This window comes from Amblyomma americanum, chromosome 5, assembly GCF_052857255.1.
Source record: "Amblyomma americanum isolate KBUSLIRL-KWMA chromosome 5, ASM5285725v1, whole genome shotgun sequence".
NCBI lineage: Eukaryota > Metazoa > Arthropoda > Arachnida > Ixodida > Ixodidae > Amblyomma > Amblyomma americanum.
Genome location: NC_135501.1, coordinates 166885084 through 166957172, shown reverse-complemented (window position 1 = coordinate 166957172; position 72089 = coordinate 166885084). Strand labels below are relative to the sequence as shown.

At 44.8% G+C, this 72089-nt stretch overlaps 5 protein-coding genes across 6 annotated transcripts in view; all 5 read right to left on the bottom strand.

Moving 5' to 3' along the window:
* LOC144132974 (uncharacterized) overlaps positions 1–1306 on the bottom strand; it is a 5208-nt gene extending 3902 nt beyond the window's left edge. The window contains exon 1 of the mRNA XM_077665747.1: positions 1–1306. This exon is cut by the window's left edge and continues 306 nt beyond it. The gene's annotated coding sequence lies outside the window, so the exon portion shown is untranslated.
* A 15656-nt stretch (positions 1307–16962) lies between these two features.
* LOC144132972 (uncharacterized) lies at positions 16963–51618 on the bottom strand. The gene is made up of 3 exons (XM_077665745.1): positions 51552–51618; positions 50394–50462; positions 16963–19180 (listed from the first exon to the last, which is right to left on the bottom strand). The coding sequence occupies exons 2-3, from the start codon at positions 50395–50397 to the stop codon at positions 18525–18527; spliced, it is 660 nt and encodes a 219-aa protein (XP_077521871.1). The 5' UTR covers positions 50398–50462; positions 51552–51618; the 3' UTR covers positions 16963–18524.
* LOC144132969 (uncharacterized) lies at positions 31647–40495 on the bottom strand. The gene has a single exon (XM_077665737.1). It carries the CDS (start codon positions 38892–38894, stop codon positions 37164–37166), a length of 1731 nt encoding a protein of 576 aa, XP_077521863.1. The 5' UTR covers positions 38895–40495; the 3' UTR covers positions 31647–37163.
* On the bottom strand, positions 40705–43142 carry LOC144133671 (uncharacterized). The gene is made up of 2 exons (XM_077666826.1): positions 43010–43142; positions 40705–41834 (listed from the first exon to the last, which is right to left on the bottom strand). Exons 1-2 carry the CDS (start codon positions 43140–43142, stop codon positions 41212–41214), a joined length of 756 nt encoding a protein of 251 aa, XP_077522952.1. The 3' UTR covers positions 40705–41211.
* A 7496-nt stretch (positions 51619–59114) lies between the features above and the next one.
* Positions 59115–66222, bottom strand: LOC144132970 (uncharacterized). Of its 2 annotated transcripts, none has more exons than XM_077665738.1 (3): positions 65958–66222; positions 64369–64437; positions 59115–60308 (listed from the first exon to the last, which is right to left on the bottom strand). In XM_077665738.1, exons 2-3 carry the CDS (start codon positions 64370–64372, stop codon positions 59611–59613), a joined length of 702 nt encoding a protein of 233 aa, XP_077521864.1. In that variant the 5' UTR covers positions 64373–64437; positions 65958–66222; the 3' UTR covers positions 59115–59610. The 2 variants fall into 2 exon arrangements, with proteins under 2 accessions (XP_077521864.1, XP_077521866.1); XM_077665740.1 differs by lacking the exon at positions 65958–66222 and adding an exon at positions 65368–65389.
* Positions 66223–72089: the final 5867 nt, after the last annotated feature.

Below are 72089 nucleotides of genomic sequence, written 5' to 3'. Positions count from 1 at the left end.
CTAGATGGTGGAAACTAGAAACGTAGAAATTTTTTTCGGGAGGCACTAAAGGCGCTTTCTTGTATTGAGTTGAGATACGGAGGTACTAACATGCCCTACAAGAGCACTGCCAAAAGAACTAGGGGGAGGGAGTAGGGCACATGTCCCCCCTTGGATACATGCCTGGTGCGCACAACCCATGAACAAAAATGAGGTAGCACTGAAAAGGGCCTTTCTTGACAATGCATGACTTCCTGGAACATGAAAAGCAGTACCCATTCTTAGCACCTCGTCAATATTGATGGCTGGCCCTTATTTATTGGAGTGGTGTTTCACCAGCACAATTGTTAACCTCTCTCTTAAGTCATAGGTATACCCAAGTTGCTTTTATATATGCTGCCACAAGTGTCAGGAAAGGCAGCACCACAGTTAGAGTGCCACAGTGGTAGGCTTGGCGGACCGGAGATTATGGTTTCCGCAGAATGACACTGTCACGAAATTTATGCCTGTACTAACTCAGTGTCCGAGTGCTTCAAATGACTGGGTGACTCAGAAAATTCATAAATTAGGAGCTCGCAATGTCCTCAACCTACACAGTTAAAGTTCGTGCTAATACACTCAGCTGTACACAGATTAAGCAAGTGAGCAGGCTTTCGAAACGCAACTGTGACTGGAAGAACGCAGACGATTATAAACAAAACACCCTCAGCTCTGTCAATGCACTCTCAACAGAATTAGCAGGGACTGGAAGGGAAGCAATGCTTAAGATCGGTTCACATGCAACCAATTGAGTGAATTCAGTGATTAAGTGGAATGCTGAGGCGAAAAATTTCCAACTCTTCGGAACCTCATCGTTCTGGCCCACTCAAGCCACCACAGTGGCTTGAAGCAGGCTTTTGTGCTGCTGAGGCAGAAATTGTAAACGTTTCCACCTGCATGTGAAACAGACTTTATACGTTGCAACGCCTGCTATATCGCGACACCTGTGCACAGCAAACAGTGCAGCATTGTTGACTGTACCTGCATCGCAGCTGAAACTCTGCACAATATTTGTTCCGGTTAGTGTCTACGGAAGCACGTGCTGAACTACGTTTCTACAAGCACAGGGACACCTTGACCGTGGCAAATCCAACCTCTTTTACCAGGGCCAGTGTATCTGACAGTGTATCTGCCTCAGTGGGGTGGTGCAGAGAAGAGAGGTGTGGGGGAGGGGCAGTAAGGAGCAGTGACTCTGTGCCGCTGTTCCTCATGAAGATAAAATAAATCAAACAAACAAAATGCAGAAGCAAGAGCTGCACTCAGGGACCCCAGAACAAGAAGGGGGGGGGGGGGCAACCCCCCCCCCCCCCCTCAATATTTTTTTTTGGGGGGGGGGGCAGCGCCACCCCCGTCCAGTCTCCAATTGCTTGCACTCGGATCATATTTCTCACAACTGAAACACTTCAGTTCTAGGACACTTAGTGCAAATCACAGCGGGGCTGAGCTACTTGGTTTTGTAGCCAGTTGTAAAGCATTTCGTACATGAGTAGCCTAAGCCAGTCATGTCCCAACAGAAGTCGAATGTCTGACCCATGCGCATGATCATGATTAGCAGAATTTAAAGAAACTATGCACAAACTTATGCAATTGATCACTCCTCGTGCGTAAAGCTTCCCATTCAATTTGTTTCATATTGCCGTGAATCTTTGCACCGTTTGTTCATTCACACTCAAAACTGCCGGCACGTGACCGCCGAGCACGCCGCCGCCGAGTCATTCAGTTCTTAGTGGGCATGAGTCAGCCCCTAAACAGTTTTTTTTGGAAGCCTTTTCATTGCCTTCCTGACTGCTGGAGTGTCGTCACCACAACGTGGCAGTTTGCGTCAACCTTTGAACATAGAAAAATAAGAAAACAAAAATATAAAATTGTTATGTAAATGAGCATTAAATAAATAAACAACAAATAAGCTCAAAGTCTTGCCCCTCCACTCAAAAAAAGTTCCGGAGTCCCTGGCTGCACTGCAATTTTCATCAAATCTAGTAGCCAGTGCGGAGTGGTCAAGTTCCCTGTGTCAAACTTTTCGGGGGACGGCCACCACCTATTGCCTACCGATGGTGCCCTCACTGTCTTTTACAGATAGCACCGCACTGCAACAGCCTGAAACGTCTGTCATTGAGTATTGACATTTAGGCCCTCAAGCGCACAACCAAACAAGATGCTTTTAACTTCAAGACAATGGGCGCTCAGGCGTGCGCATCGCAAGCTTCAATGCAAATATGGAACAACAAACTCCACTGCATTACATCTTAAAGCACCAAACTTGTACTGCTTGCACACAATGCATGCTACCGTTGATCTGCACTGTGATGCAATGGCAACAGAATGCCCAAAAGACAAAATTTAGACTGTACTCATTAAAATAGCACAAGTCATATTCTGTAGCACACCCTTATTTTTTCACAAATGTGACAACTGAAAACTGGCTGCTGATTGCAAGTGTTATTTTAATAAGCTTACAAAACAAAAACAAAACCACAATGTCTAGCATAAATTCCTTGCAGAATCTGTCCGCACCTTTTCCACTAGACATGTTTGAACACTGACGCATTATACGTATAAAATCAAAACACTTTCTAGAATAACAGTCTAGACTGGGTAACTCACCCCGGCTGTTTGCACCTTATAGGACTGGATCCTGGAGCCAACAGCGGCGACTGCTGTGTGTAATATTTCCTTTCCTACACCCCCTCACATTAACCAGGCCACTGAGCCACATTGATTCCAACAAAGGGGCTCAATCCCTCGTTCTAAAAACTTGCGGTTTTGCAACCAATAAAGAGCACTATTTTGGACTATCTTTTGTTCTGAAATAGTTGTAAATGCACAACCTGTGCCCAATACAGACACGCATACGAAGGCATAGTACTGGCCATCACTGAACACTTTCGCCTGAAACTCGGTGTCAACACGCGCATTTTACTTACGAAACTGGCCAGTGACGGCGACACCTGTGTTCAGTTTTTTGGTCTTTTCTAGCTTTTTCACGAAAGCTCCGTTTTCAGTGAGAGTGGTATCTGTGATTAGAATGCAGTTCCTAGAAGGACTGTAGACACCAAATTTTTGCTTGCATTTTTCTTCTTTCAAACGACGTGCCAGACATTGGTATACACAGAGCATCCAAGGGTATTCACCTATGACCACTAAATAATTTATAATTGAATTTCTTCTTGACATTCTTTCAGGTTCGGTTTCATCAACCTAACGATGGCTGTGATGTGTAGTTGAAGTTCAGGTTACGTGTGGCACAAAAAAAACGGCAACATAACTGCTGATACGTCGTTTGTTGTAATTCTAGCTATTGAAACAGGCTGGTTTAAGTGCTGTAGTGAGTTAAAACTATATATCAGCATTTATATTGCCATTTTGTTTTTGTGCGTCACGTGACCTAAACATCAACTACACGTCACAGTCACCATTCAGTTGAAGAAGCCCAAACCGAAACAGCATGAAAGAAGAAATTCAATTATATATTATTTAGCTGTTGTAGACGAAAACCACGTGGTGATTCATGTATTCTAATGTCTAAAGCATCATTTGAAAGAAGAAAACACGCAATAAATTTAAGTGTCTATAGTCCTTTAAAGGGGCTCTGAAACACTTTCAGGGAAGAGCATATCAATTCACTCAATCACTGCATTGTGTTGTCATCAACACTCTTCTACACGCAGCAGAGAAGCCACAATCACATGAGAAAGTTGGCAAGCCCTTGCTGACAACTTTTTCATGCTCGCACCCTCCTCCATCGTAGCACCCCTCCGTATAACTGTCACAAATGGCTATTGGTTACATTCTTTCAGATAGCAGCCAGCTACCATGGCCGCGGCCAACAAGCGGCATAGCTCCGGTGGGTCAGGAAGCTCCGCCCCCGGAGGTGGGGCCGGTGGAGTACGGACCTTTCATCGTGCAAAAAGTGATGAGAGGAGAGAGAAAGGCACGAGGAAGCGAAAATTCAAATTTTGACTACAGATAACTCAGCTTCTACAAAGCGCATCAAAAAAATTCTTGCTAGAGGATATTCGTGAAGCGGCATCCTTTAGCATCCCAGGCATACCCCAACATTATTAGAGCCCCTTTCAGAGCCCCTTTAACAATACAGGGCCAACTTCTATTGGCCTTCATTGTTGCTTTAAAGTAGGCATGCTCTTTGCATCACCATTACAGGCTGCAACCAGCTTATAATAGTAAAATCACGGTCTAAAATGTAGCTGAGTCAAAAGCAACAAATTCGTTCAGTCACTCTGCGACTTTTAACCAGCACAGTAACAAAAAAGTGCAAATAGCATTGCATGCCATAGCGTCTGTCATATCCTCATTTCGTCACCAACTTCATTTCATGAAGAAATCAAGAAAAACTTCCAACAGAATAAATTTAAAGATGAGGCATACCTACAATTTTTCAGTACTCTCCATGTGCACCAAAGACATTTAGTAGACGAAAGAAATATTCCAGGACACTATGAGAAAAGACACTGTTCTACGCTATGAGCAATCAAGAAACATATACAATGAGCTTTGTGTCCACAAAGCCTCGCTATTTTCATTTTTTTTTTTGCCACAAATGTTGGAAGCAGAAAATGCAGTCATAGATGGGGTTTCATGGAATATGCAGCAATGGTAATCAAGCTTGCCTATTAATGACAATTTGGAAACCAGAAATATATATGAAGTGTAGCCCATCAGAGGCTGGTGGAAAAAATGATAAACACTGCGAGAGAACTGAAAACCACACAAAACAGTACGTGCCTCTGACCATAGCCCAAAAGCAGAATAACACACATGAAAGCAGGCAGGTTACATCAAGCTTCCCTATTAGCACATGTCACATGCCAGGTGATGCACAAATGCAATCTGGCACGTTGCTGTGCCAATTTACCTGCCCAGCATAATTATAACAGAAGCATTTCGGAATGTAAATAGAGAACATGTTGGCAACATGTACAGTATGGCACACTGTTAAAGGGAACATGCGGTCGCGTGAAGTTGACTTTCCGCGAGGCGCTGCTGCGGAAAGTCGGAAAGAATTCCGAGCTGATTATGGTAAGGAGTTTTTTTCGGCATTCTGTCCCCTTGCATGGATCTCATTTTTCACACCCACAACGCATCGATTACCTCTTCTCGCTGCTGAATTGGCTTTTTCCATTGTGTGGTCGCATTTCGGGAAATAAGCAACATTTTCTCTGGACTAGATTAACCATGTGTCAGTGCCTTGGTTCATATGCCACTCAACATGTACTGTACGCATACTGCACGAAACGCGACCACACAATGGAAAAAGCCAATTCAGCAGCGAGAAGAGGTAATCGATGCGTTGTGGGTGTGAAAAATTAGATCCATGCACGGGGACAGAATGCCGAAAAAAACTCCAGACCATAATCAGCTCGGCATTCTTTCCGGCTTTCCGTAGCAGCGCCTCGCAGAAAGTCAACTTCACGCGACTGCATGTTCCCTTTAACAGTGTACCATACTGTACAGTTACATGTCAAAAATACTTCGAGGTGTACTTAGAATGTTATAAGGAACCTGGATTAGCAGCCGAGCAATTATTGAAGGGAAAACGAAGTGTGAATAAGTAGAACAAATCTGCACAAATATCAAACGTTCAAAAAAGAAAATTCCTGGCCACTGCTGCAATTTCTGTGACTAAATGAAGAAATATTCGTTTTTTAAAGCTATGTGAAGAATTCAAGACATTTTTTTCGGAAACTGCACATTTTTATAATATATTAAATTATATCAAAATATATTATTAAAATATATTTTTCAAATTTTTTATTGGAGATTTCATGCACATTTTTTTCCTTCATAACGACAAAAGGCCACATTGTGGTCTGTGAAATTAATACTTTTGTGCTCTAGCTGTTGTGAAATGATCGATCCAATCACTAAAATTCGAGCCAGATTCACAACGTGTGGCCTTTGACACCATATTATACATCTCAGATGTCCTACCATACCATTAACTCAGCCATTTAGGATAAGCAAGCCAGGTTTTTCTATGCAGATCATTACGAGTGCCTCGCACTGCCTGTATTCGAGCCACAAAGAAGATGAAGCAGTTACGGATGCATGAGGGATGCTCTGGCTGGCCATGTGATCTCTGTGCAAAGCAACAATAAGATGATGGGAGTCTTCATCCTGATTTTGCTCCATATATTACAGCTTTCATTGTCAAGACAGCCACAGTTTTGTTACAATAGTCAGTGAAAGGGTAATGGACATGATAGCAAATGCTCAGACAATCTTCAAAGGATAGTAAGACTGGCCTGCCCATGACTAATCCGCAGCTTGGTTCAACGAAGATGCTCTCTGCAAAAATGTGAGATGATAGCTTCCAACCTGCAAAATAACATGAGAGGAAGATACATCATCTGCAACTAAAATTTATTCACTGTTTCTTATGTTATTTTCCATTACTTTTTCCGGACAAACACTAATCAGAATGTGGCAAGGTGAAGTTGCTCACTGCAAAAGCAGAGGAAAACGTAAGATTAGGAGAGGCTAAGTCTAGTGTTTGCTGAATAATTCAGCTATCTCTGATAGACTTAGGCACTAAAAGATAAGGCCAATTCCAGATCTTGTATAGGAATTTAGATACCTGTCCAATGCAGACCAGCTTCCAGGGTCAGCATATGCTTGACGATTGCCTATCTTTGAAAAAAAATAAAGGCACTTTCTTAATTGGCACATACTAGATGCGCACAAAAAGAAGTTCATTCCAAAGAAAGTTATCTTGTAGCACTTAAGGGGAGCAATACCAAACATCAACAAAACAAGGAAGGTCACACCACACCTAATAGTATGGTTGGTACACTTTAATGCATTGTTCTAGGAGCTCTGATGCTCAGGGCCATAAAGGTACACTTGCACAATGCCCAAATTTCTATCACATTCCATACATAGTCTTTACCGACGTAATAGTAGCTGCCATCTTTAAGACCAGAAAGCGCAGCGAAAGTCTGGGCATTTTGCTAATCTGCTAATTACTAACTTATTCCCATGCACACTGTGAAAGCTGGAAGCGGGGCCCAAAGATGGTGCTGCCAGTACAAAGGAATGACAGCCGAGTTGTGCTTTGTGGCCACAAAGCCTATTCGTTGAAGTCACCATATGCGCTCCTTTCCAAATGCCACAGTTATGATTGGCCTGTGAAAATGCACAGAAGTTATTGTCAAAGTCTTCTCCGGCAAATTTTTTTCTTTGGACTGTTGATGTCAGCTCCAATTTCTGCGAAATTAACAAAGTTATGTTGCATACGCGTTGAAAAAGAAAATGCTAAAGGCATTCGCTTTTGGTAAAGCCAAGCATTCTACAAGCATGTGTGGATATATCTAATGATCCTTTTGGAATGCAGACTCATGAAGCAGAATGGAAGAGCTACATGGGGTTTCCAGTTGGCTCAATTCTTCTATAACGACGTGGTAGCACACAGAACGGTCTCTCTACGGCAATGCGTGGTCTCTTGGAACGCTAAAGGCGCCCCCCGCTTTCACAATTTATACAGCCTCTTTTAGAGTTCGCCGGATCCCGATTGTTTGACACACGCTGCCATAAGTGCGCCCAACTTGGCAGTACCATAGTGTTGGCACTGGTGGGCATGGTGTGTCCGGCACGGTTTGTTGCAGAATAACCTTCACGAAAAATCGATGTCCATACTTCTTTAACATCTGACGGCTCACATGACAGTAAAGCCCACAGAATCCATGAACTGGGAGCTAATACGGTCATGGACACGCGCTGTACTCAGGACTGTAGTCAGGAGCTCGTGCTATTTCACTGTGCAGTACACCGATCGTGCAAGCTTCAGGGGCGAGTGCGAAACTGCAGAGAAATGTAAACAAATCTCCCTCAGCTCTTTTCACGGCATCCTCGACTCAGGTACGAACGCATGATGCTAGGCTGCACAGCAAAATGCACGGAGCGTGCTTTGCTTTGATCTACAAGCATCAAATCGTACACACAGACACAAACCGCGGCGAATCAAACCTCTTTCACAGCTAACACCTCGCAAGCTGAGCACTGGGCGTTCGTCGAGCGCGCAACGAAGCATGCTGTCCTCGGGCTGAGCACTGCAAGCTCCAGTGAAAACGCGGCACAGTAGTCACTGCATCGAATTCAAAGGTTTGATTCACAGTTCCGCGGCGGTGCCGCGATTGTGCACTGCGCGAGTAGTCAAGATCCCAGACTGCAGACATACAGCGATGACCTCCGAGATCACCGTCACCGCGTTCGTTTAGTGGGTGTCTCGAAGGCCATGCCTAGCCATGCCCCAGCCACCTCAGCACTCCAGCTCCGGCTATCTTACCTTGGCGTCGCCACTGGCCACCAACAGGCCGAGTCCAGGAAACCATTTTTATTTTTTTGGGAAAAAAAAAGTTACGAGTAAGCAAAGAACCCACGTTGATCTTGTAAAGGTACTGCCCTACAAGAACTAGAGCAGCTCAACTTTTTTTATTGTAGAAAATGCAGGAAAGTTTTTTTTTTTTTTTTAAGGCGCTGGCTAGCATACGAAAAATGGAGGCGGGTGTTTCAAACGGGTGGCAGAGGCTGACGAAGGCTACTACGCCTTCAGCGTTCGGGTGCACGGTAGCGTTTGCGCGAAATGGCACATTAAAGTAAGTGGTTCTTGTAAGTACTGACAATGTTGATAATAGACACCTTTAGTATACCATGTACCGTGTTGCAGTTGCATCGAGGCACCCTAGGCAGCTGCGCGCGCGCCTGCAGCGCCGGGAGCGGTCTCCCGGTGCTCTGGTAACGGTAATACGATATGCTAAATGTGTCTAATGTGGCCAAGCATATCATCCTGAAGGCACCTCTCGACGGCTGCGTTTTTCACATATTTCTTGTGGCTGGTTCATGGCAAAACTTCATCGGGGTGTGCTTTTCGTCTGCGGCCGTTGATGTCGGCTCCAAAGCAGGCTACCAGGCTTGCACTCTACGACCGATCCGTTCTGGAAGCGGCCAGTGCCAAGCTGCTCGCGATAGCGGAACCACTGAAGCGGAACTTTGCGGGACTGGTGATGGTGATATCGGCTGTACCTTTTGCATCGCCTGGGTCACAGGCCTTACCGTTCGGCTAAGCCAAACTAAATTTTTTTTATGGTGCTGATGTTTATGTGGCCTTTCTCCTTTGCAGTGGGGGGTCACAAATTTTTACAGTAGTCCAAGAATTTAAAGTCCAAGATATTAAGGTGCCGTGGCTATACCCAGGGTCCAAAAAAGCTAAACTTCTGTGAAAACATTTACATCTACATAATTTCAAAGTCATATTTTACAGAGCGCTGTTTGTTCACAAACATACCTATATTTTGCAAATCTACCAGGCTTAGAAAACGCGAAAACGAAACTTTTAGTAAACAAAACTATTAGGGTCAAGATATCAGCACTGAAGTGCGAGCCATATATTTACTAGGTGCCATTTTATGCATGGCCAGCATCACAGCAGTAGAGGAGAAAGGTACGATGATCAAGATAAAGGTACGCCCGGCACAAACCTGTGGCCTCAACATTGCAGAATAATGTCATTACTACGACTTGATCAAGTGTTACAGCTCTGCTGCGGAGCTCCATATTATACCAGCTGGGAAACTCCACTTAGAAACACTGCAGACGTTAGAAGATGGTCTCACTGCCTATGAACTGAGCTGACACCTGACCTATATGTACAAACTGTGACTAATACACATGTCAGCTGTCGTGCAACACAGACACAAACTTAAATATACAATATACAGGCAGCTCTAAAATGACAGGCCTGGTCATCAACAAGCGTTTTTGCCAGAAACTAAACCAAAAAATGAAAATCTGAATGCCACATAAAAGCCAGCACTTTTCCGTAAAAATTTTTGGTCGCAGACAAAAAGAAAAAGTTAGTTGTCTGTCTTAAGAATGACGCTGTTCTATCCTAATCAATATGTTAAAGGAGTATAGACACCCAACTTTTGGGTGCATGTCTTTTGTTTGCAATGTTGCGTAAGGCATTATTATACATGGATTACTATCTTGTATACGCCTACGACCGTTAAATAATTTATAATCGCATTTCTTTATCGCGCTGTTTGTTTCAACAGCCGAATGAGGACTGATGTCAACGTGTGCTTACAGGTCACGTGAAACAAAAAAACTGCAATAAATAATCGCTGCTGCTGTATTTGTTCTCATTCCGGCTATTGAGCAAAGCTGGCTTCAGCACTGCAGTAAATTAAAACGATGAAGCAGCAATTATATGGACGTTTTTCCATGCCTCACATGACACAAAAGCAGTCTATGACGTCACAGCCATTGTTCGGCTGTTGAAACCGAAAGAGCACAAGAGAAAAAATTCGATTATAAATTATTTAGCAGTAGTAGGCGAATATCACATGGTGATTCATGCATAGTAGTGTCTTCTGCATCACTGTAGAGAAGAAAACATGCCACCAAAATTAGGTGTCTATACTCCTTTAAAAAAGATGAAAAAAGAATTTTTATTTCAAAAAGTACGAATCATACATTTGACACCAGCAATTAGTTCATCACAAGTCAAACTGCTTTTGCTCTCATACACATAAATACAAAAGCTGTGCAATAAAACAAAATAATTACGATACAATCCATGGTCATTGTGCAGTAGTGGAATGACAAAAAAAAAAAGGTTTTCGCATAGGCATCTTTTAAGAAAAAATGCAGCAAAAAGAAAACAAATTGCACGATTTATTTATTGTGGGTCGTTGCACAGCTAGAAATATATGAAGTAAGTGCACAAAAGTTTCAATAAAAAATCTTGTACAGGAATAAAGTCGATTTTGCTCACGTAAGAAGGAATGGCAAAAAAGCGAGTCTCGAGAAAAACGAAAAAGAAGACTTGGACCATGAGTGCATTTGTACCAGCAATGCACTCTGGCCAATCCCCTGCCGTGGGTATGTGCCATTAAGCCTGAGGACATCACCATCAAAGCCATAATCTAATGTCCAGGCCGGATGGTTAAAATCCACCATATTTGTAGCTCGGCTCTTTCTTAGTCTTGCTTTTCCTCGATCTTGCACATGTGGCAGCTTACTTTGCCCGCGAACTTAAACACCAGGCGCCTGGGACTGCCCGACCTTATCCGACCACATGGGACGCTACTCTTCACTACAAACGAGAAATAATAAGTGTTTACTATGACCAGATTATAGAAACTGTTCATACACTTGCTGTTCCGGACAAATCTATCACCAACCCTCAACTACGCATTCGGCCGCCGCAGTGGCTGAGTGGTTATGGCGCTCGGCTGCTGGCCCGAAAGACGCAGGTTCCATCCCAGCCGCGGCGGTAAAATTTCGATGGAGGCGAAATTCTAGAGGCCCGTGTACTGTACGATGTCAGTGCACGTTAAAGAACCCCAGGTGGTCGAAATTTCCGGAGCCCTTCATGACGGCATCCCTCATAGCCTGAGTCGCTTTGGGACGTTAAACCCTCATAAACCAAACCAATCAACTACGCATTCTCCGACGCATACACCTAAATACACTCCTCACTCCTGCCATATCAGACACTCCCCTGCTTGTACAAATTGTCCTGAACCCTATGCTAATTTGGAACATTGCCTTTTCTCCTGCCCCATTGACATTCAGTCCCCTCTTTTTCCATACTCTTCTCCCTCAACAAGGCGGGCTGGCTAGCCTCAGACCAGCTGAGGGACCAGTTTACCTTGGTTACTCTGGCCCATGCCATCCGTGACGCTTAATTGGCTTAATACTGCGTTAAAATAAAGCTTTTCTCTCTTGAGTATTTTGCGGCATCAATTGATCGAAATGAATATTTCGAGATATGCTATCGATCACCTGTAAAGCAAGCTTGGTGCGTGCACGTACCAGTGTGCCATGGCATGACACATGTCATCCTACAAACCAAACTTCAGTGTTGGCATCCTGACATAACCATCCAATATGCTCCAAACTTCGCGCTAAATCGCTCCTGCGAGTTTTCAAATACAAACAAAAACAGACATAGATGGCAAGAAACGGTAATGTCTAAACTGAAAAATTAACTAAAAATCTAAAAATGCAAAAACTCAGATTTTATTTGGCTGAAAAACTTTGTTTTGGTTTCACGAGATGCGCACGGGGTTTCAACCAGTGCTTAAGGGGCCCAGAAAGGGGGTCTCAATAAAGGTGCGATATGTCTGGGATGTTAAAAGACGACGGGTTATAATTATCCCCAAGCAAGAATTATTTTAATGCGTTTTGTGGAAGCTGAGTTATATGCAGACAAAATTTGAGCTTCGGCGTCTTCGCGCCTTTCCCTCCTCTCGCACCCCAAAACGGCGGCGCTCCTCCACTGGCCTCACTCACTCTGCCCCTCCCCTACATCCAACGGCTGCGACGCGCGTGGAGTGGCCATAGCCGCGGTAGCGCGTGACACTGAAGGAGTTTGGCGCTGTGAACCAACGATAACCCCCGGCTGTTGACGTCATTTGCAAGACGTGACGTTGTCTGCCAGGTTTTCGTGCGAAAGCCCGGCACCGCACGTCGCCGCGAGGTGCGAAAGCGGGAATTTTTAAAAATGTATTGCGAATTTCCCGCCCGCTTCCGACATCTAGTACGCGGCATGGCCTCTAGGTGGCCTGTACTCTAATAGTGCAAGCATTTTAAAGCCAAGCTCAAACACCCCTTTGTGTGGCCCTTTAAAGATAGGTGGGTGCCGGGTTGGGGTGTCTCATCAATATTGGCAAGGATCAGATACCCCCATGCTAGAATGTAGGGGCTGCATGAATCCAAATCAAGCAACCCTTTATTTTCTTGTCCGTGGTTAGCAGGAATCATTAACATGCTTTCTAGAACCCGAGATAGAGAAAAATACAAAGATGGCAGCACTACGCAAAGGGTTGAAGAAAAAGAGAAACCCATGCCCTCACACTAAGAGTCAGTCCAGAGCTGGCCCCTCAGCTCCAAGCCTACACAACAACGAGCACACTGCCAGAGTGTGGGGATCATTTGTTTCAGGTCTGTGACATAAACTGAGCAAATAACGTTTAAAAATGATTTCTCCCCTTTGTATAAAACGCTGTGTGAAACAAGCCGCCAGTCACTTTCTCTCTCTCTCTATTACTAAGAACAATTTTCGTACACTTTTTTGCAACTGAATTTTGTCAAAAAAAATTGCATTTTAAAAGTGGCCTCATATTTTAATATGAACATGACAGCAAAATTACAGCAAATATGGCATTCGTTAGGTGGGGGCAACCTAAAAAGAATGAAAAATAATAAGCCCCTGCCTCCACCACTAACGTACAACAGGCTTAATCCAATCTGAAGATAAATGAAAAGGTCCGAAGGCAATGATATGATTTTACCACCCGTAGGTGGAGAAAATGAAAAAAAAAAATTAGGGGGGCAAAAAGCTACATAGCGACCCACAGCCGGGGAAGAGCAAATATGACAGCAAATATGACACAAAAACTACAGCTTCCTTCCAACCAAAAAACCACATGCAATAACAAGCTTCCAAGCATGCTTTTTATTCATTATAAGGAATAGCCAAACACAAAAACCAAGGTAACACGAGATCGATTGTGCATGCCCTTTGCGATTTGCCACATTACCTATAATCGGATACAATTTAAGTCTGCCGTGGAGCTCCGCCCACACTCAGGACTGCTGCACAGAATCCTCCACAACAAAAGAGTAGTCCGTTGTTAAAACTTCTTTGTTGCCTAACAAGAACCTAATCACAAAAAGAAAAAATTATAAGCTCTAGAATTATGATACATGGCTTGTTCAATAAAGTCAAACATTAAAAAGCTGATTTCGTTGAATGTTGTGATTGGCTAGCGGAGTAATACAGGACGGTTTGGACCGTGACCAAGTGTTAACTGCTGTTTTTTTAAGTTGTATCCTACAATAGATGAACTGCTGGATCTAGCAGCAAAGAAAAAAGAACCTGTCTCACTGAGAAGGGTAACCACTTGAACATAAATTCAAGGCACACACCGCAAGCTGTCTGACTTTCCAAAACAAGACTTATAACAACCACTTCTGTAGAACACATTCTTAGGCAAGTTGGTTCATAGCTTGAGTAGATGAAGCGCACAAAAACACAGCATACAGGAAAAGAAAGACACGAGACATTTGCTAATTGCAACTGTTTATTGAATTCAAGAACGGCTTATTTATAGCCAAGAGGAAGGTGTGGAGGAAAGGGGACAAAAACCATAGAACAAACAGCAGGTAAATGACTGGTGCGAGGGGAAGGATACTACAGAGGGGGGAACAAAAGTGATTCAACTCTTTCTAAACTTATCTAAAAATACACTTTCATTCTAATGAATGACCAGCGATGGGGTGCTGACACAGGAACTCCTGCTTTTTTTAATCCTATGGGATTCTAGCAGTTCACGGGCAGTCTTATCTTTACTCCTACATAATATCTGAGTTCTTGGAGCTTTGCTTCACAAATTTTTTGCTCTTCTTTGCCGCAGTCCTTGCAGTGATGCGGCAAATGTGAACCGGTATCAGTTTTTAGCGAGCGTTTATGCTCCGTTAGGCGTTCATTAATACATCGGCCTGTTTGGCCGATGTACACCTTTCCACAAGTCAGCGGGATGCTATAAACTACCCCCACAGCATATTTCAGAAAAGGGTTTGCATGCTTAGTTTCACGTTCTGCTGACTTTGCATTATCATTTCCAATCTTCCGACACAGCGATGCAAGTTTTCTGGGTGCAGAGAAGACCACCGGGACTTTGTATTTCACGGCAACATGCTGAGACCCTACCCTGCCTCTTAGCTATCACTGCTCTCACCGATATCGCCAACGAACAGCGCAACGACTCATCTTTACAACCTATCTTTGATGGCCTCCGCTCTGCAAACCGATCTCCGTCTCTGCACCTTTATGTGCTCCAGAATGGCATTTTGTATCGCCGCAACCTACGCTCCGACGGTCCTCCGCTGCTCCTCGTCATACCCCAACATCTACGTTCTACTGTCCTTGAGGAATTGCACGATCTGCCGACAGCCGGCCACCTTGGCGTGTCCCGCACGTACGCTCGAGTGCGGCACCGCTTCTTTTGGCCTGGTCTGTATCGTTCCGTCAAGCGTTACGTTGCCGCTTGCGACCTGTGCCAACGCCGGAAAAGGCCCTCCACTTTGCCTGCCGGTCTTCTACAACCCATCGACGTACCTCCGGAACCTTTTCACCGTGTTGGCCTCGACCTTCTTGGCCCTTTTCCCACGTCCCTCTCCGGTAACAAGTGGATCGCTGTCGCAACTGATTATACGACTCAGTACGCCATCACGCGTGCTTTGCCCACCAGCTGCGCTACCGATGTCGCCGATTTTCTTCTCCAAGACGTAATTCTTCACCATGGCGCCCCTCGTCAACTGCTCACCGACCGCGGTCGTTATTTTCTGTCCAGAGTGATTGATGACATTCTTCGTTCGTGTGCCACGCAGCACCAGCTCGCGACAGCTTACCATCCACAAACCAACGGGCTTACGGAACGGTTCAACCGCATGCTCACCGATATGTTAGCAATGTACGTCTCACCGGACCACCGCGATTGGGACGCAGCCTTGCCTTATGTGACATTTGCGTACAACTCTTCACGGCATGACACAACAGGCTATTCCCCTTTCTACCTTTTGTTTGGTAGGCACCCCCTATTGCCTTTGGACACACTCATGCCACCTTCTTCAGTCCCCACCACTGCTTACGCTCAGGACGCCATCGCCCAGGCCACGCTGGCTCGCCAAATAGCTGGTAGTCGGCTCTGTGCCTCTCAAGCTTCCCAGAAGTCCTACGACTGCCGGCACCGGGCCGTCGAATATCACCCCGGATCACTCGTCCTTCTCTGGACGCCATCGCGCAGCGTCGGTCTCTCCGAGAAGCTCCTTTCTCACTACCGTAGCCCTTACCGTGTGGTGCGCTGAGTCACCGACGTGAACTATGAAATTGCTCCGCTTGCGTCCTCGCCATTGTCCTCTGGCCCCTCTACCGACGTCGTCCATGCATGCCGCCTCAAACCTTATCACGACGCTCCTACGCCACCACTCTAACGCCGAGACGGCGTTTCATCAGCCGGGGGTCCTGCAGCGGGTAGACGACGACATTGAGCGAGTGAACGAGGAAGAAGACGAGAACTCATCTCTGGCTGTGTTCTGAGTGCCGCCCGTAGCTGTTCATTCGTTTTTGTAAATAACTGTAAATATATTCTTTCCCGCAACAAGATCATGAGCCACTTTGTGGGATTATGGAATCACCACCGGTTTGATTTTCTTTTGAGATACTTCACCATCCTCGCTCTTTTTTCTCTTTCTTTTTTTACCTTTTGCAGCAATGCTTCCGTCACAGAGCTAATCACCAGGGAAGGAAAGCCAGCCTGTTTAAGCTTTTGTATTTTTGCGTCAAAGCTTTCCTGTGCATTATGACAGCACGATTTCTTTAGAGCTGAATCAAGGCACGGAACCATTGTGACGGAAACATTGCTGCAAAAGGTAAGAAAAGAAAGGAAAAAAAAGAGCGAGAATGGTGAAGTATCTCAAAAGAAAATCAAACCGGTGGCTCAAACAAACAAAGTGGCTCATAATCTTAAGCATGTCGCCGTGAAATACAAAGTCCCGGAAAACTTGCATCACTGTGTCGGAAGATTGGAAATGATAATGCAAAGTCAGCAGAATGTGAAGCTAAGCATGCAAACCCTTTTCTGAAATGTGCTGTGGGGGTAGTTGCAGCATCCCACTGACTTGTGGAAAGGTGTACATCGGCCAGACAGGCCGATGTATTAATGAACGCCTAACGGAGCATAAACGCTCGCTAAGAACTAGTACCGGTTCACATTTTTCACATCACTGCAAGGACTGCGGCAAAGAGCAAAAAATTTGTGAAGCGAAGCTCCAAGAAACTCAGATATTATGTAGGAGTAAAGATAAGACTGCCCGTGAACTGCTAGAAGCCCACCAGATTAGAAAAAGCGGGAGTTCCTGTGTCAGCACCCCATCGCTGGTCATTCATAAGAATGAAAGTGCATTTTTAGATAAGTTTAGAAAGGGTTGAATCACTTTTGTTCCACCCCTCTGTAGTATCCTTCCCCTCGCACCAGTCATTTACCTGTTGTTCGTTAAATGGTTTTTGTCCCCTTTCCTCCACGCCTTCCTCTTGGCTATAATTAAGCTGTTCTTGAATTCAATAAATAGTTGCAAGTAGCGCCTGTCTCGTGTCTTTATTTTCCTGTGTGCTGTGTTTTTGTGTGCTTTATCACCTCAAACTTATAACCATTTTTGCCATTGCAAACATAAGAGTCGAAAGTACGCAGCAAAGGAATATTTTAAGTCTAAACAAAAATGAAAACCACGTAACGCAGCAAACCCACCTGTGCACGGCAAATGCACCTCCATCACAATTCCTCATCACGAATCTAAAATGAAAAATTTCTTGAAACCATTCCCTCTAAAATGAAAAGACATCACATCTCGAACCGCATCACTGGCACTGTGGCTCCAAAAAGAACACACATCACAAGAACAGAGTATGTTAAAATGCTCCTCCTTATGCCCTTTAATAACAATGCCTTGAAGCCAAACTGGCATATTCATGCAATTTACAACAGCTCCCTGCAGGTGCAAGATTTAGAGAACAGTAGGTGCCTTTGGTTGACCATTCTGTTCACACAATTTCAACTACATCATCATCATCAGCCTGATTATGCCTACTGCAGGGCAAAGGCCTCTCCCATGTCTCTCCAATTATTCCCATCCTTTGCCAGCTGCGGCGACTGCATCCCCGCAAATTTTATACTCTCGTCTGCTTACCTAACTTTCTGCTGCCTCCTGCTATGCCTGCCTCATCTTGAAATCCACTCTGTTACCCTTAACGACCAGCAGTTATCTTGTCTTTGCATTACATGCCCTGCCCAAGCCCATTTACACTAGGATGTCATTGACCCTCACCCACTCTGCCCGCTTCTGGCCTCTCAACGTTACACCTGCCATTTTTCTTTCCATAGCTCACTGCATTGTCCTTAACTTAAGCTAAACCCTTTTCGTTAGCCTCCACGTTTCTTCCCCATAGGTGAGTGCCGGTAAGATATAGTTGTTGTATACTTTTCTCTTGAGGGATATTGGTGAACTGCCATTCATGCTATGAAAGAACCTGCCATATACGCTCCACCCCATTCTTATTCTAGTTATTTCCCTCTCATGATCCGAATCACTGGCCACTACCTGCCCTAAGTTATTCCATTACCACTTCCAGCACCTCGCTACAAATTGTGAACTGCTGCTCCCTTGTGAGACTGCTGAACGTTACTACTTTGGCTTTGTGCACGCTACTTTTAAGACCTACTGTTCTGCTCTGCCTGTCTAACTCATTGATCATACTTCACAGCTCATCTCCTGAGTGACTTAACAAGGCAATGTCATCAGTGAATCGTAAATTACTCAGGTATCTTCCATTAGCTCTTATCCCCAACTGTTCCCAATCCAGGCCTCGGAGCACCTCATGGAAACAGGCGGGTGTATGCAAATGTCCTGAAGCAAAAGCCGCACTAAAGTGGATTTGCACGCTTGTGGTTCCTCACATGTGGGATTAAGTTCGTCTTGAATGAGAAAACCATGGGACACAGCTCGCACTGGTATGGCTTCTCGCCTGTGTGGGTGCGAAGGTGACCATTCAGGACAGCATTCGTTATAAAGCTCTTGCTGCAATGAATGCACCGATATGGCTTCTCGCCTGTGTGGGTACGAATGTGCACTGTCAGAGGGGATTTCCTTATGAAGCACTTGCTACAATAAGTGCACTTGTATGGCCTCTCCCCTGTGTGAGTCCGAAGGTGGACTGTCAGGAGACACTTCTGCGAGAAACTCTGGGCGCACTGCGTGCACTGGTAGGGCTTCTCGCCTGTGTGGGTGCGGATGTGCTTATTCAGGCTATCACTTTTTGGGAAGCGCTTGCTGCAATAACTGCACCGGTACGGCCTTTCGCCAGTATGGACGCGAAGGTGGGCAGTCATGTTGCTCTTACTAGAGAACCCCTTGTTGCAATGTTTGCACACATAGGGCTTCTCTCCTGTGTGGATGCAGAGGTGTTGCATGATTTCGGTGCGATTATCTGTGTCAAAGCTGCACTCGGAACACACAAACTGCCGCCCTCCTGGTCGCGATTCTGGGCGAGGTGATGGGTCACGGCAAGTGGTGTCCGATCCTGCACAGAGCAAGAAAGTAGGTTTGTTAAAACAGGCTTTCCAAAGAACATTACAGAACAAGAGCTACGTCACATCTTAGGAAGAGCTAATGAATAGTGAAGCAGCTCTTGCTTAGGCACTGTCTTTCAACTTGGCCTCAGAAAAGAGCTTTTCTCTAAAATAGACATGCAGGTGGCATTGCCATGGCAGGCCTCTAACAGCTTATCATCACAAAATCATACTTAAACATATAACCAAATAACAGCTAGCTAGTCTCAGCCTCACAAAATCATGGTTGGTTAAAGATATAACCAAATAAGAGTTGGCCTCAGCCACTGTGCGACTTCTAACCAGCGTTGCCTATAAAAAAATGCATTAAGGCAGCATTGAAACCCAGCGTGCACATCACATCTTTTTTTTGTCAACAGCTGAATCCCGAATAAAAATTATAAATGATGAAAAACAGATGTGACCTGTGCTCTAATGCTTTCTTTATTTCCCCATGTAAGGGTGCAGTAGCATCCAAATAAATAAATATAGATACATAGAACAAGAAATAAACAAACAAACCACAAATATTACAAGTCAGATAAGCTGGCAAGGTTTCATGTGCTCCAAAGACATCTACTTTAAATAAAAGCAATATAGCAGAATGTTATATGGAAAGACACTATACTTAACAAAAGAGTAAAAACCATCGACATTTGTGTCAACAAAGCCCCCTTATCACATGCACAGGCAGTTTAGCAGCAGCCCCATGTTAGCAGCAATCTCTCTTAGGACCTCTTCCTCTTCGTTGCGACAGCTTGAAACGCACCCATTGCGGCTGACGCTCGGGTCTTTGAGTGCCGAATGGAACAGGCTGCTTTCCGTCTTCGAAACAAAAGGCATTGAGGCGGGTACAACCAACACCACACAACAAAGTACAACCTGGGAAACCGCAACGGTGGCCTAGTGGTTTGAGCATCCGCCTCATATGGAGGAGGTGCAGGGTTCAATTCCCCAGTGTCACTGGGTGCCTACCGGTGATACAGTGGGTACATGCGTTCCCCTGGCCCGACGTTTGGCTTATCTGGAGTGAAATGGCTGCAAAATGGGTCTTTGACAGCATCTTGTGTAGATGATAAGCACCGTATGCCATGGCACTCTTTGCCCAATCTGCCCTTGCACCATTAAAATTCACCACGTTCATATCAACTCTGGAGACGCTGATCGTGGTAAGGTATTATGATGATGACGAGTCTGAGGTCTCACAAATCTCTTTTGGCCCTTTTGCAAAGGGAAACCAACAGATACACTGACCGTGCTGGCCGCGTCTCACAGGAGGACAAGCATGCCACGAGAAATTCTTTTATAGCCTGTTACAACACGGACATAGTGTTTACATTGTTCCGACATTTCTTCTCACTGCTTCGACCATGAAGCTTGGCTGCAGAGACAGCTCTTGATGGTCCACCCACTTCACACTGTCGGCGGTGTGCTGACACAGGCAGCACTCTTCCTTCAAGCTTTGTTTGCCATTCTGTTGCAGCTATTATTTATCACAGACACAATCTTGTTTCCCGTACTCTACGGGAGCGCTACTCAATATCAGGGAACAGGGGTGGAGTGGGATGCCATCATTTCGGTGTCTAGCGATTTACTGATTGAGTGCCGGTTCACAAGATCACAGACAGCCCAGTACTGTCCACATAGTCCAGGAGGGGCCCGAAGCCTTCAGGTCCAGTTCTTTTTCTTTTTTATCCTCTCTCGACGGTGTCCCTCCATTTTCTCCCCCTTGTCCTCCCTCTCTCCTGGCTACTTAAATCGGTGCCAAATTTAAATTTAATGCAATATGCCCACCTGTTGTGATAGCCTTTTTTAGTAGCTTTTTGTGTCGCATTGTTTCACGTGAAGAAAAAAAGGATAACAGCTGTACCAAAATTTTCTCACCCCACATGCGCACACAAGAAAAAGCAAACCAATTTTGCGGAGCTATTCTGTTTTAAGGACAGCTGGAGCTGGTTCCATTCTAAAAAATAAAAAAAGAAAACCTCCCCGCTGAGATGAATTAGAACAATTTGAAACATGCAGGTGTGCGCAACATATACGTATGTAACTGCAGAGATCCACTTGTACACTCGATAATAAAATTACATCAAATTTTTTTCTGCTCCGAGGTAAATTCGATAACCATGCATGTCTATTCCTCCCTTACCGCTCAGTTGCACCCATGCATTAGTTAAAATGTGTAGTCAGAGACTGAAGTCCTTTTTTTTTCATGCATTTCCTGTACAGCATAGCCACAAAGGAACTGGTATCATCTGATCCTTTTAATTTCATCTTGAAAACTGCATTCCAGTTATGTTTCAGTTTTGAGAAAAGTGGTCACAAGTTTCAATTCTCCCCTTAATATACACCCCACAGATGGTATAAAGCATTAGGGAAAGAATCAGCCTCGAAATTCCCCTACGACTGGACCTTTTATTCGGAACATTTATACGGAAGAAAAACTGTTAGCAAAGCAGTGTGGCTAGAAAGTGGAAGTTAAAGCAAGATGGTGATCTATGGCTTTAAAAAAACATCAGAGCACTGGACTAGAAGAACAGCATTGTTTTGTGCATTCCTTGTCTCATTGTGCTTATCTGTTCGGCTGCTATACTTGTAAAACCATGAAAAGGCAATGCCTGGCCTTATGACAATCACACATGCCGCCAATAATAGCTGGTACACACAACTTTCCTCATGATCCTCTTCACTGCTTAACAATTTTTAGAAGACTATCTGTTGCCGTGTCTGAGTGTTACTGAAAGTCTTGGCACACTTTTTGCCAAGCAGAATATTGCATTGATTAGCAAAAATACACTGTCATAAGCTCTTAAAAGAACAAAGGTGATATGCAAAGGAATGAAAACAAGTAACAATTCAATTTCCAGAAAAGGGTTGTAGTGCTGAAAAAGACAACACATAGCAAGCGAGACGGGACAGGCGCAACTTCCAACTGCTTATTCATCGCGAATGCGAATGTATATAAGGACAACAATCACGATGGGTAGCAAGAACCACACATGTGCTTAAATTCATTTGCATTCGCTGTGAATAAACAGTTGGAAGCTGCGCCTGTCCCGTCTTGTTTGCTATGTGTTGTCTTTTTCGGCGCTACAACCCTTTTCTGGAAGCATGCACCAACTAGCCCCCCAACAGGTATTAATAATTCAATCTTTCAATTTATTATACAGCTGCACCCCTTAAAACAGATGAGTACTTGTGAGGAGTTATTGTCTGTCACAAGAGAGCTCTCTACAAGCAGGGTTTGTGTTTTCATTATTTACTAATCTCTCATTGTGTTTACGTTGTCACGAAGTAACTAGGAGATTCACAAAAGTCTATAGCTTGTTACGCAAGCTCATTATCTGCAAAAGTAGCCGCTTACTTTTGTCTGCTCAACACAATTGTCCAAACAGTGCCTGCTTTCTGCTGCATGGCAGCCACACCTATTGGCAAGCGTTTTTTTACACTTAGCCTTTGGTAACTAGAAATCATAAATGCAAGATAAATATTTCGAGATAAGTGGAGTTCCAAGATAAGCAAAGTACCAAAAAATGTTTATCGTCAATTGTAAAATTTGACGCCTTCTGTCCAGAGTTATTTTGCAGTGCAATATCAAGGTACCTCCGCTACATAAACTGGGTGCTTATTTACCACAAAAGGAGGCCCGTTCAGTGGCGATGCAGCGTGCAAAACATGGGTGACGGACAGCGCGCTTGCTTTAAATGTACGATCACACTGATAGGCGGTCCTAAACGTCGCTATGTGAACAGAAGGGGTGGACTGGAGGTGAGCTTCTCCCCACACATCCTCTCCTTAGATTAACATGCCCGTCATTCCCTTGGGAAACAGATTCACTTCACGTCCCCTTGTAAATTCACCAACCTTCAAAGCTGGAATGGAGGCGGTGAGAGTCGTGCATTGCAGCTCACTGGCGGAGGCTTCCTCATTGGTTTGCGGCATAACCTCCAGGTCACTCACATAGTTGACTGATGGACCCTTCCCCCCCCCTTTTTTTTTTCAGGTTTTGAGATTCTTGATTGTGGGAGTAGTACGAGCAGAACCGTTGCACACTCCCACGTTCTCGGTGCAGGCTGATGCCCGCTAGTTACATTAAACCAGTGCTTACGAGCCTCATCCCCCATTACATGCAAACATCAAAACTCGCCAGACCACCTGGCTCTTTGCCTCCATGAACTCCCCAACTGCCCTTTAACAGTGATAGTGCCAGAATTCTGGTTGAACAGAGAAGAGAGGAATGACGAACTAAATTTTAGATAGGTATGATGCCTCTGTGGCGTTTCTCCCTTTAAAGATAAAATAAAATGATCAGGATGTGCTGGAAAGACCTTCATACACTCGCTTAGCAGCAAAGGAATGTATACGAGCTGCATTACATAGAAATGACTTCCCTGTCAGCATTTGAAGGCAGCGTTCAGAAGTTTTTGTATGGCCCGGCAAATTGCTGCCACCCGTCGCCTACCCCTGGCACTGCCTCTGCCCGTCGGCATACTTGTGAATGTACTATAATGTACAGTACGATTTGCAACATGGCCAAAGTTAACCAACAGAGGTATCTACGATATAGTAAATCAATGCAGTTTCAGACAAAGCACTCAAATTGCAGATCTAGTGTATATTGTTTTATGCATCATTTCTACCATCGCTTGTTTGATGTTCGGTTTAATGTCGCGAACAGAGACTCACGCCACGAAGGACCCCGTAGTGGAGGGCTCCGAATAATTTTAACCACCTGGGGTTCTTTAATGTACACTGGCATCATACAGCATACGGCCCCCGAGCATTTTGCCTCCATCGAAATTCGACCGCCGCTGCCGGGATCGAACCCACGTCTTTCGGGCCAGCAGCCGAGCACCACGACTGAGCCACTGCGGCGGCCCTGCAGAGCTTGGCTCGCAGAACTAAATTTCTACCGCAACTTGTGTGTTTCAGTTCATTTTGAGTGCAACAGCACATTACCTATTGATAATTTTAAGCATTAGGTGCACAAACCAACCCACTATAGTTGGCATAACAGTTTAATACACGAGTTTGCCCTCTCATCATGCTCCTTCATTGTCTTTCACTGCTGTGTCATATCCGTCATCTGCGACAGCGTATATTGTAAGCATACATTTAACAAGGTATGAAAGGTGAGGTTATTTATGAAAGGTAAGGTTATTTAGAGTTAATGCACATTTGCTTTTCAAACTTTAAGGCAAAGCTAACTGCGTTAAAAAGTATACTGCAAATTAACAGCCTCCTGGGCAAATCTGGATAGTGGCAAAGATCTACATGCTCGGAATGTGATGGCGGCATGGGTTGCAGAAAGCGGATGCTTGCATTGTACCAGAAAAATGACTTCAGAGTGGCGCTTTTATTTTTATAATACATAAAACAGATTATTATACAATGTTTCATGAATGGCTATTCTTTCAGACACGCTGTCCACCTGACTGGTCTCGAAAAGTCTTTGGAAAGACGAGGATGAAGTTTCAAGGAAAATATGTAGGTGGGAAAAGGAGGGGACGGGGGGGTAGCACTATGCATGCATTTCATATATGCATCCAGACTTCAATATAAGCTTGCCTTCTCCTCTTCAAGGACAAGCATTTCACTTTGCTCTGTGCATCCGGTGAGCAGTATCAGATATGCTCATAATAAAAGCAGGAAAAACCCCAGGACATGACTGGCCATTAACGATGAAGAGAGAAACTAACTACACCTCAACTGCACTTTTTCGTTGCAGTCAGCAGCCTATATGTATATGGAACAGTTGGAGCTTTTATCCCAATGTTTCAAATGAGCACTTCCATCTCAGAAGCTGGTATGGCATAAGGAAGTGCAATCCAAGTTCTAGCCCAGAATATTGGATGGTTAACAGCCAAGCTGAGATCAAAGCCCTCTATGAATGTTTTTCTGAATCTACAGTTTACTTTTGCAGCCTCCAAAGGGTGCAGTCATGGGAAAGGTGAATGAAAGGATTTGGGAAAACTGTATGGAATAAAAAAGTGCCTGTCGTTCAATGCACTTGAGCCAGGATATACAGAGCGAGAGCTCTGTTAAGCATGGTTAGACACTGTTTAGCTGTGGCTCACCTTTATTTTTTCTAGACTTCAGCGAGAGCAAATTATGTAATGCATCACATGCCACAATTGCAAGAGCGAGCGTCCCTAAGCGGCGGTTGGCGCAGCGGCGGACGTGACTACCGAGTGCAAGAGCGAACTACATGACACATAACATGCAACAACTGGCGAGGAGGAGCGGTCGAGCAGCAGCCAGCGCAGTGGCGGACGCGACTGCAAGCGTCCAGCTATGGCATCGATGAAGAAGATCGAGGAACCTGTCACACGCGATATTGCCTAAGCGGCACGCCTCCCATTAGAGGTCAAATCTAAGAGCCAGATGACCTTCAGGCGCAGCATGCTCTTGCTGCTTGAGGCATGTTAACTAAATCAAAAAGAAGGTGGATAAACAGAGGATGTACGCTGCATTTCTCCTCTTTAATGTCTTTTAACCCCAATATTAAGTTAAGTTATAAAATAGTTAAATATAAAATAGCTAAAATATAAGTTAAAGGGACACGGACAACAAATATAATTTGAACTGTATCGATATGGTGCACATTCTAATCTCAAAGAAGCTGCTGTCACCGAGAATCAAGCTTTTATAAGCAAGAAGAGACCAAAAAACTAAACATAGATGTTGCCATCACTGGCCAATTTCGCAAGTAAAATGCGGGCAATGACATTTTTTGGAGAAAAATCCCAGAGGCCACGCTACAGTGCCATTCACTGCATCTTTTCCTGCTGAACAAAAGTCACCACAGCCAGAAAGAGAAAGCCAATCAGTGTCCCTTTGACATGCCTCAAACATTATATCACCAAGTAGCTCAAGTAAATGTCTGACCTATCCTTGATGCCGTCAAAAATAGATAGCTCAGCCTGTAAAGAACTGCAATGCGACGTGAGTGACTTGGCTTAGTAGCACTGGATGAATGAGAAACTGAGATGCTAGATTGAAAGTCACAGACACAACGTGATAGAAGTGAGAGTGACAGCTTACAGCCTAGACTTCATTACTTGAACATTGTTAACGTTTATTTTATTGCATATCGCACCCTTTCATTGGCAATACAGCCCACAAAACTTAATAAAGAATTTGCACCTTAACAATCCCCACCCCCCAGTAACCATGTAGCCAAATGGGCAGATCCACGCATTGTACAACAGCTGCCTGCAGTTGCTTCAGTGAATGGTGGCAGGGCAAGCTACAAGCTTCAGAGAACAGTGTGTACCCTTATGCAACAATTCTGTTGACATAATTTCAACCACCGGTTGATGCAAATGCCTCAAAGCAAAAGTGCCACTATATTGGTTTTGCAGTCTTGTGGTTTTTCACATGCGAGTTAAAGCTCGTCTTGTTTGAGAAGACCATGGGACACAGTTGGCACTGGTATGGCTTCTCGCCTGTGTGGGTGCGAAGGTGCCCATTCAGGACAGTGCTCGTTATAAAACTTGTTGCAATGAATGCACTGATACGGCTTCTTGCCTGTGTGGGTATGAATGTGCACTGCCAGAGGGGTCTTCCTTATGAAGCTCTTGCTGCAATGAGTGCACTGGTGTGGCTTCTCCCCGGTGTGAGTCCGAAGGTGGATCGCTAGGAGGGACTTCTGTGAGAATCTCTGGGTGCACTGAATGCACTGGTAGGGCTTCTCGCCTGTGTGGGTGCGGATGTGCTTATTTAGGCTATCACTTTTTGGGAAGCGCTTGCTGCAATAACTGCACCGGTACGGCCTTTCGCCAGTATGGACGCGAAGGTGGGCAGTCATGTTGCTCTTACTAGAGAACCCCTTGTTGCAATGTTTGCACACATAGGGCTTCTCTCCTGTGTGGATGCAGAGGTGTTGCATGATTTCGGTGCGATTATCTGTATCAAAGCTGCACTCGGAACACAAACTGCCGCCCTCCTGGTTGCGATTCTCGGCGAGGTAATGGGTCACGGCAAGTGGTGTCCGATCCTGCACAGCGCAAGAAAGCACGTTTCTTACAACATGCTTTCTAGGCCCTCTAAAGAATGTAAGACACGAGAGCTGCATCACGTCTCAGGCAGAGCTAATGTATGATGAAGCAGCTCTTGGTTAGCCATCGTCTTTACAGGCATAAATTAGGCCGAATACGCCAACATTCAAAACAACTTCAAGATAAGCTTGCCTTCCCTTCTAGGACAATGATTACACTTTAATGTGTGCATCCAGTGTGGAGTATCAGATATGTTCATAAGAAAGGCAGGAAAAGCCCCAGAACAAGAGTGGCTATTAAAAAAGTGATTAGGTTTAAGTGTATAACTATTAACCAGCGGCTAGCAAGGACCAAGGATGTTATGGGCATGGCCGCTGAGGACAAGAACAGTTGCAGTGCCCTGTGCTGCCAGCGTGATGAGGTGACAAAATATTGACTGAGCATGAAACCAAATTCAATCACTTTCAGTAATTCAAACTCAATGGTAACAGGTAAATATATGAGGCCCAGATTTAAAGAATGACAGGAAAAGTGACACTGAAACTTGCATTTATTCCTTGACTCTGTAGCTTACTGTGCTATGCAGTGTTGTAGGCGTTACCGAAAAAAAGTAACTAAATACGTTACTCGTTACGCTAAGAAAAAAGGAACGCGTTACCGCCCTACGTTACCTATAAAGAAAAGTAACGTGTTACCATTACCGTTGATGAAAAAAGTACCGCACGTTACTTTGCCGTTACTTCATGGCTATAAATTTTAATTAGTGCGTCTTCGCTGCAACAACTCAAGATAACAATTTTATAAAGCCCATATTTCACATAAAGCTTCTAGCCCAACAACCATTTTACGTGATATTTCGCACAAATGTGAAGGAGCTTAGCAATGTTATAGCAATGTTAAAGTTGCCTGTAGAGTTACATGTGTTGGATTCTAACTCAGTGGCACATGGTGAAGCCATCTTCTGAATGTGGCATTAAACACAAAATGGCACTTCATCATCAATTCTAACTTCACAAAGAAAACATCACTGAACTAATTCTGAAAAATGTGATGTTCCAGAATGCTCGGCATGCTTCCACTCTAGAGAATTGTGTGTGTGAGTTTTCTGGGAAGGGGAGGTAGGCGAAGACGAGTGTGTGAATGCGTGTTCGTGCACGTGTTTCGTGCTTTATGGCTATTGTGTCTTTTTTTTTAGTTGGGTGTGCCATGAAGGAAGGGCAGGTGTTTTCTGGCATGCATGCAAGCCACAACAAAGGTCGTCGACAGCGCCTGTTTGTTTATTTGCAACATCACTTAAGGTGTCCTGCGCTTTTTTTTAAAAAAAAAGGTAATGAATTGGGTGACAACTGGAACAAAAAGTAACTAGTAACGTGACACCTCACGTTACCGAAAAATGTTAACGTAAGTATGTTACCCATTACAGGTCCCAAATGGTAACGAGTACGTTACTAAGTTACCGAAAAAAGTAACGCGTTACCGCCAACACTGGTGCTATGCACTCAGAAGGCACAGCTAACAGCACACTGTGGTTTCTGCTGTGCCCTTTACATAAGACACGCAAGATTATTCAGAAGACAAAACAACTTAGCGAGCAGTGCAGCTTACATTTTGATAAGGCATTACATCTTACTTAGTTGCTGGAAAGCATTTCCACGCATCAGCAGCATAAGCGTAGAAAGCATGATCTCTTTAAACAAGGTGTAATGTATGGTAGCCATTTTATTTGAGTCTCATATACTTTTATTCATGTCCCAGGCTCCTCCTCCTTCTCATCAACATCATCATCCTGACTATGCCCACTGCAGGGCAAAGGCCTCTCCCATGTCTCATATATAGATAATATTGTTTGCAGCCACACAGCACAGCAAGAGAAAGATTGTCAGTAGAATAATGGAATAAAATTTCAACTGAGTGGTAAGCTATGCGATGAAGAAAGCTTAGTGCTCTGTGACATTTAGCCACGTAACATGTATGCTGCAATCAAAGGCATAACGATGGATCCATATTTCCAATCAATGCAGACCAGTTAACACAATTTCGTAATAAAATCAATACTTCCTATTTATTCTTTGTATTTCACTCTGTGGCCAATTCGCTTGCATACTTCAGGTAATGTTTTTGCTTTCTTTCTAAGCTGCCGCGGTGACTCAGTGGTTATGGTGACCGGCTGCTGACCCCAAATATGCGGGTTCGATACCGGCCGTGGCAGTCGAATTTCGATGGTGGCGAAATTCTAGAGGCCCGTATACTGTGCGATGTCAGTGCACATTAAGGAACCCCAGCTGGTTGAAATTTCCGGAGCCCTTCACTACAGCATATCCCTTATTGCCTGAGTTGCTTTGGGACGTTAAACCCAATAAAGCAAAGCAAAGCAAATCAAAGCAAAGCCAAGCTTTCTTTCTACTACTTTTCAATTTCAGGCTGACAGCCCCAATGGCACAGCACAAGCATCGAGAATACCCACAGAATAAAGGTAAATAACTTAACAACTAGAGAAACAAATAAAATTCAGAACAAATGTGAAGACTGAGCCACACAATTACATAGTACTATCACAAAAGAGGTCTCACTGGGAGTACAAACTAGACAGTTTCCTCTTGGCTGTAAGCGAGAAAGTATCAGCCACATAACACAACCTTATGTACAAAGCCACAATAGTGTCCAAACAGTTAAGGAGTGCATTGAACGCTGGTGTGATTATGAAAAAAAGCACTTGCTTTGTCACCTCTCAAAATAAATGCAAAACATTATGACGGAATACAAGCGTTCTCGATTTTTCAGTCTGACAAACAGAACAACTAACTACACCTCACTGCATTTTTTTGGTAGCAGTCAGCAGCCTATGCGCGTATGGGACAGTTGGAGCTTTTATCCCAATGTTTTGAATGAGCACTTCCATCTGAGAAGCTCTGAAGGCACTATGATGCTATCCATGCTCTAGCCCAGAATATTGGATGGTTAACAGCCAAGCCAACCATAAAAGCCCTCCCTGAATGTTTTTCTGAATCCACAGTGTACCTTTGACATCTCCGAAGAGTGGAGTCTTGTGAAAAGTGACTAAAAGGAGTCTGGAAAAATGTATGGAATAAAAAAATGCTGCTCTTGCTGCTTGAGGCATGTTAGCCAAATCAAAATAAAAAAGCCGAGAGACAAAAGAAAGGCCCATATGGTGCATTTCTTCTCTTCACTGTCTCTCAACCTCAATAAGTTAACTATAAAATAGTTCAACATAAGATAACTAAATATAACTTAAAGGGACATGGACAAGAATAGAATTTGGCCTGTGTTTATAGGACACATGTTGTAATCTCAAAGAGACTACTCTCAGCAAAACGAGATTTCAAAACTTAGAAAAGGCCAACATACAGGTGTCGCCGACAACGGCCAATTTTGCAAGTAAAAAGTGTACGATGATACCAGATTTTTTCCCGCAGATTCGAGAGGCTGCACTACACTGCCAACAGGGCCGGATTAAAGGGCCACAGAAAGGGGTGTTTGAGCTTGGCTTTAAAATGCTTGCACTATGTAGAGTACAGGCCACCGAGCGTCCATGCGGCGTATGAGACCTCAAAAGCGAGAGGGAAATTTACAATACATATTTAAAAACTCCCGCTTTTGCACCTCGCGGCGACGCGCAGTGCCGGGCTTTTGCACAAAAACCTGGCAGACAACGTTATGTCTTGCAAATGACGTCAGCAGCCGGGGGTTATCACAGGTTCACAGCGCCAAACTCTTTCAGACGTCACGCGCTACAGCCACTCCGCGCGCGCCGCAGCCGGCGGAGGTAGGGGAGCGGCCGAGTGAGTGAGGCAGGCAGAGGAGTGCTGCCGTTTTCGTGTGCGAGAGGAGAGGGAAAGGCGCGAAGACACGGAAGTTCAAATTTTGTCTGCATATAACTCAGCTTCCACAAAACGTATTAAAATAATTCTTGCTGCAGGATAATTATGACCTGTCATCTTTTAACATCCCAGACATATCGCGCGTTTATTGAGACCCCCTTTCTGGGTCCCTTTAAGAAAAATGGGGGCCCTGGGGTAATGCGCATGTAGGCCCCCTTTCCCTGTACTGACCCCCCCCCCCCCCCCCCCCCGTCGCCTGCTACGCTACTGGAAATATGCCATGTTTCATTTTAATTGCACCAAATTAAAAAGAACGAAGTGCGAACAACGGGATTATTATTACTGTTATTATTATAAGGAAAACAACAAAACTTGCTTGAAACGCGTGCTGTTGTAAACACCAACACATATGTTAACTTTGTGATTCATCTGCATTCTGTTTTCAGCAAAAGCTAGGCTTTAAGGAAAAGTTTAGTGCACTCAAGGCGAACAAGAACGTAGAAAAGACAACACAGCTGAGATGTCGATCCTTCTGAAGCTAGGCTTTGTTTGCATCACTAAGTTTAATCCCATGAGGAGACGCATGGTTGTATCCAAAACATTCTTTATTAAAATTCAGGCATCAGACTGCAGTAATTGTTATACATGTAACTCTATAAATATGCAATAGATATATACAATACTTAAGGCATACAGATGAAAATTACCAACTGTAATTACAAAACATTATTTGAAAATATTTTTGTTGAAGGTAACACAAGCAAGGACGACACCAAATAAGCATGGCACTATCAAAAACAAGAAAAATATAGTTCTTTATAAACACGCTAAATATCACAAGAACAAACAAGAGACGAACAACAAAGATTTGCATATCTTGAATTACACTTCTCAGCGTTTCATTGGCAACGTGGAGGCTGGGAGGCGACGCAACGAACTTATTGGAACTATTCATGTATAGCGCAAACAGTCCTCTTTTAAATTGGCATCTTTCATGCCTTCGCTTTGGTGAAATCAGATATAGTCTGTTCGAAGAATAGATCGCGGAGAAGGTCACTTTCAATGGACATGATAGCAACCGAGTTCACCTTCTCAAGGGGGCTTGAACGAAAGCGATTTTTTATCAGCGACAACTTAAAAAATGATCGTTCAGTCTCACAGTTTGCCACGAGTATGCTTAAGTACATTCGCAAAGCAATAGAAATGTTCGGAAACGCATCAATCAGTATCTTTCGTGCAACAACTTCATTATTCCCAGGGGACTCGTGTCCTGGCAGAGTTGTGCAGAAAGTTCGCAAACTGAATGATTTCAGCGGAAAATGCTAGCTCCAAATCATTTTTGTAGGTTTTTCACCAACTTCTCAGCCTGCAGTGCCAGAGAGGCCTCGCTTCCAACTTCTGTCAGCAATTTTAAGAATCCGAACCTTTCGCAGAGTTCAGTGTAGGCAGCCTTTCGCACTCCCAAAGCACAGCCTAGACTGTCAAGTACAACATTGTAGGTCTCTACGATAAACCTTTTTCTACCTTGTAGTGCACTATCGCTTTTTCCGTCCGGGTGCTTACTCAAAACGATGCGTTTGCCCTCATCCTAACATTGATTGGTACTTAGCGCGCGTGACCTCTCTTCGAAGGTACCAAAGTGAGGTTGCAAAGAATTAAAGCCTTCTAGAGAGCTCAGCAGGTCTACAGCAGTTGAAATGTCTAGGCCTGGTTTCTGAAGTGCTACGCTCGTTTTGTCAAAGCACTCAAAGATTTCACTTCAGAAAATCACCATGAATGCAGTCTCTAGTTTTGTCATTTTCTTGGAGAGAGTGCGCTTCATTCCTAGTGTCACCGTTTTCTTCCTCGTTCTTTGATATAGCTTCAAGGCAACACAAGACTGCATTGAAATTTTGCAGAATGGCCTTACATGATTTGGCATGTCTCCGAGAGACTTTTCAAAACAAGCTGCTGGCCAGTTCCATCCATGCTGTCCAAAAGATACCTCCATCGCTTAGGTGAGGCAGCAAAGAACACATAACGGTCTCTGAATTACAGTGAAAAATTTGACTGCCTCAAGGCAACTGTCAACACTACACGCGCCAACTAAGTTCAGTGAATGACCAGCACACGGGACGTAGACTGCCAATTTGTTCAGGTGTTTGATTTGAGCTTGCAGTCCTTTGTATTTTCCTGACATATTACTCGCATTATCAAAAGCTTGGCCCCTACAATCATCAATTCAGGTGCCATTGGACATCAAGAGGGACATCACGGTATCGAAAAGATACAAGCCGGTATGCGATTCGATTGGAACAAATCCAAGAAAGCGTTCGTACACTTTCCCATTTAAATAGTATCGTAAAACAACTGACAGCTGATCAACGTGAGTAAGGTCTGGAGTCGAATCGACAATTAAAGAGAAGTATTTTGCGGGTTTCAATTCGTCACCGAGACGTTCCTTGACAGCCTTTGCCATATGCTCGATAAATTCATCACAAATGGTTTTTGACAGATACGATGGGTGACCTTTTCCTTTGTTCCCGTAGCGTTTGATGTGCTCCTCTGGAAAGGGATCAAACTTGGCAATGGCCTCAAGCACTCCCATATAACTGCCATTTCTTGGTGAACAAAAAATTTCACTTTTCCTAAACGCTAGGTTGCGCTTAGCTAGAAGCTTAACTATAACGACTACGCACTTCAACACCGCTGTCCAGTAAGCGGTCTCAGAGACAAGATGCTTAACCAGCTCTTTGTCAATTGTGCCGCTCGAGTTAGAGCGGGTGAGCCATGCTGCCGCGCAGTTCCGGTGCTTGACGCCATTTTCATATGCGCAAACCTTCTCTTCTGCTCTTTTCCAATCACAAAAGCCGTGCGTGGTGAAAGCACTGGGGTTGCTTGAAATCAAAAATAGTTTGCAGATGAAACAGTAAACAGAACCTTTGGACTCCGAGTACCATGACCAGTGTCGCTCGTACGCCTCCCCATTTACAGCCTTTCGCACGAAAAGATGAGGTGACATATAGCGTTTCTGAGTTTTGTATTGCCTTTCGGAAGATGGAACATTTTCTGCCCAATTTTGAAAATACAATGGCCCTTTCTCAAGGCATACACTCCGAAAGCTGTAAGTAATAACGCCCGGCCACTTAGCAGGGACACTTCGGAGAATCTCGCAAAGTACCTCTTGCTACGGGGGTGTCTGTACTTCTCTGTTGCCGCAATGAGAAGCAGTCTCATTCGTCTTCTCGAAGCACACTTTGTGGGTGGGAGCATGATTATTTGAAGCCAAACTAACAGGAAACAAGTGAGTCTGCTCTTGGAGTGTTGTTTCCTGGCGCTCGTCAGTAGAAAGAGGCTCATCGGAGAGGTTTCGCACTTGTTGATCAGCAGTAGTAGAAATCGGGCGTGGCGGGCCGGACGCCTGGAGCTCTGTGGCAGGGGCCCGGCTGAGTAGCATAGACGTTGCTGGCTCAAGAACAGGACAGGGCTTGGTTAGCGTCGGTTGATCAGAAATATGGACTGCCGAGGTTGGCACCGTTTTCACAGGCTCCAGACAACCAAGATGAGTCAAACCTTGCTTCTTGCCAGGAAACTGTGGTGATGGAGTTGGCAAGTCCTCCACAGAAGCACAGTCGGTACTATTGGGAGTTGAACTCTGGGTAGAGCGATCATACTGCTCCACGGAAGCTCCATTCAGTAGGTACTTTATCATCTTTGGTAGCTTCTTTTCACGCTCTTCTCTAACGTCACCTTTCGTTTAGACGCACCACTTTGATGCTTCCGACCGAGCATTTTCACATGAATGGATGCTAATTGTTCACCGCACCGGCACTTCGTCAGTCCGACGCGACCGCAGGTGTCCAACGGTGGCCATCCCGATGACTGGCGCATGCTGCCTGGATGGTACGTGGCTGGCCGAGAGTGGTGTGTCCCCTGGGAGCTCCTCAGCGGGCGGGCTTATGCAAGCTTAACCGGTGGATCGGGGCTGAATCGCAGCCCGCAGTCAACTTCCTTTCATAGACCGCGTGCCGGGTCTGTCTGTTACTAGCGCCAAAGCAGGTGTTCACATACGCACAGAGTTCCTTGTACAAATTCCCTCCTTCTCCGTACAAACTCACTCCTTCTCCCTGTTCGGGTCTCGTCTTCCTATTGGCTAGGAGCAATCGTCTGTTCTGGGAGGTTTTAGATTTTTTTTTCGCCCCGTCGACGCCGAGCGCGAGAACGAAGGGGAGAGGGCGAATCCTAGCGCGGGTGAAGTTACGCGCCCTTTGTCCCCTCTGAGTCATAGTTTTCTACTTCTTTCTGGAAAGTTCGGCGGCCAGTCTAACCTTCTTTTTGTCGCGCGCGCGCGAGGGTGCGCAGCCACTAGGCAGGAATGGGCCCTGGAGAGAGGCCTTTTGTGTCCAGCTCTCCAACTTCCCCCTTCACTCTTCCACAACCCTAGCCCGAACAGTGAACATTCCATGCCGCACGGCACGTGGACAAAAGCACTTGTGACGTCTTCTTTCCTTTCCTGCCTAGACTCTGACATCAGACTCATTATCATTTGCTATCGGACTCATCCTCCCCACCCAAATTACCAACACGGTAAAGAAAACTCGAATAGGAGGCACTGTTGGGTACTGCAGCACATCCTTTCTATGAGAAGGACAGCGGCGGAACTATCTGAGAGGTGGAGGGTGGCGTGGTGGTGATGAGGGGCAAGGGAGATTTAGGTCCTCATCCCACATTACATGTTTTAGGTGTTTCCCCCTTGCCCCTCCTCTCCAGACAGCACTGGACAGACAGACTGACAGGAAACCATGAAAATTCTTCCAAGCAAATGCACCTCGCTTCGTAAAAAAGAGGGCTCCGCCAAGGTGGCGGGGGATTCCTGTTTTTGCAGCTCGACAAGCTCTCCCCAAACGAACAGGCTAAACGCATGCTGTTACATTCGGTGGGAGGCCCCACCTGATCGTTCTGGTTTTCTCGCTTCATACATGTCGCTCGAAGTTCCGTTGCCCATGGTTCCATATACTAAGCAGGTTAGAATAAATGGGCCACCTTTTCCTGCTGTCCAAGGTGAGGCCCTGGGCTGCAGCCCCCTTAGTCACCCCCCCCCCCCATAATCCAGCGCTGACTGCCATTCACTTCAATGCAACGGCGTTTTTGGTAAAGATGTCACAAGTTTGAACAGACTGTCAGGAATAATTTTAAATCCAATTTTATTACCAAAACATGCACCTTTTTCTGCTGAACCAAAGTCAACACAGCCACAAAGAGAAAGATAATCGGCATCACTTTAACATGCCTCGAACAATATTTCCCCAAGTAGTTCAAGTAAATGTCTGACCTATCCCTGATGCCGTCAAAAATATAGTTGAGCCTGTGAAGAATTGCAATGTGATGTGAGTGACTTGGCTTAACAACAATGGATGAGCGAGAAACCAAGCAAGCTCTTGCTGACACGACTGCACTGCTACGGCTTCTTGCCTGTGTGAATACGAAAGGGTTCTGTCAAAGGACTTCCTTATCAAGCTATTGCTGCAATGACTGCACTGGTATGGCTTTTCGCCTGGGTTAATATGAAAGTGTTCTGTCAAGAAGGACCTTATGAAGCTCTAGCTGCAACGAATGCACTGGTATGGCTTCTCACTTGTGTGAATATGAAAGTGTTCTGTCAAGGAGTATTTCCTATGAAGCTCTTGCTGCAATGATTGAACTGATATGGCTTCTCGCCTGTGTAAACACGAGTTGTGTAAACACGTGTTCTGTCAAGGACGACTTCCGTTATGAAGCTCTTGCTTCAACGACTGCACTTGTAGGGCTTCTCGCCTGTGTGAGTACGAAGGTGTTCTGTCAAGGAGGAATTCATTATCAAGCTCTTGCGGCAACAACTGCACTAGAACGGCTTCTTGCCTATATGAGAACAAAAGTGTTTTGTCAAAGAGGGCTATGAAGCTCTTGCTGCTATGACTGCACTACTATGGCTTTTCGCTTGTTTAAAAGGAAAGTGTTTTGTCAAGGAGGACCTCCTTATGAAGCTCTTGCTGCAATGACTGCACTTGTACGGCTTCTCAACTGGGTGAGTACAAATGTGCTGTCAAGGAGGACTTCCTCATGAAACAATTGCTGCAATGACTGCACTAGAACGGCTTCTAGCCTGTGCGAGGACGAAAATGTTTTCGGAAGGGCTTCCTCATGAAGCTATTGCTGCAATGACTACACTGGAATGGCTTCTCGCCTTTATGAGTACGAAAGTGCCTTGTCAAAAAAGACTTCCTCATGAAGCTGTTGCTGCAATGACTGCACTGGAACGGCTTCTCGCCTGTGTGAATACGAAAGTGTTCTATCAAAGAGGATTTCCTTATGAAGCTCTTGCTGCAATGACTGCACTGGAATGGCTTCTCGCCTGTTTGAATACGAAAGTGTTCTATCAAAGAGGACTTCCTTAAGAAGCTCTTGCTCCAATGACTGCACTGGAACAGCTTCTCGCCTGTGTGAATACGAAAGTGCTCTATCATAAAGGACTTCCTTATGAAGCTCTTGCTGCAACGACTGCACTGGAATGGCTTCTCGCCTGTGTGAATATGAAAGTATTCTATCAAAGAGGACTTCCTTATGAAGCTCTTGCTGCAATGACTGCACTGGAACGGCTTCTCACCTGTGTGAATACGAAAGTGCTCTATCAAGAAGGACTTCCTTATGAAGCTCTTACTGCAACGACTGCACTGGAACGGCTTCTCGCCTGTGTGAATACGAAAGTGTTCTAGCAAAGAGGACTTCCTTAGGAAGCTCTTGCTGCAATGACTGCACTGGAACGGCTTCTCACCTGCGTGAATACGAAAGTGCTCTATCAAGAAGGACTTCCTTATGAAATAGCTCTTGCTGCAACGACTGCACTGGAACGGCTTCTCACCTGTGTGAATACGAAAGTGCTCTATCAAGAAGGACTTCCTTATGAAGCTCTTGCTGCAACGACTGCACTGGAACGGCTTCTCGCCTGTGTGAATACGAAAGTGTTCTAGCAAAGAGGACTTCCTTATGAAGCTCTTGCTGCAATGACTGCACTGGAACGGCTTCTCGCCTGTGTGAATACGAAAGTGCTCTATCATAAAGGACTTCCTTATGAAGCTCTTGCTGCAACGACTGCACTGGAACGGCTTCTCACCTGTGTGAATACGAAAGTGCTCTATCAAGAAGGACTTCCTTATGAAGCTCTTGCTGCAACGACTGCACTGGAACGGCTTCTCACCTGTGTGAATACGAAAGTGCTCTATCAAGAAGGACTTCCTTATGAAGCTCTTGCTGCAACGACTGCACTGGAACGGCTTCTCACCTGTGTGAATACGAAAGTGCTCTATCAAGAAGGACTTCCTTATGAAGCTCTTGCTGCAACGACTGCACTGGAACGGCTTCTCACCTGCGTGAATACGAAAGTGCTCTATCAAGAAGGACTTCCTTATGAAGCTCTTGCTGCAACGACTGCACTGGAACGGCTTCTCGCCTGTGTGAATACGAAAGTGTTCTAGCAAAGAGGACTTCCTTATGAAGCTCTTGCTGCAATGACTGCACTGGAACGGCTTCTCACCTGCGTGAATACGAAAGTGCTCTATCAAGAAGGACTTCCTTATGAAATAGCTCTTGCTGCAACGACTGCACTGGAACGGCTTCTCGCCTGTGTGAATATGAAAGTGTTCTATCATAAAGGACTTCCTTATGAAGCTCTTGCTGCAACAACTGCACTGGAACGGCTTCTCGCTTGTGTGAATACGAAAGTGCTCTATCAAAGAGGACGTCCTTATGAAGTTCTTGCTGCAACCACTGCACTGGAACGGATTCTCACCTTTATGAGTACAAAAGTGCCTTGTCAAAAAAGACTTCCTCATGAAGCTCTAGCTGCAACGAATGCACTGGTATGGCTTCTCACTTGTGTGAATATGAAAGTGTTCTGTCAAGGAGTATTTCCTATGAAGCTCTTGCTGCAATGATTGAACTGATATGGCTTCTCGCCTGTGTAAACACGAGTTGTGTAAACACGTGTTCTGTCAAGGACGACTTCCGTTATGAAGCTCTTGCTTCAACGACTGCACTTGTAGGGCTTCTCGCCTGTGTGAGTACGAAGGTGTTCTGTCAAGGAGGAATTCATTATCAAGCTCTTGCGGCAACGACTGCACTAGAACGGCTTCTTGCCTATATGAGAACAAAAGTGTTTTGTCAAAGAGGGCTATGAAGCTCTTGCTTCAACGACTGCACTTGTAGGGCTTCTCGCCTGTGTGAGTACGAAGGTGTTCTGTCAAGGAGGAATTCATTATCAAGCTCTTGCGGCAACGACTGCACTAGAACGGCTTCTTGCCTATATGAGAACAAAAGTGTTTTGTCAAAGAGGGCTATGAAGCTCTTGCTTCAACGACTGCACTTGTAGGGCTTCTCGCCTGTGTGAGTACGAAGGTGTTCTGTCAAGGAGGAATTCATTATCAAGCTCTTGCGGCAACGACTGCACTAGAACGGCTTCTTGCCTATATGAGAACAAAAGTGTTTTGTCAAAGAGGGCTATGAAGCTCTTGCTTCAACGACTGCACTTGTAGGGCTTCTCGCCTGTGTGAGTACGAAGGTGTTCTGTCAAGGAGGAATTCATTATCAAGCTCTTGCGGCAACGACTGCACTAGAACGGCTTCTTGCCTATATGAGAACAAAAGTGTTTTGTCAAAGAGGGCTATGAAGCTCTTGCTTCAACGACTGCACTTGTAGGGCTTCTCGCCTGTGTGAGTACGAAGGTGTTCTGTCAAGGAGGAATTCATTATCAAGCTCTTGCGGCAACGACTGCACTAGAACGGCTTCTTGCCTATATGAGAACAAAAGTGTTTTGTCAAAGAGGGCTATGAAGCTCTTGCTGCTATGACTGCACTACTATGGCTTTTCGCTTGTTTAAAAGGAAAGTGTTATGTCAAGGAGGACCTCCTTATGAAGCTCTTGCTGCAATGACTGCACTTGTACGGCTTCTCAACTGGGTGAGTACAAATGTGTTGTCAAGGAGGAATTCATTATCAAGCTCTTGCGGCAACGACTGCACTAGAACGGCTTCTTGCCTATATGAGAACAAAAGTGTTTTGTCAAAGAGGGCTATGAAGCTCTTGCTTCAACGACTGCACTTGTAGGGCTTCTCGCCTGTGTGAGTACGAAGGTGTTCTGTCAAGGAGGAATTCATTATCAAGCTCTTGCGGCAACGACTGCACTAGAACGGCTTCTTGCCTATATGAGAACAAAAGTGTTTTGTCAAAGAGGGCTATGAAGCTCTTGCTGCTATGACTGCACTACTATGGCTTTTCGTTTGTTTAAAAGGAAAGTGTTATGTCAAGGAGGACCTCCTTATGAAGCTCTTGCTGCAATGACTGCACTTGTACGGCTTCTCAACTGGGTGAGTACAAATGTGTTGTCAAGGAGGACTTCCTCATGAAACAATTGCTGCAATGACTGCACTAGAACGGCTTCTAGCCTGTGCGAGGACGAAAATGTTTTCGGAAGGGCTTCCTCATGAAGCTATTGCTGCAATGACTACACTGGAATGGCTTCTCGCCTGTGTGAATACGAAAGTGTTCTATCAAAGAGGATTTCCTTATGAAGCTCTTGCTGCAATGACTGCACTGGAACGGCTTCTCACCTGTGTGAATACGAAAGTGTTCTATCAAAGAGGATTTCCTCATGAAGCTGTTGCTGCAATGACTGCACTGGAACGGCTTCTCGCCTGTGTGAATACGAAAGTGTTCTATCAAAGAGGATTTCCTTATGAAGCTCTTGCTGCAATGACTGCACTGGAACGGCTTCTCACCTGCGTGAATACGAAAGTGCTCTATCAAGAAGGACTTCCTTATGAAAAAGCTCTTGCTGCAACGACTGCACTGGAACGGCTTCTCGCATGTGTGAATATGAAAGTGTTCTATCAAAGAGGACTACCTTATGAAGCTCTTGCTGCAACGACTGCACTGGAACGGCTTCTCGCTTGTGTGAATACGAAAGTGCTCTATCAAAGAGGACGTCCTTATGAAGTTCTTGCTGCAACCAGTGCACTGGAACGGATTCTCACCTTTATGAGTACAAAAGTGCCTTGTCAAAAGGACTTCCTCATGAAGCTGTTGCTGCAATGACTGCACTGGAACGGCTTCTCGCCTCTGTGAATACGAAAGTGTTCTATCAAAGAGGACTTCCTTACTTCCTTACGAAGCTCTTGCTGCAACGACTACACTGGAACGGCTTCTCGCCTGTGTGAATACGAAAATGTTCTATCAAAGAGGACTTCCTTATGAAGCTCTTGCTGCAACGACTGCACTGGAACGGCTTCTCGCCTGTGTGAATACGAAAGTGTTCTATCAAGAAGGACTTCCTTATGAAATAGCTCTTGCTGCAACGACTGCACTGGAACGGCTTCTCGCCTGTGTGAATACGAAAGTGCTCTATCATAAAGGACTTCCTTATGAAGCTCTTGCTGCAACGACCGCACTGGAATGGCTTCTCGCCTATGTGAATATGAAAGTGTTCTATCAAAGAGGACTTCCTTATGAAGCTCTTGCTGCAATGACTGCACTGGAACGGCTTCTCACCTGTGTGAATATGAAAGTGCTCTATCAAGAAGGACTTCCTTATGAAATAGCTCTTGCTGCAACGACTGCACTGGAACGGCTTCTCGCCTGTGTGAATACAAAAGTGTTCTATCAAAGAGGACTTCCTTATGAAATAGCTCTTGCTGCAATGACTGCACTGGAACGGCTTCTCGCCTCTGTGAATACGAAAGTGTTCTATCAAAGAGGACTTCCTTACTTCCTTATGAAGCTCTTGCTGCAACGACTACACTGGAACGGCTTCTCGCCTGTGTGAATACGAAAGTGTTCTATCAAAGAGGACTTCCTTATGAAGCTCTTGCTGCAACGACTGCACTGGAATGGCTTCTCGCCTGTGTGAATACGAAAGTGTTCTATCAAAGAGGACTTCCTTATGAAGCTCTTGCTGCAACGACTGCTCTGGAACGGATTCTCGCCTGTGTGAATATGAAAGTGTTCTATCAAAGAGGACTTCCTTGTGAAGCTTTTGCTGCAACGACTGCACTCGTAGGAGTTCAAAGGCGGACTACGAGGAGACAGCTGCACTAGAAACACTGGGCACGAGTGGGCTGGTAGGGTGTTTTGCCTGTGTGGTGCGGATGCGTTTTTCCAGGCTGTCCTTCCTTGCGATGTGCATGCTGCAGTATTTGCAGTGGTGCGGCTGTTCACCAGTATGGGTACGGAGGTGGTCAGTCATGTTTCCCTTTCTTGAGAACCCGTTGCCGCCAATGGGGAGGTGGTCAGTCAGTATGCCGTTTTTCAGGAGCCCCTTGCCGCAATGGCAACACATAGGGCTTCTCTCCTGGGTGCATGCAGAGGTGACGCATGATTCCGGTGCAATTATGGGTGTCATAGCCACACTCCGAAGACATGAACTGCCGCCCTCCTGCTTGTGGTACTTGAAGCAATGAGTCAGGGCTGCTGTGAATGGTGTCCTAGCCTGCATATAGCAAGAAAGCATGTTTCTTAAAACACGCTCTTTATGCATGTTTTGTAAAATCAATAATATAGTAAAAACTCGTTAATTCAAACTCGGTTAATTCAAACTGAAGCCCAAGTCCCGCTACAAATTTACCAGAGATGTAAAACAACAGAAAAGAAAAAAAGCAGAGTGCCCGAGGCTCACGGAGCCCGCGTTCCGTTGCATGCCGTATCAGGTTTTCGCTGCCAGAGCACTCGCATGCGCTGCTGATGCTTCGGCGCGAGCCTTTCCAGGTTTTCTTTGTGCCACGGTCGCTGGGTTGCAATCACGTGGTGTAAACAACGTAGTATGATGGTTTGGGCGATGATGGTTTTTGTTGATGTCGCAAGCGCGAGCTACGTGGACAGCAGCGTGGAGACGTTGGAGCCCTTGAGTGACGCCGATATAATTGAGGCTGCATGCTCCCAGCAGATGTCACAGTGCTCACGTGCGGTGAACACAGCCGACAGTGATGAGTCCGACGGCGATGACGAGACTATGCCCCCACCAAGTGCACATGAAGTAGCGTCGGCGCTCGATGTTGCAGCACACCACTTCTCTGTCACTGAGACCTCTGGCATTGCGCAGGAGCTTTGGGCAAGCTGCAGATGATGCTGAAGGTGTCTCGTCAGAAGAAACGTAATCAAATGTACTTCGCCGATTACTTTTTTGACAATCCTTCCCCGTAAATAAACATGTTTTGGAGCATAAATAGCCTCATATATTCCAGCACTAAAGCTCGCAGCTCATGCGAATGCATTCCTGTACTTGTTTCTGGCTTATAACTGGCCGCTCAATTTATTTCATCTGCCATTAGGGCCAGATGAATTAAATTCTCAGAATATGCCCGGCACAAACGTGTAGTAGCGGCTAGCTCGCGATAACAAGTCTAGTTGTGACTGCTTCGTGTTCTGCCCACGCGGCAGGGCTCTATGACTGCTCTTTCTAGCGCCAATTCAATAATTCGAACAATTTTCCAGTCCCTGTCGAGTTCGAATTAACGAGCTTTTACTGTACTGTATTATCAAGTCTATAAGTTGCACCACTTTAAAAAATGGCAGTTTTTCAGAAAAAAAAAATGCATATAAGTCGCATCGACGTATAAGATGCGCATGTTCATTCAGTAAAAGCTTTAAAAATGTGCACAGGATCCCTTGGTTAGAAACTGGGACCAAATTACATGCTTTCAGCAGCTGTCGTACGAAGAAGCTCCTCGAGCTCTGACAAGTGTGCCTTCTTCCCACACTGTGCCTTTTTTGTTGGCTTCTTCAGCCGAAATACTCTAGTGAGTTCGGACCAGTCCCAGACTATTTTTCGCTCATGTCGAACTGTCTTCCTGCTGCCGAGTTCCAGTTCTCCTAAGCATATTCAATGCGTACAACTTGAATTTTGCATCGTAGCTTCTTCACCTCGCAGGTGCAGTCATGTTGAGCAACAACGCATGACGCATGTGAGGGCACGCGGATGTGGTGCAGAAGTCTAAACTGTCAAGCACATGGCTGTACATACCGTACTGAATGTAGCAGCAGCACATGTTTTGTTCAGTCTTTGCATCCACTAGTTGCAAGATTATGCGAGTCAAAGTATTGGACAATATTAAAAAGAAAAAATTGGCCGTGGTTCAGCTCTGGTTAAACTTGGAGTGACGCGATAGCTACAGCTGGAACTTGCTCAGTTGAAATGCAAAGTCAGTCTTTCGCCACTCCGTTTCACTACGCGTTCCTTCATCTTTGTCCCACTTGACACGGCGCATGCGCACAGCTGTGACAGCTCGGTTTCGCCGGTGCGCCGCGCCGCCAGCAGGAGCTGCTCCGCACCACGTGGCTGGTCACGTGACCAATCACGTGATCAGTAACAGCGCCTCACTGCCGGCAGCTGCTCCACACCATGTGACAGCACGGTAGCACAGCCACAGGGTTGCGCACCGACACAGGGTTGCGCGCTGCCACAGGGTGACGGCGCCGCCACGCTGAAGGCTCGAAATACTACCGTAATGCAACTATAGCAACAAAAAAGCAGCTGTAGCATAGTGCAATACCCATTCTACTGTTGTGTTCTTCTCTGTTGGGGAACTATCTGAGCGTTCATAGATGACCCTGGCCACAAGAAGCATGCACCTACCTCTGCACAGGCGCAGCTAGGTCTCTGCAGAAACGGATAACAGTAGCGAAATGTACATTCCCTTGCGCAGAATCTCTGTAATAACTCAATTTTCTCTTTCGCACATCCATTTTCTTGTCAAACATAGTTGCCGAGCATGGTAAAAGATGGCGCATTGTGGCACATCATTTTTCGCCATATTCTAGATGCATTGTTGTACAAGACACACCCATGAAAAATCTGGAAAAAAAGTGACTCATACACCGAAAATTATGGTACACAAAGCTGCATAACATCCTATGAAAAGCTAATGAATGGTGAAGCAGCTTTAACTTATAAATTGTGTTTACAGGCATAAATGGGGCCAAAGGAGGCAACATTAAAACAAATTGGCCTTAAGGAGTATAGCCACCACATTTCGATTGCATGTTTTCTTCTTTGTAATGATGCACAGGACATTACTATACATGGATGCTCCCGTTTTATTCACTTACGATGGCTAAATAATTTATTATCCAATTTTTTTCTCTCACCTGTCTCAGTTTCAACAGCCTAGCGATAGATATGATGCAAAAGGCCCATATAGGTCACGTGAAGCATGAAGAAAACTGACATAATTGCAGCTGGAACACAATGTGTGAAGAAACAGCATTTACAGTGGTTTTTCTGATGATTCACGTCACCTATACAGACCTTTCACATCACAGCCATGTCCCGATCCCAAGCTCAGAGTTCGATCCCGGCCGTGGTGGTTGTAATGAAGGCGAAATACAAAAATGTCTGGAGGTGCAGTACAGAAATGCCCACACCCTATGCGACGTCAGTGCAAGCTAGAGATCCCATCTGGTCTAAATTAATCTGGTGGCCTCCTCTGCAGCATCCCTGATAGCCCATGTGTTGCTTCGGGCTGTAATTTACAAAATTACCGAAAACATCATGCATGAGTGGAAACATAATCACGACTCAGAAGCACACATCATGCACAATTTCTGTACATATATGAAATTAAAAAGATGTCATGCATGGGCAGAAACATCACAACCACTCAGAAACAAACAGTATATATGACAGATTTTTGAATATGTACAAAATTTTCCTCGTGTGCTAATATATGTTTTCATCATGTGAAATGAATTTTCATAGAGCCACTGGAATGGCTCAGTGACATGGCGCTCAGCTGGTAACCTACCCAAAAGATGTGCATTCGATCCCAGCCGCAGAGGTCACATTTCGATGGAGACGAAATGGTAAAGGGCCCCGTACTGTGCGATGTCAATGCACGTTAAAGAACCCCAGGTGGTCGAAACTATTCAAAGCCTTCACTACGGAGCCTTTTATAGCCTGAGTTTCTTCGGTACGTTTAATCCCATAAAACCGTAAATTTTCATTGGTACCATCCCCATTTCAAACACGTAGTAGTTGTCTAGTTTACTCTTTCCCACAAAGCTATAAACATTGCGCATACCACACCCAGTAATACTGCATGTATAGGGCTATAAAAACCATACCCTATCTGCTCAGGTGAACTGTATCATTAAAGGGACACTGAGGAGAACTCTATCAAATTTTTTTGGTAGCAAAATCTGATAGTTCGGCATTTCATGGCTTTGTTGCTGCTTGTCTGGGAGCGAAAGATGCTTTATTTCAAAGAAATCTGGATTCGAAGTTGAAAGTATTTCCCGCCGCTCCAATTCAAACCCGAGAACTCTTATGACGTCACGGAGAACTCTTATGACGTCCAAGGACCGAGTCACATGAAACGTGACATAAACGCAGACTCCGTGATTTCCGGTGCCTAGCGGTGCGGTCTAGCAGCTACCGAAATGAAAGCTACCACCGCCGCACGTTAAAGGCATCTATCGGGAGTCGCTACCATCGCTTCATTTACGTTTTCACCAGCACCTTGCCAGTATTACGATGGATCCCGTTCCCAAACCCGACGACGTAGTTCTCGCAAAAACTCCGGCCTGCATTTCAGCGACCTCAGCCCCACAGAGCGTGCAATGCTTTTAAGGGAGCACGGTTAGGTTAGACGCCTGCGGGTCCTTTCCCCCTGCCGCCGTGAGCAGCCGTTGCAAACTAAATATCAAAACCACAATGCGGGGAGTCGCGAGGGGATAGGACAAGGTTGGAGCGTTGCACCCATCGGAGGCTGGCCGGGGCTTTGGGGCCAATGGATTGTGATTCCTTGAACGGCGCGGTTGCACAGTGCAGCAGGCGGCATCAAGGTCTCCACGGTTGCAAGGGCCAAGTTATTTATTTTTTTCCCACAAAAAACGGATGGGTGCTCAAGGGCGACCGCATTTAATGTTGGCGGCTTGAAACTAAAGCCGACGCACGACACTTCAACGGCTTCCGCTAGATCCAACGGGTCCACTGGATCGGGCTCTCTTGCCCACTTGCATGTACCTTCAGATGTGTACTGTGAATGGATTAAATTAGCCGAGAGCTCGAAAAGAACAGCTTCGCCCAACTGCCGAAGCTATTGAATTACGTCACAATGTGCACCTCGCCGCGGAGCCGAATCAGTGGCCGGGCCGGCGGCGGCTGGCGCACTCGGCGCGAAATAGGGACACGCTCCAAGTCTCCGCCAGTGCAGTCAGAGTGCACCTCGCCGCGGAGCCGAATCAGTCTGGCCGGGCCGGCGGCGGCTGGCGCACTCGGCGCGAAATAGGGACACGCTCCAAGTCTCCGCCAGTGCAGTCAGAGTGCACCGAAGCTGCCGAACATGTCGGCGGTCAAGCGCAGTTGTAGTATAGAGGGTCTCGCTTTGACCGACGTGACGTCGCTGTGCAGCGCGCGCGCGCGTTACGCCGGAGCATAAGCGCGCCTTAACAGAGCCTGCGCTTAACCGCTAACCGACGTATTCGGTGGCGGCATCTATGGGAGCCACTGAAACCCCCCGCCCACTCACTGGATAAAAAAAAAAAAATCCGGTGCCGAGGCTCATAATCAAACCAGGGCCTTTGGCGTTTGAGGTGGAGACGCTACCACTCCACCACGACGGCTCAAGGTATAACCATCAATAAAGGTGCATCTACTGAATGCACTCTTCCGATGCAGAAATCTCCGTGCTTTCGCTACGTATATCCTGGCCTAACAGAGCTAGGCCATCAACAATTTTTCTTAACTGCCTTTTACCTTGTCTCCCGTCCCTAATAAACGATTTCCGTTAAGTTGTTTGAAGTCGACTGGCACAGCCGGGAATGTTTCACCAGGCGAGCGTGCGAAGACACAAGTGCTCTTTATACTGCGAACTGCCTTGTACGATCACCGACCATCGTGCCATCATAGTTTTTCATCGGCCGTGGCAATCATCTGACCAGCCTTAACAGACTTCTTCAAAGGTTAACTAGCACTTGAAGCGGCACTTGGAGTTCCTCTGCTGTTCGGCGCTTGTAAATCGAGGCGTGTCAAAAACAAAACCACGGGGCACGCAAAGCTCATAGACGCGAAACGCCATAACAAATCGAAACTCTCCTGGCAGCCTGTGGCGCCGCCAAGCATCGGTTTTCTTTGCTTCCAACATTCAGGTTGTCTTTTGCCTGCCTTTCTTGTGTGTTAAAAGTGCACTATCGGTTTCAAAACAAAACTTCCCTCAATATTGAACCGCGCAACCTTCCTTTGTCAGCCTCAGAGATTTGCAGCACCATGTAGGAAGGAAAATTCCTCCAAGGTGACGTCTCTTGTCCTATGACGTCGCCACGCTTGTACTTGCGAGATTGGCCTGTGGCGGCGATACCTGTATTTTGGTTCTTGCTATTTTCTACCTTACAACAGCTTTGTTTTCAGTAAGAGCGGCATTTTTGTGATCAGGAGCTGGTATTCTATCGATACAAGCCAACTTCAATTTCTCCTCAGTGTCCCTTTAATGTAAAAATTCTGAGCAGTTTTAACCATTGAATCTATGGCCGACAAAACGTCCCAAAACAAGCCTCTGGTATCAAAATTGGGCCAGCTGATTGCCACATGGGTTGCCATTCTGCTGCTAAGCTTGGCACTGTCGTTTCTTTATACCATGTATAAAAGTGCTCATATCAATTCTGCGTGGTACCCTTCGTATTCTTGATGTACAATACTATGTAAAAAAAAAACACGAGCAGTTGCAAAGACACTGTTAAAGAAGTCTATGAGCACAAAATGGACACTGCAATCGTGGCCTTAGTGGAGTACTGGGGCACCAGATGTGCAGATGCATTGTTGTGCATTGAACACTTTTTGTTCCCCCGTTAGTACCTACCAACATGACCAGTCTGGTCATAACAGGAGCCCATCAAGCTATAGTCATCGTGTTGGCAATATGCACCGTTACATAAAAACAATGCTTCAAGGTGCAGCTAAAGGCAAGGTATGGTATGTGGGGTCTAACGTCCCAGAGCTATACATCGGCTTTGAGAGGCGCCGTAGCGGAGGGCAGCCGATTTATTTCACATACCTGGGATTCTTTAGCATGCACTGACGTCATTTAGCAGGAAAAGGGCATGTTCGCATTTTGCCTCTATCAAAATGCAGCTGCCACTTTCTTGGGCTCAGCAGTCAAACGGCACAACTGCTAACCAACCTTGGAAGGTTGCAAGGAAACTAAACGTGAATTAGCACCAGAGTAATTGCTCTGTGTAATTGCTTGTTCAAAAGATCGTATATGTGGGGCAAATCTGCCAAAATAAGGGAAGCTGGCAGGAGGGCATGAACAGCTTAAAGTGAAAAAAAAATAAATAAACTAATTTTTTTGTTTGCAACAGTTTAAAACAGAAGTGCACAGGGACTCCGGAACTTTTGTTTGAGTGGCGGGGGGCAAGACTTCAAGCTTATTTTGTTTCTTATTTAATACTCATTTACATAAATTTCATTTTTATTATTTTTTTATTTTTTCAATGTTCAAAGGTTCATGTAAACTGTCACGTTGGGGTGACGACACTCTAGCAGTCAGGAAGACGACGAAAAGGCTTCCAAAAGAAACTGTTTAACAGGCTGACTCGCGCCCATTAAGAACTGAATGGCCCGGTGGCAGCGTTAGCCACAATTAAGTGTGTTCAGCAGTCATCGAAGTGAATGCCTGCAGTACTTGGCCGCGCTCAATTTAAAGATGGCAAGGAACTTTCGAGATAAAGAACCAAAAGCAATTACAACAATCTGGAAAAATGTGGAAGCATTTCCACGTGGCCACGATCAACAGAGATAAGTCTGGTTGCATCTCGCATTACAAAACAAGATAATAAAGCCGCAAGCCGGCGATTTAGAGTGCAAACGAACAAATGGCGCAAAGATTCACGGCAATATAAAACGAACTGGAATGGGAAGCTTTACGCACTAGGAGTGATCAATTGTATTTAAAAAGTTTGTGCATGGTTTGTTTAAATTCTGTTAATCATGGTCATGTACACAGGTCAGACAGTCTGCTTCTGTTGGGATATGATTGGTTTAGGTTACTCATATACAAAATGCTTTACAACTGTTTACGCAGCCAAGTAGCTCAGCCTCACTGTACTTTGCATTAAAAGAGTCCTAGAACTGAAGTGTATCAATTGTCAGAAATCTGATCCAAGTGCAAGTAAGTGGAGACTGGGGGGGTGCGCTGCCCCCCCCCCCTCCCCCCCCCCCCCCGGAAAAATGTTGCGGGGGGGGGGGGGGGGGCAACAACCCCCCTTGGGTTGCCCCCCTTGCCTCCCCCTGTTCCGAGGTCCCTGGGAGTGCACATGACAGCAACCACAGAGACAGTAAGGATGGCTTGCCCATGACTGTTCTGCAGAATGGCACAGTGGAGGTGTACTTGTAGAAAATGTGAGATGATGGAGTCCGACCTGGAAAATAACAAACAAAAAAGGAAACAATCTCAGACCAGGAATATCATTTATCCCTTCTCATGTGCTTTTCTTTTTTATTTACGCAAAAACACCAATCAGAAAACGACAAGGTGAACTTACAATTTTCAAGTGAAAAGAGTTTCTGAAAGCTAGGCTGCATTAGTCATTTATCTGTACTCATTAGCAACTGCACAAGAGTCAGCCTCTTTCTTTTATGTGCGCGTGAAAATTAATCGGGTCTAACTGAACTATTCAGTATATGTAACAGCTGAATGGTAACACAATTAAGGAAAGCTGAATAATTCAGTCAGACTTGATTAATTTCGACGCACACATAAAAGAAAAAGGCTGATTTTTGCACGGTTGCTAATGAACACGGATACCTGACCAATGCAGCCTAGCTTTCGGAAATTATATTCACTCGAAAATCCCCCATCTTTGAAAAACAACCATTTCCTTCACTACGGCGTGAGATGCAAACAACACAGAGCAAACTTCCTCATCCAAACAGGGCCAGTACTCCCTGAACATGTGCTCAAATGACCATACAGCCCTTCAAGAGTTTGCAGATCATGGCGTCAACACGCGCTACCCTCCGGAAATAGTTGGGAGCTCGTGCACTAATGCGGGCATTTATGTGTACGAGGGGGCGCAGGTGGGGGCCGATGTAAAGGGTTCAGCCGTATCCATCCAACCAATGCAGACGGTTGTAAACAGCTCTCCAGGCTCTTTCACACCGTCGACTGGCAGAAGGTGCTCTCTCACTTGTGCACAGCAAAGAAGTGCAGCTCTGAACTCCGCGCAGTATTCAATTAGGTTGTTTTGTCTCAAGGAGAATGCGTTGGACTAAGCGCTTCTAGTTTCATACATCGTGTGGCACTGCGCGAATGACACTGAAAGTGACGCTAAACAGCTAGCTAACGGTTCGTTGAGGCAGCATGAAACTCGTTATTCAGCGCTGGTGTTTGGGTCGAAGAGCCCTCAAAGGAACAGGCTGTTTTTACCTTCAGAACAACTGGCCCTGAGGCATCAAGCATGCGTCAAGCTCCACTCAAACACGGGACCATAAAGACAAATGTCAAGTACCTTCGTGCCTTCGTCTGCTCGGTCTGTTGCTTAGGCCTGCCGCCTGCACAAGCGCGACAAGCGCCCGCCAGTACTACCGGAAGTAAGCGTCCCGAAAGTCAGCCTTTGGCGGAGCACGAAATTTGACAGTTTCTCAGTTTCAGTTTCTGTTTTTCCCTTGGCATTCCGTCTTTTCGTCGTTCTCGTGTTTTTACAAGCCAGCGCCCACCTGTTGCGCCGTTAACTGCATGAGGAGACCAGCGGAGTTTTCGGGAAAAATGTTTAAAAAAGAATTGTTCTTTGCATTGCAATGGGAAGACACTAGCAGACGCCAGGACGTCTGTGTCGTCCCGTTACGCTAGCGTCGCCAACGCTGAACTTGATTGTGATGCACGTTTCCGCGCTAGACGCCCAAGTTACAGCATCAATGTGGGATAAATTTAAGAAAAAAGAGGTAAAAACCTTCACCAGGTCTACTTTGCAGTGACCGCGCTTTACCGAATATGTTTCGATGGAACCAGAGCGAGGTTGAAGTGGGATTCCAAAAGGTCCCATTTGTTTTCAAGTGGTACCACTTCAAAACAAGTGAAAAAATGGTCCAAGTAGCTTACAAGTGCATGCATGGTGCCATTTAATTACAAGTGGTCCCGCTTGCTTTTAAGTGGTGCCATTCGAAAGCAAGTGGTTCGCAAAGTGGGACCACTATAGACTGCAAGTGGCGCAGCTGGGCATCAAAAGGAACCACACCCATGTAAACATATTCAACAAACAAGGCAGAGCTATAATACGATTCTTAAGATAAGAGCTATCTGCAGCTTAACCAGCTTATAACATACTATACTGTATTCATCATTTGCTCGGTCACTGCGGTCGAAATTAAATAACTGCGCCACTGACCCCAGTACGAGTCTCTACATTAAATGAGGGTTATATACACGGAAGCAGAAGTGTGTTCTGTGGATGCGTATACATGAGCTAATGTTATTATAGAGTCCGACTGTAGTATGTATTTCTTGTGTGTCTTGATTTCCATGACAGCGTATACAATTCTCAGCTGGAGTTTAGGCGATAGAGGGGGCCGCCGAGGAACCGTTGCAGGGCAGTAGCGCGGGAGGGCACACGATGGGCAACTGGAAGCAGCTCCGTGTCCACGGAGGAAGGAAAAAACTGGGGTACCTCGGTAGGCATCGAAGCGATGGGCAGGCCATCGTCAAGGCCGCCGCGCGCGTACTCAGCGTAGCGAGCAGCGCGGATCGCGTTCTCCCATGCATGGATATATGGACACTGCGCGATTCGCTCGTGAAATCCCCGTACCCCCGCTCTCAGCAGTGCCCCCACATAAGGGTGGTAGAAAAAGGAGCCGCCGCGGTGGCTCGTCAACTGAGCCAGAGTACCCGGGTTCTAATAACGTACCCTATCGCGGCGGACGCGTTTCGATGGAGGCGAAACGCAACAGCGCCCATGTGCTGTGCCATGCCAGTGCATGTTAAAGATCCCCAGGTGGTCGAAATTATTCCACTGCCCTCCTCTTCTCTCAGCCCCTCCTCTACCTCTTCCGGCCCGCGGTACAGGTGTCCGTCGAGATGCGAGACAGATACTGCGCCATTTTTTCCCCCCAAAACCAATTTTCATTTTCAGAGGGCGGTGTCCCCCAACCTAGTCCCATCTGCGGCAATAGGGCAGCAGGGAAGCTGGCGCCAGCAGTACAGGCCACGGCCAGACTGCAGGGACAGCGGTGTCGCGCGCTCACCTGGTGGTCGTAAAACTTTGTCGTACAGACAAGGGTGAGAGGTTAAGGGCCATCTTGAAATATCTTGAGTCGGCCATCATGACGGCGTCAGATGGCCACAAGTCTGCGCTTCCAGGCAACCTCTAGGGCCCAGCTCATTGTCCGGAGTCGTCTCCGGATCCGAGCCGAGCAACGCAGTCTCTCACTGACTTTGGTTCGAGTTGGGAGTCCCGAGCGGGCAAGCCCTTAGGGCACATTTACGATTTAGATTAGCTTTGGGGTACAGTTCCGCAATTTAATTATCCTGCAGGTATCATCTGTCGGTTCGCAAGGCAGGCTGAAAGGGATGCATGGTGGCAAAACAAAGAAACTGCAAGAAACTGATGACAATACCTTCATACTGGAAAACCTGACGAAAAGAACCCATGTGCTACAGTTTGAAGTTAAGAACTGGGCAAAGGTAAAGAAATGCAAATACGTGTAGCATAGCAATGGAAGAATCCTGGTGCGAAAGGCTGATGGGCAGAAGGCAGTACTGGTGTTGCTAGCGCTGACGACCTAGATAAGCTCGCCTAAAAGAGTCTAAGCGGGCAGCTAAGAAAATGGCGTATTACGTTTTGCCGCACGACTTTCGGAAACATATAGGAAAACAGTTTTTTCAATCATTCAAATGCTTTCATCTGAACGAAAGATCAATAAAAAATAAGAAACTAGATCTGGAACTACTTTTCAAGGACCTGAATGAGCCACTAGATTCTGTAATGTTAACCAAGACATGGTCAAGTGACGACGTTTACCGACTTGCTGGGTATGAAACTTACTATTTAAATCACTCCGCTGGATGGGTGGAGAGGTGTGCATTTTGGTCAAGAAAATGTTTGAATGTAAGCTGCTTGAAGAATTTTCTACACTTACCGAAGATTATGAAGTTGTATCTGTTCGCTTGCAAAACGATGTGTTGGTCGTCTGCTATCGGCCACCAAATGAAAAAATGGCACTTTTCTTTTTTACTATTTAGAAACACTGTTCCTGTTCATTAATATGAACTGTCTTAATGCTATATTCGGTGGTGACATTAAAATTAATATATTGAACGCTTCTTTGCAGACTAACCTTGCTGTCTTGTTGAACACTCATGGTGTTCGGAACACAATCGATATTCCGAGAGACAGCATGTTCATCCTTCTTGATTGATGTGTTTCTTACAAGCATTGATGCAAGCAGGATTAATGCAGGTGTGCTAACCTCAAATCTCAGTGATCATTTACCTATATTCTTATGTGCCAAAGGTCAGTTAAAAAACAGAAAAACACGGCATAGCTTCACAAGGGTAGAAACTTGGGCGAGTCGGTAACGGTGATCCATGGAAAGTGAGAGTAGCGCAAAGCGGGACAAAGGGACAGAGAAAGACAGACACAACACGGCATAGCTATTTTGTTCAACACATAACAGAGCGAAAACTAACACTGTTCTATGACAAAATTGTGCAGACTTCGTGGGATCCAGTCTTTTTCAGCAAAAATGTAAACACCGCATTTGATAATTTTCTCGATATATTCAAGCCAATTTATGAGCGGAGTTTTCCTCTAGTCGCAGTAAAAAAGGGTAGAAAGATTCGAAAACCATGGGTTAGTGCAGAACTTTCCGTGAGAATTAGAGAAAAAAATAAATTATACCACCAGTTTATCCAAAGCAAAGATGAAAAAAGTACTGCTAGAGTTTCAAGCCTATCATAATCTCTTAGATAAAAATATAAAGAAAGCGAGACGTGAATATTTAGACAGTACATTTTTCCCTATAGCAGGTCAGATGGACATAACATGGCGCAGGCTGAACTCTATGCTAAACAATAAAATAGCACCCGATAATGTCTGTAAAATAAAAGTAAATGACACAGAGCTCACCGGGAAACCTCTTGCAGATGCTTTCAATAAATAATTTACAAACGTCAACAGAAACGCGGATTTTAATGAGCTTCCGAATTTTCCGCGCAATTCAAGTTCGATGTTTCTGACTCCAGTCAATGAAACAGAGATTACAAACATAATTTTAAACCTAAGAAATAGGTGTGCCAAAGATGTTGAGGGTTTTCAAATAAAACCAATAAAATACGTTGCCCACCTTCTTGCTCTATGTCTAGTGCACATATTTAATCTATGTTTTGAGCAGGCCATATTTCCGCATGGAATGCAGGTTGCTCGAGTAAGTGTACTTTACAAAAAAGGTAACAAGAATAACATGGGAAATTACCGTCCCATATCAATACTTCCGACCTTTTCCAAAGCTTTAGAGAAGGCCATTTTAGAACGAATGACAACTTTTGAAGGAAAACATAAGCTGCTAGCCAACTCCCAGTTTCGTTTTTGCAAATGATTCAGCACAGAACTTGCACTTGTGACCCAAAAGGAACACATCTTAAGCAGGCTGGAAGAAGGAACGCTAGTTTTGGGCTTGTATGTCGACTTCTCAAAGCTTTCGACACTATCACTCATGCGGTGCTGATAAAGAGGCTGGAACATTATGGCTTTTACGGAAAAGCCAGTGCCCTTATCGATTCCTACCTAAAACACTGTACCTAAATAGTAGCCATAGATGATTCTTTGTCCAACCCACTTCGTGTTTTCTACGGCGTACCACAGGGGAGTATTCTGGGCCCCTTCCTTTTTGACCTGTATGTGAACAATGTGTATTGCATAGCTCCATCCGCTGTATTTATAAACTAAGCAGATGACACAAGTATATTTTTTACAGGTGAATCAAGCCATCAGATAATAGCTGCAGCCAATGTAGCGCTAATGAAGCTTGATGAATGGACAAAAAAAGACAGCTTGAGAATAAACGCTGATAAAACAAAAGCAGTTCTGTTTCATAGTAGAAACAAAAACATCGATACACAAAATAAAATTTTACTACGCTCAACTATCATAGGGATTGTGCCTAGATTTAAGACTTTGGGCATCATGTTTCAAGACACAATGTCATGGGATGACTACGTTGATTCCATTGGAAAAAAGTTGTCACAAATAGTTGGCATAGTTGCTTGAAATCGTCATGTATTCCCTCGCCACATTTTGATGTTAATTTACAGTAGCCTTTTCTCCTCTAGACTGAACTATTGTCATCTGGTATGACAATCAACTACTAAATCCAACATTGAAAGGATGCTCATTTTGCAAAAAAAGTTTTTAAGAGCTGTAGAAAATGTTCCAGTGCACTCTCATATGCGTGCGTTATTCACAAAGTACAACGTTATTCCCCCACAAACTATTACGAATACTGGCTTCGCAAACTCTTCAAACAAGATGCTAAATATAATTATGGTTTTATTAAGGAAATAGCTAAACTACAAAGAAATCTAGAGTCATACAATACACGCCATTTCGAGCCACAGAAGGTTAAAACAAGCAGAACAACATACGGCCTTCAAATGTTGCAGAACAAACTGCCAAGGATACTGAACAGTTTAGAAGCTCAAAATAAACAAATTGAAAAAATTACGTTCAAGACATTGTGCGAGTTTTTCAAATTGCAGTACACATATTTGTTTTTGTTTTTGCATGAGAAATGTAGTTGTAGATATGCCACTCTTAAGTTATCATGTATGCACCTCGTATTATTCTGTGTGCTGTACCCTCGATTTATTTCGTTATGACTTAGGTGCTGTTTATCTCCACTGAGTACTGCCAATGCAGGGGGCCTGTGGCTCTGTCAAGCTGGCTTCTGGCATCTTTTTCTGCAGGTCTCCTACATCATGTACAGTGACGTAAATAAAATTCTATTCTATTCTAAAAAAAAAAAAAAACGCGTGCTGTAGAAAGCTTCTCTCAGCTAAACCGGTGGATTGTTCGAGCCCAAATTTTACACAAAAATGACATTTGCTCGGCAGAATTGTTTCATACCACGTTTGTTTGAGGTACTTGCTAAAATCAATAAAAAAGTCTGCTATTTAATAAGCTGCTCTCCCAGCAGCTGCCCTGGTGAAGCGTTTTTCTTGCCGTTGCTTAATCTTTGGAACTAGCGGTCTGGGTGTCTGCGAACTCAATTCTTTTTCGGCGAGCCCTTTCTTTTTTAACACTCTACACATTAAAAATAATGTGAACATTGTTTGCACCGAGCTCATATTCCTTCTCACACATACAGCATACAATGCAGATGACCCCTTTTTTATGTCGTATGGTCATATGAACTCTCTTCCGTTAAACAAGAAAAGAAAACTGTTCTGCTGCGACTGGATTCAAGAACTGTTGGAATGTTTTTTCTTCAAAAGGAAAAAAAAATTAGCCAAGTTGAAATGTCGATCAACTAAAACAATTCAAAACAAAAATTAATGCATAGTTTAAACATACCGGGCTTCTTTTCCATTTCAAGGGTAAATTCTCAAACCATGTACTCTTGTCTCCCTGCTCAGTGATAAGTAGCCAGAGGCAAAGTTTTTTTTTCATTTATTTTTTGCATGGCACAGCCCCCAAAAAATCATCCTAACCTTTTTATTTTACCTTGAAAGCTGCTCCAGTAGGTAGTTACATTTTAGCTTTGAAAATGCGAGTCATGGTTTTGATGATCTGAAGTACTAGAAAAGAAACCAGCTTCAAATTTCCGTTCCATGTTTTCTTCAGAGCTTTGATTTAGGGGAAGGTGGCGATCTATGGCTTTACAGAAACATGAGGGAACCAGACAAGTAGCACAGTAATGTTTTGTGCATTCCCTGTCATGCTGCAATTTTAAGAGCGTTAGCTCTTACTCATCACGCTTTTCGATTTCTTGGGGTCTGCTACCACCTCCCTTCAGCGTGAAATTTTTTTAGTCCGAGGAAATCAATATGGCAGCCCCCATAGTAAATCGATGTAGCAACCCAATTGGTGATTGACTGGTGACATCATTAGTATATCAAATTGGTGATTTATTGGTGACATTTCTTTTAAATCCAAGATGTCAGCCAATAATGGTAATTAATTGATGAAATCATTAATTAATCCAAGATGCCGGCTGATTTAGGCCGCCACATGACTATGACGTCACAATCGCAGATGGTGGCCATATTCGGTAGCCAATGATGTCAACATCCAATGTGATGGACAAAAGTGAGACCACATGAGTATGACATCATATTAATTCTAGTAAACCAAACAGCTAACGCTCGTTACTTCAACGTGTTCCAGACAGTGGCGGCAACATTTTTTGCAATACCATGTACCTGTAGCAGGTGTCTACCCATTTAAGATGATGTTATGCTAATAATACATACAGCCACTGATAGCTAGAATACACTTTTCTCATGTTCGTACTCATTACCTTGCAATTGTCAGCAGCTAGTTGGTGCTGTCTGCTTTTAACTGTCATTCTCGACATGTTCTTTGGTAACCAGGATTCTCCACTGATTAACAAAAAAAAAAAACTGGCATAAGCACTTACAGGAATAAAAGTGATGCGAGAAAGAATGAAATCAAGTCATATTTCAGTCAATCACTTCGTTAATTCTTGGGTCTTTATGGAACTAAAGGCATTCCAAGCAAATGACGTTACAGGAATTTCATTGCAGACATTATATTAAGAGACTTCATTTAATGAATGAATTTAAGTTATGGTAATTTCTGTTGAAGTATTTCAAGAAGACGACACCATATGTAAATAACGCCTGGTTGTCTTTTCCAGGTTATGTAATGGTGTTACGCTATGTCCCATGAGAACCCTCATCCCTTGTTTTTGTGCTAGGCTACGAGAAGTGATAGAAATTGAACTGTACATCAGAAAACTATACAACTTACAGCAGTATATTGAATGTGTCTCCTTTACTGTGCTGTGACTGTTTACTGTGACTGTCCAGCACACAGCCTTTGCTCAATCACTGGACAACGTAAAGCAACCACTCCTTTATTTCCAGAAAGCACTAACTCGGCTGAGTAAAAGCTTTAACACTATGCTGAGTATCAAAGAAAATACTAAAACACAAACACTGACAATCAAATGCAAAGAAAAAGCCCTTTACAACAATAGTATCAATAACTGTGAAAAAATAAATCTGTCCATGACAATACACATTATTTACTCTTAACCAGTATAAAAGTTAAAATTGTTCGCCCCAACAATTCCGTACATCTCGCACCCTTCATTTTCAACACGACCCCACAAAACACACAAGAATCAGGGCCTCAACAAAATGCACCCCCGCCTAAAAAAAAAAAAACTTAAAGAGGGAAAAAAAGAACAAAAATTGTACAGTCAAACTGGCAAATCCACACAGTCTAAAAAACTGCCAGCAGGTGTTCCAGTGCACGCTGGCAGAACAAACTACAAGCTTCAGAGAACAGTGCGTGCCTTTAGGCGACAATTCTGTAGACAAAATTCCAACCGCTAGTTGCATGCAAATGCCCCGAAGCAAAAGCGGCAATACGGTGGTTTGGCATGCTTGTGATTTTTTACATGTGAGCTTAAGCTTGACTTGCGTGAGAAGACCATGGGACACAGGTGGCATTGGAACGGCTTCTCGCCTGTGTGGGTGCGAACATGATTTCTCAGGACAGCCTTCGTTACAAAGCACTTGTTGCAATGAATGCACTGATACGGCTTCTCGCCTGTGTGGGTACGAACGTGTACATTCAGAGAGGACTTCCGCATGAAGGTTTTGCTGCAATAAGTGCACTGGTATGGCTTCTCCCCCGTGTGACTTCGAAGGTGCTCTGCCAGAAGGGGCCTCTGCGTGAAGCTCTGAGTGCAATGAATGCAATGGTAGGGCTTTTCGCCTGTGTGCGTCCGGATGTGGATCTTCAGGGTCTCACTCCTTGCGAAGCGCTTGTGACAATGACTGCAGCGGTACGGCTTTTCGCCAGTATGAATGCGGAGGTGGTCAGTCAAGTTGCCTTTCCATGAGAACCCCCTACCACAATACTTGCACACATAGGGCTTCTCTTCGGTGTCGATCAAAAGGTGAAGCATGACTTCGGTATGATTATCAGCATCATAGCCACACTCGGAACGCACAAACTGCCGCTCTCCTGCTTGCGGTTCTTCGTGAGGGGATGAGTCACGGCTGCGACAAGTGGTGTCCGATCCTGCACAGTGCAAGCATGTTTCATAAAACATGCTCTCTATGCATATTTCATATTTTCTAAAAACACCACATATACAAGAGCTGCATCACGTCTCAAACGCTAATGAAACATGAAGCAGCTTTTAATACGATAACTATAGAGACCCCATTCATGGGTTTTCTTGCAATAGCATTAGAGGTGCCGTTCGAGTTTTCTCATGAACGAGACCTCTAATGCAATCTTATTTCAAGCAGCTTCCCCATTCATTAGTTTTTGAGATGAGCAGCATAACATCTCGAGAGCTAATAAATGGAGAGGCTGCTTTTAATGCGACAGCATTAGAGGTCCCGCTCATGAGTTTTCTCACGAAAAGGATCTCTGATACCCCATTCATTAGCTCTAGAGATGTGATGCAACTGTCATGTATGTACCGTTTTTAGAAAATATAGGGGAGGTGGAAAACTGCCATCATGGCCTGTGGCAAGGAAATTATTTTAAATAAACGCAATGCAACTGCCACCAGCCCATCATGGCATTGCACATCATTGGTCAAGAAATAAGAATTATTTCTCTCCCGAAGAATTATCCATGCAAAAATGAGCCTACAGGGAGCTTGGGTATAGCAACCTGGGTCTCACAAGCCCCACTGGTGGCTGCATTTGAAAGAGCCACTTGCCGGGGCATTGGCGAATAGCTTAACTGCAACGCCACTGCACCAGTAGTGGTAAAAGGGCTACCCGTGATCTATGAATCTGTGAACGAGAAGGAGCACTTGTGCAGCAGGGATTTCTAATGCAATTGCATTATACTCTTAAGAGCAGGCCACAATCAGCTTATCATCACAAAACCATGGTTGAAAATATAACCGAATCAAGAGTTAGTCCCAGCGACAGTGCAACTTCCAGTCACCACCGTTGACAAAAAATGTGCGTGCAGCATAACAGCCTAGCGGGCATATCATAGCTTCATACTGCCATCAAAAACTAAGGAACACAACAGATGTTATCTGCACTCTAATACTTTCATTCTCTCTTACCACATGTAATGATGCCTGTAAGAGTGTTGTAGTATACAAATAACTTGCACTCCAAAGGCACCTATCGACGTAAGCAATATTCCAGGATGCTGTGTGAAAACACGCTACCTAATAAATGAACAATGCCAGGGACCCCGGATAAGATGAACAATTAAGACTATTTAGGGTGGTTCCCCCATAGGATGCAATGTAAAAAAAATCTGCTTAAGACAAACTGTCTCACGCATGATTTGGTTAAGACGAATTTTCGCAGCGAACGCGAACCCTGGTGGCCCCATGCAAAGGCACTCGCAACATGTGTGCGTGGCACTGTCGAGGAAAGTAAAAATATATAAACGCTTCCACGCAGAAAAAGCACCCTGACAAGATAGCCTCTGCGCAACTTCACATTGCTGTGAGGAGTAGCTGTCTTGCAGAGAAACACACTTTCTTGCCGATGTAGTAAGGGTAGGGCACCTTCGCTCCTTCCTGTGCGCGGCGCAGAGATGCCAGATTTTGGAATCATGTGCGCGTCAGGTACCATCAGCGGACTAAACAGCGTGTGGGGGTGGAGTAGACCTGCTTTTCAAATTAGGGATTAAACAGTTGGGAGCTGGATTTATAACTGACACATCATCACAATACGCATTATCGCAGCACAGAGATAGCGAGATGTCAGAACCTCATGGGCACTGCCTGTGGTGGACGGAAAGGCACATGGCTGCTCGTAGTTACTAATAGCTACACTGCGGAAGAAACAAGATGAGAGATGCACAGCCACCCAGCTGGGAACCTTCAGTACACTCAAGAGCCTCAAAACAGTTGCGAAAAAACAAACAAAAACAAATAGCAGTGGCGGCAAAAGAGACTGAGAAAACCTGACCAACGCTATTTTTAAGTAGGTCAATGTGACTTACTTTTATGATCTCAATGTTTAGCCCACTTCGTGCATAGTGCCATACATGACATGCATAATGTGTGTACATATCTTTTTCAGGGGAAATTTCTGGTCCTTTCAGTTTGGCTTAAAGAAAGTCTACTGTATTCCAGGATGTTAGGTAAAAAGGTACTACTTAATAAATTAACAGAAAATGTCCACATTAAGTGTTGTGTCAGCAGAGCCTCATTAGTAGTATACTTTTTTTGCCGTGGTTGCTGGCGACAGATGACTTAATTATAAACGAGTGCGACGGATTGCGCACCACTGGCATACAGACCAGCATTGCATCATATGAGGGGAACACAGGCTGGAAAAGCAACAGGAGAATGAAGAACTGATACAACCAGCAGGCACAGCTGAAATAAAAGCACCGGAATAAAAATCAGAGGAGCAAAGGTCACAAGAGGCACTAAAGGAAGAGGTAGCCGAAATGAGGTTAGCGAAGCAGGCAGAGCTGCGACCAACAGAGGTGTACACAGACAAGGCGAACTCTTTGGACGCTACCATAGTAAAATAGGCAGAAGACAAGCCCACACAGATCCCTCTTGAGAATAGAGACTGCACAGATCACAGAGCAAGTGAGAAGAGATGACGACTGGAAAGCAGTCTGAACAATGTCAAACGTGTGTGAGTGCACAGGGCTATCAAGCAGTAAAAAACTGCAACTAGAATAAAATGAAGGCCACGGCAGCTGCAACAGTCACAGCCAATATCGCTGAACCTCCTTAAAGCCAGGACCAGCGATCGAGAATCATCCCAATGTGAACAAAAAAAATATGGTGCCCTTTTATGCATAGGGATGAGAGCGCCCTTCAATGAAAAGCACAATCCTTTATGCGACCTAATAGAACAGATTCATGCAGTTCAGAATGAAGAAAGAGGCCACACTTCAGGAAGTGGGGGTGGTGGATGTAGCAGCTGTCTTGCAGAGCACTCCAGAGGTCATAGTTGTTATTAATGAAGGCATCAAAGATGTACACAAGGGTGTGTCAACAGCCGACTCTCAGCAGGTGCACAGCACAAAAATGGCTACATGGCCGGAACGAAAAAACAGAACCGGTTCTGATCTGGGCAGTGCCAGAAATGTGAGCTTCAAAGTTAAACAGTGCTCACCCACTGCCAATGTAAAGAATGGAATGACATGATATGTGTCAGTGCAGAACTAGGACTACAGGAGGAGTTGATGAACATGCACGGGGTGCTAGACGGTGAACAAGAGGGCATCCATTGTAGTGCAGGGGCTGTAGAGATGCTGGATCTGTTACTGGGACAAGAGCAGTGTGCTTTTGATTTTTTAAGCTTCACCAACACATAGGCCCCCAGCTATAGCATGAAAACCAACCAAACAAGGCAGCCCTATTTATGAAGGCATAAGGAGAACTTTTTGCAGCAAACTGTAAGAACACCCCATCAGCCAAAGAATGCAAGGAGGTAACCACAGGGCAGCAGCCAACTGAAGTCTCCACTGTGCGAGTGGGGGCGTAGAGTGTGTGGGTAAAGCAGAGAGGACGCAGTCTGCCAAGACAGACACGACATGAGGCGCAGTCGTGAAACAGACTGCAGCAAGTACAGGCCACTTCCAAGGACACCACAATGCAAGAAGCAGAGCAGGAGTTAACAGGTGTTCTGTACAACTTTTCATGGCAGCCGCTGGAAGCAAAAAAAGGAGGAACTAGTCCATATCTTCGAGAACGGTGACGTTGCTGGAACATGGTTTGTAGAAACCCACTTATACAGAGTAGAATACCATGTTGGCAATATGCACAACTGCACATTAGGAATACTTCAAGGTGTAGTTGCAAGGAAGCTGAAGGTGAAATGGCATCAAAGTAATTGTGTGAACAAGAGTGGGACTAACCTGTTCAGATAAGGGAAGGGCAGAAAGTTAGGTGGGCGGATGAGATTAAGAAGTTTGCGGGGATACGGTGGCCCAAGCTGGCAAAGGACAGAGTTAATTGGAAAGACATGGGAGAGACCTTTGCCCTGTAGTGGGCATAGTCAGGCTGATGATGATGCAAATGTTAAAAAGAAAAAAAAAGACAGTTTTGTTGCAACAGTGCATAAAATGGAAGCGCACAACAGAAAATTCTCAGACAATTTTGAAGAAAATGGTAAAAATGGCTTGCCCATGACTAATCAGAAGATGGGAGCAGCGGAGGAACGCTCATCCAAAGACTAAGATGACAGCCGTCAACCTGAAAAACAACAAATGAAAAAAAAAACTACATCAGCGCTGACAGAATTTCTTTCATCCCTTCTCATGAATTCTTTTTTTTTCACTTTTTCTGCACAAACACTGATCGCAGCTAACAGAGCGAGGTTGCTCAGTGCAACAGCTTAATGAAAACAACTGAAAAAGCAGCACAACAGACGAGGGCAAAGGAATGAACAAAACAAGTGCATACTGCCTTAGGGCCCTCATGTTGTCCATTCCTGTGTTTTTGTCTGTTCCGCTGTTTTTTTCCATTCCTGCAATTGAACCAACTAGCCCATACTGCAACTCTCAACCAGAATAGAAATGCAATAAAGGAGAGACTAAAAGCTGTGTTTGCTGAATAGTTCTGCTAGATCTGACAGATCTGGACACTAAAAAATAAGAAAAAGGGTTGATTCTAGTGCTTTCTAAAAGAATTCAGTTACATGGCGAGTACAGACAAGTTTCCAGGGACTGCATTCACAGGAAGACGGTTCATGCTTGAAAAAAAAAAAAAAGGCTACTTTCTTCATTACTACATACCAGATGCATGCAAACCCCAAACTCTTACCACTAACAAAACTACAAAGAGCATCAAAAAGGAAGAAGTCATCTCTCACTTTCAAATGCAGACCATACAGTATATGCAAAATGTCTGCCTTGTCTTCCTCGCACTTGTTATCGAGAAGAACTATTTAAAGTTTGGTCACAATCAACACAACTATAACTTCATGATGGAAGAGCATTGGAAAACAGCCAGAAGATTATTGCATCAGGATGATACTGGGATTTTGCAAACAAGTAGCTTTCACAATGCAGTCTTCCCACTGACAATATCCCATCTTAACAAAACTGTAAGTTGAAAGCTGGATTATGAGAAACACATCCTCTACAAATCTGAGCCCCAGCATCAACCAGATTGATTACATACCCAAAATTCACGTATTCATAGCATTAAAATTGTGAGCATAAGACACACACACACACGCACGCACGCACGCACGCGCGCGCGCGCGCGCACGCACACACACAACAAAACGGGACTGATCACAGGATAGATGAAAATGAAAGCAGAAACGCTCAACCTAAGGTAATTTGCCATTTGTACCTGATTCTGTTCATGGTTTTATGGGTCCTAAAGCGACCCACGCTATGAGGGATGCCGTGTTGGAGAGTTACGAATAGTTTCGCCCATTGGGGTTAACCATCACACAGCACACGGGATTCTAGCATTTCGCCTCCATCTAAATGCGACCGCCGCGACCGGGATCGAACCCGCGTCGTTCAGGTCGGAAACCGAGCACCATGACCACTGAGCCATCATTACAAGTGAGATGTGCCAAACACCACGAACAAGAGAGCACACCACAAAGGACCATCATGAAAGACCAGCTTTCAGTCGCTCACTAGCGATAACCTGTGCCCAGCAAACACAGCAGCTAAACCTCCGGTAATTGTGTCTCGGGGAGCATGCGTTGGACACCTCCCGCCGCGAATGCGGATACTGAACCGGGGCGATACCTTTTAGAGCTGCAACTTCCATAAACGAGCGCACGACGAAAGCACGACGAAGCAGCCGCTGTACACAACGGCTGATCATGCCCATCCACGTGCTGCTGATCTGATGCTGTTGCGACTGTTCCCCTTTGTAGCAGGGGATCACAGCATACTGGATCGGGCCGTTAAGAATTGAAAAGAAATCAGAAATACAAGAATAAATGAGTCTGGGGTTTCAGTTCTCAATACGGCACTTCGTGTTTCCGCCACTAGAGAGTAAGCATCATCATCATCAGCCGTTTTTTTTCCAAACCTGCCGCCGCGAACAGTGGCGCTAGTGTTCACCCCACCACCCCACCTTATAAAAGATATATATAAAGGTAACAGAGTGCTCACAAAATGGGGAAAAAAAATGTATCGGGGCCTGTAGAGATACAGCGGGGGCTTAGGCAAGGATGTCTTCTGTCTCCTTTGTTGTTCATGTTGTGTCAGCAAGGGTTGGAGACCAAGCTAGAGAGGAGAGGACAAGGCTTCAACCTTTCTTTTTGCAAGCAAGGGGAATGGATTAAACAGCAATTACCGGGACTAATAAATGGGTATGATATAGCGCTAATGGCTGACAAGGGAAACTTGCATAAGTTGATAGACATGTGTGGTACAGAGGGAGATAGATTAGGTTTCAAGTTTAGTAAGGAAAAATCTGCAGTCATGATATTTAATGAGGGCGGCGAGCATAGAATACAGGAGTTCACGCGAAAAGTAGTGGATGAGTACAAGTATCTTGGGGTGTGGATAAATAATAGCATTGAGTATCTTAGAGAGCATGAAAAATATGTAATTAATAAAGCTAGTAGGAATGCAGATGTCATGAAAAATAGGGCACTGTGGAATTACAATAGGTATGAAGTGGTAAGAAGAATCTGGAAGGGGGTGATGGTTCCTAGCCTGACTTTCGGTAATGCGGTCCTGTGCATGAGGCCAGATGTTCAAGCAAGGTTAGAAATTAAACAATGTGGCGTAGGGAGGCTGGCTTTGGGAGCACATGGCAATACACCAAATCAGGGGGTACAGGGTGATATGGGATGGGCGTCGTTCGAGAACAGAGAAGCTAGCAGTAAGATAGCATTTGAGAAGCGATTGGGAAAAATGGGGGAAAAGCAGTGGGCTAGGAAAGTTTTCAGACACCTGTACATAAGGAATGTTGACGCGAAATGGAGAAAGCGAACTAGAAAATTGACAAGCAAATATCTGGGCAGCAGTGAGGGGGCAAATCAGCAATTATCGGTTAAGAAAAAGGTTAAAGAAACAGAGAGGGCTCTGTGGAAAACAAGGATGCTGACGAAATCGGCACTGGGAACATACAGGATGTTTAAGCAGGAAATTGCCAAATAAAATATCTATGATAATTGTATAGGGGATCTTGCCTCAAACAACAAAGAGCTTCGAAGCTCTTTGTTGTTTGAGGCCAGGACAAGAGACATATAGAGTCAGGCACCACGAGATAGACACGTTGTGCGTTGCATGAGGAGAGGAGGAGGAAACGGCTGAACACTTGATATTTTTCTGTAGAGGGCTTCACCTACAGTGCAAAGCAGCGGGGCTGATTTATCCAAGGCATTGAGGTTTAAGGACAGTGAAGGGAAAGTATATGGAATTTAAGCGGGTAGAAGTAACCAAGCGAAGGTTATTTGATTGGTGGCTAAAATCAAGACAAGAGTAAAATTTCATAAGTCATGGCTAGGTGGCTTAAGCCACCGCCCGATTTAAAGGGTTCGGCCTTACCCATCCACCCATCCATCTATTCAACCTACCCCCCCACCCCGTGCCCGGCCGCACGCATGGGCAGCAAGCATTTTCGGCGAGAGCACGGAACGGAAACGCACGTGCGCGAAACAGTCGATTAGCTGAGTGCTTGCATGGTGATCTGTTGGTGTGGCTAGATCTCGATTACCAGATTCAAGGAGACACGCAAATTCAAGGAGACACGATCTCGCCAATGTTATTCACCGCCTGATTACAGGAGGTATTCCGAGCCATGAATTGGGAACAGTTGGGAATAAGAGTAAATGGAGATACCTAAATAATCTGCGATTCGCTGATGACATTGCCTTGCTGACTCACTCAGGAGGTGAACTGCAAATCATGATCAATGAGTTAGGCAGAGCAGAATGCTGGGTCTAAAAATTAACATGCAGAAAACCAAGGTAATGTTCAACAGTCTAGCAAGGGAACAGTACTTCACAATTGGCAGCGAGAGCTCGGAAGTTGTAAAGGAATACGTCTACTTAGGGCAGGAGCTGATCCGGATCATGAGAGGGAGATAACTAGAAGGATAAGAATGGGGTGGAGTGCATATGGCAGGTTCTCTCAGATCATGAGTGGCAGTTTAACAATTTCCCTCAAGAGAAAAGTGCACAACAGCTGTATCTTACCGGTACTCACCTACGGGGCAGAGACGTGGAGGCTAACGAAAAGAGTTCAGCTTAAGTTAAGGACAACGCAGCGAGCCGTGGAAAGAAAAATGATAGCTGTAACGTTAAGAGACCGGAAGCGGGCAGAGTGGGTGATGGAACAAACACGGGTTAATGACATCCTAGTCGAAATCAAGAGAAAGAAATGGGCTTGGGCAGGGCATGTGATGCGAAGGCAAGATAACCGCTGGTCCGTAAGGGTAACGGAGTGGATTTCAAGAGAAAGTAAGTGTAGCAGGGGGCAGCAGAAGGTTAGGTGGGCGGATGAAATTAAGAAGTTTGCAGGCAAAGGGTGGATGCAGCTGGCGAAGGACAGGGTTAATTGGAGAGACATGGGAAAGGCCTTTGCCCTGCAGTGGGTGTAGTAAGGCTGATGATGATGACATATTGATAAGTTCACGTGCGCTCTACACCTGGGGTACGAGGATGCTCGGAGCTGAGCTTTTGGGTGTAGATCTCGGCCAAAACTGAAAGCCCTTCTTCCTGTGGTTCCACATGGTGAAATTGAAGAAACACGACATGCCGCTTGCCCCCTCCGTAGTTTAGCCTGATAAAATTCTTCACATGGGTAATATGCGGCTGTGCAAAGTAGTTTGCAGGTCCGCTTCGTCATGGCTGAAGTTGCAGTAACAGCACTAAATTTTGCGAAGTGCGGGTCTCTTAGTGCTCACCTTGCAGCACCCACTTCTGTAGAAAAGCACCTTATTAGGAGATTTTCTCTTAGCTTCTGTCAACAGTTGTGTTAAGGAAGAAAAGATTGAGTCATTGACATTCTCAGAATTGAAGTGCCTACTGAATTTCGCAGCCTCTGCCTAGGTACAAATTCCCATTTACTTCGTAGATGTTTAGAAGCCACCAAAACCGGCTTTTAGGAGGCTAACGAAACTAACTTGCTCTAGCATGCATGCAGATACGGTTAAAGAAGCCCGAAAAACGAGTTTTTAAGCTTCCATAACAGAACACAGCGTTCCCTCAGTATATCGGCTCCCTGAGAGTTTGCACAGCAAGGAAGTCACAACGAGATGAGCAGCCGTTCGCCAACACGTCTTTAACGTGCTTGGCTAAAGTTACGGTTTTATATGGTACTGAATCGTCATGTTTCATTAATGCACAAGAGATCAAGGCGCAAACGACGTTTTGTATTCCTTAAATACATTTGTGTACACCCGCCAGCCACCGTCCGCTGTGCTCCTCTGAGTAGCAGACGACGCACACATCCTAAAGCGACCGCAGCGCCACGGCCTAGGCGCCAATCGTGTGGGTCCGTGCCGCTTCCTGGCGCGGAGTGGCTGTTCTCCAACTGTCCTTATCTAAGAACGTTGACCTATGGGGACAAATGATAGTGATGTGACACTGAAGCTGGGTGTACGTGTGTGTTAAGTTGCGCTCATCGTAATCCGATGGACACAACCTTTCCTTGCTGACATTTTTTTTTTCCACTGAAGATTAGTGAATGGATTTGATTACAAGCGGATAGAGTGAAGTGCAGTTCTCAGTGTTTTTAAAGGGGCCCTGGAGCACCTTGTGAGGAGAGTACATACTTGCGCCTTTTTCACACTTTTTCATACTTGTGCCCACCTTCGTTTCACACTTCCACGTATGTTGTTTAAGAGATGGCTATCAGTTAGGTTCTTTCAGGCGTCATGCGGGTACCATGGTTGTGGCTAGACAGCCACGTAGCTCCGGTGGGTCAGAAAGCTCCGCCGCCTCAGGAAATTCATGTGCGCATCGGCAGCTGGCAATGGGGCCAATTGGGCGGGGCCGGCGGAGGAGTTCCGGCCTTACAGCTTATAAAAAGTGACGAGAAGAGACAGAAAAGCGCGAAAATACTGAAATTTAAATTCTGATTACAGATTACTCAGCTTCTAACAAACTCATTCAAAAAGTTCTTGCTGGAAGATATTCATTAAGCGGCACCCTTTTACACCCCAGCCATACCGCTACTTTATTTAGAGCTCCTTTCACAGCCTCTCTCAAGCCTTCTTAACTGAACGTTAATGGGTAGTGCGGTTGTCCTCTCCTGTTTTTAGTTTGCGGTTTTTGTTAGTAAGTTTGTCATCATTCTTTTTTCTGTCCTTCTCTCGTATGACATGAGTTAGGTTGGAAAGATGCCTTGCAAAGCATCAACTACAACCACACGATTGTTTTTTTTCTGAAGCAAACACTGCAAACTGCAATATAGCCTTGAATGTGGGTTAGGCGACGGCGAGGAGCCTAGGCCTTCTAGCGATCCCCTTCTTTTTTGAGAGCGGAACCGAAAAAATTACGAGGGCACTGATGCATGCTTCAGTGGAGAAATGCGAAAGCATTGCATTTGTTGCAGCTGCTATGCCTGACTACTACACGACTTCAGCAATTTCCAGTTACAACATACTAAGACATTTCGTTATATCCGGTCTTGTTCGTTATATCCAATTTGTGGTTAGGACACACTACCACACATTTTAATACGGAAATTGGTTTTTGAGGAAAGGAAAGGGCGCAGTAACACTCTCATCTCGACATCTCAGTGGACACCTCAACTGCACCTTAAGGGAAAAGGTAAAAGTCTCTCAAAACATGCATTTTGTTTATACATTTGTTTCTACATTTTATAGGTACAGCATATCATGCAGAAGCAGGTCCCGAAGTCAAAGACTTAATGGGACCTCCTAATCAGATACATCGCATAAAACATTTAACAGCTTACGACAGGTCAGATGAATATGTGAAATTGATTATATACATATGGGATACAACAAGCAGACACATGGGAGAGAAATAAAAGCTATTACAAAGGACCACCGAAACATATACAGAACTATTCAAGCTAATATCATACTGAATTATAATGAAGCTTAGGAGGCTGTGCAAAATGCATGTAGGAAGGAAACAAATAATCACAATGAGGGTGCGTATGTCATCGGTCCGAATACCTGCCGCAAGCTAGCCTCCAACTTGACTTAAACATGTAAACTATATGCAAAGAGATGCTATGACACCACCCGAAATGCTGTACGACCAGTGGTTGTTCAAAATTTTGGTGCGAATGTGCTGCCACCACTTTGAGGTTAACCAGTGATGGCATCGCTGGGATTTCATCTACACCTGCGGTATCTGTTGCTGAAACTAGCGTGGTCGTTTCGGTAGACACGGTTTTGCGCCGTGAGCCTGTTTAAGTCATTCCTCTCAAATTCATGAATTTGATTAATTACCGATTATTGTGTGGAGCAATTCACCAATTTAATTAACTGTTTAGATCAATTAATACTTTATGTGCTTGAATTGAAGCAAATTAAACAGTAATAAAGTAATTTGCAAATTACACTAAATTGTTAATTTGCCAGGTAAATTGGCTAGTCCCACCAATTAATTACTTTACATAATTATCCATTTAAACATTTCAGTAGCTTAATTATTAATCCATGCGATACATAATTATTCAAACTGCTTATTGAATGAACTATTTAAGTTTTCAATCATTTTGATTAAATTACCAATGTGTAAAGTAACTCACAAACTGAACTGATTAACTTGGCAATTGCCTAATTAATCATTTTGATATCTTAATTGAATTTAGTTCTTTAACTAATACACCAACTCGCTTTTAATTACAAATTGGTGAAGTAATTACTTTGTCCAATTAATTACCCATTTAATTAATTTTGGTGACTCATAAATTCATGCAAATTTTATTTAGTCGATT

Coding starts and splice junctions, on each gene's coding strand:
- LOC144132969 (XM_077665737.1), bottom strand. CDS start 38,894: ATGAGGAAGTCTTTTTTGACAAGGCACTTTTGTACTCATAAAGGTGAG.
- LOC144133671 (XM_077666826.1), bottom strand. CDS start 43,142: ATGCCAGAGGTCTCAGTGACAGAGAAGTGGTGTGCTGCAACATCGAGC. Junction 41,835..43,009: donor GTCGGCTGTGTTCACCGCAC/GTGAGCACTGTG, acceptor CGTTGCAGCAAG/AGCTTCATAAGGAAGTAAGG.